Source organism: Pholis gunnellus (assembly GCF_910591455.1).
Source record: "Pholis gunnellus genome assembly, chromosome: 20".
Taxonomy (NCBI): domain Eukaryota; kingdom Metazoa; phylum Chordata; class Actinopteri; order Perciformes; family Pholidae; genus Pholis; species Pholis gunnellus.
Genome location: NC_136547.1, coordinates 13,117,787 through 13,188,732, shown reverse-complemented (window position 1 = coordinate 13,188,732; position 70,946 = coordinate 13,117,787). Strand labels below are relative to the sequence as shown.

General features: G+C 44.8%; 3 protein-coding genes across 6 annotated transcripts; 2 read left to right on the top strand and 1 right to left on the bottom strand.

The window, feature by feature from the left end:
- Positions 1-9,185: 9,185 nt before the first annotated feature.
- Positions 9,186-11,929, bottom strand: xkr9 (XK, Kell blood group complex subunit-related family, member 9). The gene is made up of 4 exons (XM_079181818.1): positions 11,853-11,929; positions 10,721-11,204; positions 10,254-10,465; positions 9,186-10,175 (listed from the first exon to the last, which is right to left on the bottom strand). Exons 2-4 carry the CDS (start codon positions 11,047-11,049, stop codon positions 9,544-9,546), a joined length of 1,173 nt encoding a protein of 390 aa, XP_079037944.1. The 5' UTR covers positions 11,050-11,204; positions 11,853-11,929; the 3' UTR covers positions 9,186-9,543.
- A 1,253-nt stretch (positions 11,930-13,182) lies between these two features.
- On the top strand, positions 13,183-18,904 carry tram1 (translocation associated membrane protein 1). The gene is made up of 11 exons (XM_079181508.1): positions 13,183-13,448; positions 14,846-14,909; positions 16,123-16,241; positions 16,327-16,443; positions 16,555-16,613; positions 16,788-16,872; positions 17,060-17,130; positions 17,251-17,355; positions 17,476-17,619; positions 18,120-18,271; positions 18,415-18,904. The coding sequence occupies exons 1-11, from the start codon at positions 13,326-13,328 to the stop codon at positions 18,483-18,485; spliced, it is 1,110 nt and encodes a 369-aa protein (XP_079037634.1). The 5' UTR covers positions 13,183-13,325; the 3' UTR covers positions 18,486-18,904.
- A 2,521-nt stretch (positions 18,905-21,425) lies between these two features.
- ncoa2 (nuclear receptor coactivator 2) lies at positions 21,426-70,662 on the top strand. 4 transcript variants are annotated; one of them, XM_079181703.1, is made up of 22 exons: positions 21,426-21,547; positions 33,932-34,017; positions 41,876-41,983; positions 42,768-42,940; positions 46,074-46,177; positions 49,043-49,220; positions 50,879-51,067; positions 53,505-53,606; positions 54,857-54,997; positions 56,045-56,192; positions 56,609-57,962; positions 63,157-63,358; positions 63,470-63,676; positions 64,000-64,224; positions 64,632-64,761; positions 64,937-65,111; positions 65,214-65,510; positions 65,902-65,979; positions 66,187-66,415; positions 67,528-67,705; positions 68,153-68,357; positions 69,491-70,662. In XM_079181703.1, exons 3-22 carry the CDS (start codon positions 41,895-41,897, stop codon positions 69,500-69,502), a joined length of 4,416 nt encoding a protein of 1,471 aa, XP_079037829.1. In that variant the 5' UTR covers positions 21,426-21,547; positions 33,932-34,017; positions 41,876-41,894; the 3' UTR covers positions 69,503-70,662. The 4 variants fall into 4 exon arrangements, with proteins under 4 accessions (XP_079037829.1, XP_079037827.1, XP_079037828.1 ...); XM_079181701.1 differs by having other exon boundaries at positions 66,187-66,655; XM_079181702.1 differs by having other exon boundaries at positions 46,071-46,177.
- Positions 70,663-70,946: the final 284 nt, after the last annotated feature.

Here is a 70,946-nt window from a genome sequence, read left to right as displayed (position 1 = left end):
AGAGCTGCGCACGGATCCCTTTTTTGTTCCTGTAGAGTCAATCGATAGATAATATTGTGGTAAATTATTCAGCCTCTTCGACATGTCGACAACGTAATGTTTTAATAATAATGATAATTTTCGAGAAGATAAAGTGACTATACACATCCTGAATATTTTGCATATTATGTTACCTAACTTCCGATGTTGAATTATAATAATACGATAATTAACTTAACGGCTCTAATCAAAAGGTGAGTCGAAATAATACATTAAATACATTGATAAGTGACTCATGTAAAAAATAAAATAGTAGTTAATTTGGACTATTCCAGATTACTGTGGAACTTTTTATACTATCATTATTATATTATTATTTTCCCTTAAATTTTAACTTTTCTTTTACCATATTACCATAACATTTTACCATATAATATGACATAACAGTTTATAGATATTGTATAATAACCACGGACATTAACCACGCCGATATCAATTCATTACATTCAGAAGCTTTTACAAATTAAAAAAATTGCTGCAAGAAAAATTATAATTCAAAGTGTTTATTTAGATTTTCTCAGCCAATATTATTTTTAATTATCCGTTAGATTTCTGTCCGTTTACTGCTGAAACTTCTAGACGATGAATTATCATCTCAGTTATTATATCTATATTTCTGGATATCGCTGCAAAACAAAACACACACAAAAAAAGATGTTTTATATTTTGTATAAAAACGGTGCTTGTCAAAGATTTGTCCGTCAAAGTAACATGAGTTACAGCCTCATTATCTTAAAGCAGTTCATACACGGAAAAGTATTCATTAAAACCGTCATTAAGTAAAGGACAGTGTGCTCGAGCGTCGGCCGCTCGGCTAATTAGTGCGGAGTGGTGATGACGGTAATGAGGCCGGATCAGGTGTCCCTCTGACCGCTGGCCTCTCGCTCAGACACGGGCAGCCAGTGACTGGAAGCCCTGGAAGGCCGGGGCCTTACGTAAACCTCGTAGGTGGAAAGCACTTCCATGTACAAATACCGCCATCTACTGGCCAGATATCAGTCCGTGGCATGCAGTTATAAGAATGACACAGACACTACTTCATTTGGAAATGTTAACACTTAAATTGTTAAGATGCTGAATTCAAAAGTGTGTAATATTGACCTGCTGCATGTATTTATTTTTGCACAAGGGGATATGATAGGAACGCTTGAGACTCCATAACTCTCCTAGTCTTCTTAGTCTGTGATTAAGAGTGTGATTAACCTTGATTTTGCATTTTGTTTCTGAAGTAAGAGTACAATAAAACACTGCAGGTACTGTATAGGCGTAGATAGTCTCTCACCCTTGTCATAATAAATCTGAAAAGTCCATTCGGAGCAGCTAAGGGCCACACAAGCAAAATACTGCAGGCTACACAAGCCAAAAACTCCCAAAGAGAGCTTTATAATAAGGCTGAAACTCTGCGTGTTTGTGTGTGTTTGAGCGGGGATATCCCACATGTGTTCGACCTGAACCCAGAGCCCTCTTCTGGGTACATATGGTGGAGCCCGGCCTGGACAGGACCCTTGGGTGGCATAAAGTGTACTTTTGCTTCACACGGTTCATAAAATGATCAATAATAATCATAAGTCAAAGTTATAGCTCCGATCACAGAGTAATTTGTTCATATTGGGACACGCGCTGGGGGTGGGGGGGTGGGGGTGGGTAGTGTTTGTTTGAGTTCCCCATTGCCCCTTTAAGAAGGGAGGCACTTCGCACTTGAATTTCTGTCCGTGTTCTCCGTAAAACAGCACTTGTGTCATTTCCACTTTACTGGTCAACTTTCACCCAGCGTCAACTCTCTGACCGCAACTCCTCTCCGAATCCTATGCGTAAACTTTCCACAGACTCCTCCAGCAACATGAAGTCTCAAACATCCTTGGCGCAAAATTACAGTGTGTGCGATCCCTCTGGCAGAGGCGGCGTACAAAATAAACTGCCTCTAATTGTGATGCTTTGACCATCCCCGCCCCCCCCCCTTCACTGTTGTTTAGCTTGGCTGCTGCCCGGAGCTTTGCGGTTTCAACCCGAATAGCTCAGTCGGTGTGAGAGGGAGAGCACATTATTATTCATGCTGCCCGCTACACTGCACATGCTAATAAGGGAGGACCACTGGGGTGTTTTAAAAAAAAACGGAGGAGACGGTGATGTCATCAGTGTGCTTTATCTGAGTTTGGGATCTGAGGGGGGTTGTAGTTTCCTCTGGTGCAGACTCCGGGGCCCAGGAGTGAACCCGTGGCTTTGCCAGGGAGCCCGTTTAAGGAGATTACTCAGTCATCACACCTTTGTTGCATTATGGGCCCGAGTGAAAGGCCGTGCACTGTGGACATCCCAGCGAGACGACACACTGACAGCTCTCTGACACCCGAATCAACATGGGCGGACATCAGCGTTCACATACGCCTCGTTCTGTATCGTGTCTTCTAGGACGGAGGAAGATTATTAATTCGTATCCCGGTGAATACGTTAAAAACACGTTGACTCTTTGACCCTCATAAGCCAAGACTTTCCTTGATGGCAAACTTGCCTTCGTCTGAGAGTCCTGCTTCATTACATCCTCAAACGTTTGATCCCAGACGATATGGCGTTATTAGTGCAACGTTATATGAGTTACACAACATTAACAGTTCGTGGCAGGCTCGTGGAATCAGATAAAACTCAAGACTACCTCATACGGTACTTTTGTGGCGGCCACATACAGTATATGTGATCAGATCCAATGTCCTGAACAAATTACAATTACAAAGATGAGAAAGACACCCTTAGAAAAAAAGTGGGATACCCTCTTAGGAATTATTGCGAACCCACAATTGAATTAAGTCATTTCCTCATGGTCTGGTAAAGAGATGGTAGAAGTCCTCAGTTACACTCTGCGTCCTCCATATTTCAGCGGCATGAAGTGAGGACCTTAATCACGACAAGCGGTGGGAGAGCGCAGCACATATTTGGTCAAAATATGTGTTTTACTATTTAAGAAATATGTCATAAAGACGTATGATTTCTGTGAAAACAGCTTTTTAAATTTGCAGTTACAACAAAATAGATCCCCCCCCCCCACAAAAAAAAAAGAAAAAGTCAAACCGCAGTGCACTCTGGTTATGTAGTTAGCCACTGCAGTCATGGCTTTGTATTGCTGCCCGTGGCATGTCTGCAGGATCTACACTCTGGTTTGGTAATCTCTGCGCTCTCCGCCACAGACAGACAGCCAGCTAGACAGCTAAAGCGAGACAGCTTTCTCACGTTTAAGCTATGGTGAAAAAAAAGCCATGGCTAGCTAAAGCTGAATTTACATGGCCTGTTTGTTTTGTTGTCTGTTAGCAGCTGCTGCAGCGATGCAGGTGTTGTTCTCTCCTTGTGGGTCAGCATGTCAAAATGTGGTCCTGGAGACACCTCTGGCCCAAATTGGCTTCGCGGCTGGTGGGATGACATTGCAAAACAATGTCTAATTGTCATCTGTAAATGAGAAATACCTATTTTGATGAACCAATATCTTATCGTTAGTCATTGCATACAACAAAATGACTTCAACTTATGAGCGCAGACGTCCTGCTAAAGCACGACATGTGGAATTTATTGATGTACATTATCCAATCAAAGATCATTTTCCTAAACAAAGAAAAAAGGACAGAAAGAACACATTCCATTCTGTTGGTTGCATTTTGTTGTTTTAATTTTTTTCAATGAACGCATTATAACCTTTCTATCTGTTACGCGGTATGCTAATCAGCCCAAAAGCCTCTCCTACGCCTCACTGCTTCACTGTTCTCTGCATTAGGAGCAAACTTGGGCTAAACGTTACACTTATTTCCCATGGCAGCAGAGGAGTGAGGCGATAGTCTGAGACTCGGGCTGAACCTGGTGGGCGGGGGAGTTCCAACAGAGTGTTCCAGCCACACAGAGCCTGATTTTATTGCCCTGATAAAACGTCCTCCAGGGTGACCGTGACAGGCAGTTGCCCCTTCTTCATGCCCACACTGCAACGGCACCGCAAGAGACCGGAGAGAAAAAAAGAAAAATCACACATCCCATTTCTCACCCCGGCCTGTCCCTCTCACTCTTGCCCAAAACGCTTTTTATGGACCCCCCCCCCCCCCCCTTTGCTGCAGATGGGTTAAATATTACATCAAAGCGTCTTTAATGTTTCACAGTACCTCTCATATTTCCCTTCGGTATCGAGTTCAAAACTGGTGCAGGCTGCATTTTTACAGTAGATTTAATGGATCAATGTCCATAATCACATTAGCACTGGCTTAACATATAACAAATTTCACCGTACCAGCATCAAAGACCTGACCTCTTGTTATAATCAGGCATAGCATCTTTCCCTCCACTCAAGATCTATGGGCCTTCTGATACAGGGAGAAACAGAAACAAATGGTCAAGGGGGTGATAAGCTGTAGTGTACGCAGCTCAGAGAGTAGCTGTGTGAGAGAAAAGCATTTGTCCCCCACAGTCACGCAGTAACAGACGCTTGGTGCACCTCCCCGCCGTTTTCATGGGCCATGCTGATAATCCTCGCCTTCTCAAACTCTCGTTCCTCTATCCATCTCTGGCAAAGTAAAACGAAACTTCAAAATACCAGAAACATTCATTCTCAAAGTCACAGGGCAGAGGACAGTGGTCCAACTGAGATATTTTCGGCGCACGGAAAAAAGAAAGCCTGATGTATGATGTCTGGGTAAGAAACGCCGCGACGGTCTTCACTCAGCACTTCCTGCGCCGGGGCGACAGGCCATCAACGAATGATACAGATTAACAAAAAATTCAAACAGACAAACTGCAGACAAACTAGAATTGATGGCTTCCACCGAGCCGCTCGGGGGAGCGGGCCATGACGTAAAGGGAAAAACATGTCGGGTTCCCCCGGCCAGGTTAATCAAGACAAGCTTCCCCTGTAAAAAAAAAGACCAGTGTGTGTTTGTGTGTGTGTGTGTGACTGCAGCCCACTATGTGTATGTATGTGTGAACCCATTTCTCATTCACAATATGCAATCTTATTTTACGGCTGATTGTATTTGCTATACATAGGCTGTATGCATGAGGTCTTTGCCTATATTCCTCTACCCAGCACAGCATAAATAAACAGGAACACTCTATAATCCATCATCCTGTGTGCTGTGGGAGCGTGCCCAACACAAACATGGCTTCTGTTTTCTATCTGTGTGTGTGTGTGTGTGTCAGAGACACTGTGTGTGAGGGCTAGGATGGGTAGCACCATTATGTGTGTCCATGACCGTGAAACATAAACCGGCTGCCCTAAATGAGGATTACACTAATGAGCTTCCTCTTTGCTCTTTGTTTCTGTGTCCCCACTGCCTGACCGAGACTCGGAGTAGACAGTCCACTTTGTTTGATTACTCCCACAATTCTTTGAAGTCCTTTTGAGATGACTCTCATGTAAGTTTGAGAAGGGCTCATGGGGAATTTTACATTTATTTTATATTAATTAGCCATGGAGAACTATTTGTTAATTAATGTGACACAAATGAATCGTCCTCGCCCCAAACTGGGTCCATGGACTCGCTGGGAACAAAACCTGGAAGCAGGAGAGGATTAACTACTACAATGTACTTCTTCAACAAGTATCGTTTAATTCCTAAACAGCACTGAACACCAACTGTTTTATGTCACAGAACCTGTGCATATTGGGTACATCTTTGCTGCATTGGCTGGTCCAGTTGCCTCTTAAAAAAATGGAGTAAAATGTGTACAGTGTGTATGCGTCACTTTTTAGCCAATGCTAATGGTTTGACTCTAGCATGGACGTATGGGCTCTACTGATGGCAATGTCAGTCTGTCAGTCAGTCCACCACTTTGGTCCGTACTGAAATGCCTGGATGGGTTCTTTGTGTTTAGTCCCAATCAGCAAGTGTTAATGCTAAACTTAAGGTGGAGAACTTGGTAAACAGTATACCTGGTAAACATCAGCCTGTTAGCATTGTGGTGTTAGCATGCCAATGTTAGCATTTAGGTCCAAGTGTCACCGTGTCAAAGCCTCTAGTATGGCTGTAGACACGTTGTTATTGTCTATCTATTGTAACAGATGACTTCAATTTGATGGTGGTGTCGGCCTATTTGTACAAACCCAAGATATGAATATAAACATTTGTGATGTTTCTCAAAATGTATCTATTGAATTGTGTTAAACTCTAATACTGGACAGCTTCACTGTGTGGGTCTTGATTCAGATTTTTGACAAGATGCATTTCTTCATAATTGAAAAAATACATTTCCATGAAAGGGTCCCTTTGGAAGTCCCAGAGCAGAAAGATGCATCCCAACATAAGCTCATTCTCTCTATGACTGTACTGTAATTGGTGCCTTGTGTCAGATTTATGGTAACAACTGACCTCATCCACAATATTTTCTGCTTAAGCCTAGATTGTCTTCCCCGTGGCAGTTGTTGTCATACAACACCGGCAGCCACTCCGGAGCAGAAATACATATAGTAACAATGGCGGGGCTATTGTGCCCAGCGTAATGCACTTTACAATATCCTCATTCATTGCATGAGGACTTTATTTACAGAGCCCCCTTGGGTAACGCAATGCCATGCTCTGATCACACACCAGCCCACTGCATGTAATTATCCTCAGCCTGCTCTCCAATCTGTCACTGCCCAAACTCATTTGTAAGAGTGCATGTACAGTGATTAAAGAAACTTCTGTGCCATTGCAAAAAAAAAAAAAGGAGGGGGGGGGGGGGGGGGGCTTCTATCACGTCCCCGTCTCCCACATTCGGGGAATTCTCCAAGAACGAGGCGAAGCTGCCATGTCCGAGTGAGCCAGGCAGACGTGTACAGATCGCCAACATCACTAATGCATCTGCAGCAGTCAAGTCATAATAATTAAAGACATACAACGTCTCAGGGCTTCATTAATCATGGTTTATATGGACTTTGAAGCCGTAATGAAAAACAGCCTGCCTCTCTGGGTTTATTGTGTCTGTACAAATTGTGGGGATGGCGTACGCCGGGAATGCCCCCCCCCCCCCCCCCCCTTCCTTGTTGCAGGATGTGGTGATGGAAAACAAAAAGATAAGATTTGGTGAAAAGCTAGTGATGGTTACAGAGAGGTCAGTGGTCAAGGTTGTTTACGCAGACGCTGAGCGGCGTTCAATCAGGCAAAAGTGAGCTGCCGACGGTGACTGCGGTGTGAGTTTACACGTCTTTGTGTTTCGTGCACTCGGTGGTCAATGTTTTCTGTCTTTGGCGGAGCGGAATGAAGGCCTGTAGTGCTCTGGAGATTCAGCTTGCACTGTCACATATCATCATCTTTGATGCGCTGTTAGTTTTTTCTCAGATTCTCACCATGCTCTCCAGCCCTTCTGGAGGTGCATTACAGTTGAGATCAGAGTGAGAGATTACTGGGTATTAAGCTCTCAGTGCCAGAAGTAGAAATTACAGAGAGGTTGTCAACGCCAGAGTTCTCTCTGCTTGTTTTCTCCTATAGAGAGAGGGAGGTAATGCTTTACTCACGGCGTTTCATCCCAATGGCTTGTGACTGCTCCCTGGCAGTGCTATCAGTGGTGAGTCACAGCCAAAAGTATGTGCAGCTCAACGAAAGCAAAGGAAGACGGAAAGGGACAGACTGCTTAGGAGTCCAGCCCAGGACACATGCATCTTCTCCCAATAAAAGGCCCTTTGGCAGGTTTACATCGCATTAGTCCACTAAACCCGAGGAAATATACAGTGGAAGGGAGAGAGGGCATCATCCATCATCTGAAATGCAAAGGATGAAGTCACTTTATATCCTCCCTAACGATGTGTCCTGCCTACAGGTGCAGTGGTGCAACATCCGCCTTTTGGTTCCCAAAGGTAGGCTATCGAGATTCTATCCATCTAATCACTCTATATTAGGATTGCGTTTACTTTAAAGCTATTTATGTAGGACAAGTAGCTTTGCTGACTCTAAATAAACATTGAGAAACATGTAATAATTCCAAGAGTTCGAGTCTGCAGCTACCACCAGTAAAACTGAGTTCTGTGTGGTAACTACCTGGCAGTGATCCATTTCTCCCTCAGGTACCTCACTTAATGTTGTCATTTTATGGAGTGTGTCTGATAGAGCACAACTGACAGATGAAAGTTTAAGTGGCCCCTTGGAATAAACAAATCAAAAAGCTCTGAGTTTGGCTGAATTAAAGGAAGAGAAGGGGTGTGGGTGTGTGTGTGTGTGTGTGTGTGTGTGTGTGTGTGTGTAGGGGGGGTTTCTGGACCCTGCAGTTTGCCAGCGTTCCTCCCAGGTGAGCTCACACTGGGCCGGTCGAGCCCCGTCCAGGAAGAAACGGCGTCCTCGACTCTCCGGCTTGACTCACCCAATATTTTGCCGGTCGTCAAAACAAAATTAGCACCGGTTTGTTATTATTTCTAGTTAGCTCATCCATTGACTTCTGTCTTCATCATTTCTGAGGAGAGGGGGATTTTATAGTTGCCACCTTTTTGAGTTTCCAGTGATTAAGATGAGAAAGATCAGAGAAGCAGCTGGTAGTTTAATTTGAGTTCATGATGGCCACGAGCAGGAGGAACTGTATTCAAGCCTGTGTGCTGCCGCTGAGCTTTATCTGTGGGGATCAATTCAATATTTTTGTTGGCTAATTTGGATTATCGGTATGCTCAGGAGACACTCTGGTGGAGTAGGAAAGAGGCAGGAAAAGAACAAAAATATGTCAAACACAATTAACATGCAACTTCAAACAAAGGACTGAATAATTAAGGAATGGCATAAATCATACAATTACGGTCTAGATTCTGAAGATGAACAATCAAAGCACTCAAGTATCGTGAGATTACAGCCAGCTGGGCTCTTGAAATATGAAGGGAGAAGACATTAGTGTGATTGGAAAAGTCGTGAAATATTGTTGCATGTTTCCCGGCTGACAGTATGAAGTGTTTTGGGCGATATGGGTCCTAACCTAGAGAAGTCAACCTAGACAATAGCGCCACCTTGTGTCTAACATGTGTGTTACAGGCTTAAGAAAGAATCTCTCCACATCCACCAAATAGAATCCTGCTGACGCGGCGCCAGATGATGACGCGGCGCCAGGCGATGTGACTGAACGATAAGTACACTCAACTGTCTTGTTATGTTTCTGACAACAAGAAGGCGTGAAAGAAAACAGCCTGCAAGTATCGTAATGACCTTTCTAGATTTTAATACAACGCATTATTGATGGGTCAGTCTTGGTCGCAGTGATATATTATATCCAAGGAGACAACAAATACAATATTTTTGCTAAGAATAAATATGTAGTTTATTGACAAGTTTAGTAAACAATAATAAATAAAATGTAATTTATACAGTAAACTGTATTGCACCTAATTGCTTTGCTGGCTATTTGTATTAGTAATGAAAAAAGTTAACTTTTCTCAGAAGATAACTGTTAGCATTAATGAGGCACAGCATCAAGATGACACCTCTCTGTAAAGGCTCTACTTTTCGTCATCAAATTGTTAGTAGTCGTAGTTAACAGTAGTTTCAGATTCACAGCCATCTTTTTCTCCGCACTCCCGTAACCAGAAAAAGATTATCCAGGCCGTAAAAAGTTTTGTACTCTCATTGCGGCATGTGTTTCCTTCCCCAGGCCGTCCACCTCGTCCGCCTCTCGCCACTTCTCTCTGGGATGCAGGAGGAGGTAGTACAGCACGAGGCACACCAGCCCCAGCACTGACCCTCCAAAGATTATACTGCCGACTGTCAGCAAAAACGTGGCGGTATGCAACTCTGGCTTCAACAGAGCCAGCAGCAAAGGAGCCGCAATGTTTACAAAAGCATAGAATGAGTAGTAGACGATCATGGCCACCTTGGTGTCCTTTCCTTTGACGTTGAAAAAGGTGAACGTGAGGATGACCCCGATGACCGCTCGGTACAGAATCTCGAGCCTTCTGGATGTGCAGAAGTCGGTCTTAAGCATGTGTGTCCAGGTGGTCCCCACGAGCCAGAGGACGGTGGGGGCTATTGCGCCGTAGGGGCTCAGTATGAGGAGGAGGGTGTAGCTGAGGATGTGGCTGGTGATGGTGCAGAGCTTGTAGAGGAGGTAGATGACTGTGGAGAGGCCGGAGGGCATCTCCCCGATGTGGGGGAGGGATCTGCACCGGCAGCGGCGATAGTCAACCAGGGACCAGGCGATGTTGAAGAAGGAGAAGGCCATGGAGAAATCTAAAAGAAATGAACGGATGCTTTACATGGTTGATACAGCGACTTCCAAAATATGTCACTTCCTGCCTTTATACTTACACTGCAAGACTGAGCAACCCTCTTGGCCCAGCACTATGTATAGCTGCAGAAGGAGTTGGGGGGCACTCTCCAGGAAGGTCTCAAACAGCTTGAGCATGCTCAGATCTGTCGCCATGCAAAACAAAATGCAGTGCTCCTCGTCGCTCCTCCCGTGCACTGCGTAGGAATGTGTCCAAACCACTGTGAAGCCCTTTTTCAGCAGGTGATAATACCTAGCAACAGGTGGCCAAACACAATGACAACAAGCATTACATAATACATTAGTCAGTATCTCCTCCTTCGCTGGTGCACAGACAGATGATTCACATCCTACAATACACTGCAGCTTACATGTGGTTATTCCAGTTTTCACATTGCCAATGTGCAGGATTTGCATACCACACATTTTGAGTTGCAACATGCATGCATTCCATAGGAGCGGCTTATGTTATGTAATACAGTGCTGCACTCTTATCAAAGTCCTATACCTGCTGAAGATGCCCACGCCAAATAGGTGCAGGACAACCAGTCTACCTCTGGACAAGCCGGATTCGGTTGGTTTCTCCTCAGCGTTCATCATGACGTCCTTCATGTCGTCCTTCATGTCGTCCCTGTACCAGGCATAGCTGAAGATCTGCGTCACCAGCAGCCCACCCAGAACAAACACCAGAGTCAGTCCGGTCCACACAACATGACCCTCTCGGAAATATTTCACGGCCAGTCCGATGTCTGTCCAAATGTCCCCAACATACAAGAACAGTCCAGCGATGGTCAGTAACCATCGCAGTTTAGTGTATTGGTTGTCCGATGGAGGCATTTTTTGTCGTCAGTTGAGAAATTCAACCGAACGCGTCGCTCTGCGGTGAAGGTAGAAATGTGGTTTGCTCAGTTTCGCTCTGAAGGTTCTGAGGAAAAGCTGCTGCGGACAGTTTGGTGTTGGACCCCAGCAGCTCAGGAGCCATTTTGGTCGATCTGTAAAAGCAGAACGACGTGATTTTAAAAAACAATGAGTATCATGGGAAAGACAGAGTGCTTATCACGCGCAAACATTTTGTTGAAATCTTGTGCTGGTTTACCACAAATCTTATGACGGTGGTGAAATGCAACGTGACTGCAGTCTGCTGCCCTTTGAACTCTATCATAAACACTCTATTCCTGGGTCCTGCTAAATGGCAAACATGATAGGAAAATGATGTTATCGGCAGGACTGATACAATGATTTATGATGTTCATTCAAGTCTTTTATAAGATTTACTGTATTTTTTTTTTTTTACACTTGAATGGCATTTTAAAACCTATTTTCTCGATAACAAAATAACTTCATTAGAGGTTTCTGTAAAGGCTTTACATCCTCTAGACTCACTATAATATGAAACTGTTTAATGAGAGGCCATTTGCGATTAAGTAAAGCAATAAAAATGAACTAATTTAAGATAGCACAATATCAAAATATCATTCATATTATCTTCACCTCGATAACAACACAGTTAGTACATTTATTGTATTTTCTTAAAGATTCTTTACAAATGATTCTGAGCTCATATACAAATCCCAAATTGATCACATTCTGCCTTAATTCACACACAATTATTAGTGCATATCACCATCAATTCAACTTACCAGTACAGTGTGTCCACGGCAGACAGCTGTGTAAAGACACAGAGGCACAAACGTCTGCATGCAGCCGTCCTCTTTCTCTTTCCTTGAAACTCGTGAGTCGAGACAAGCCCCACCCTTGTGACAACCATCTGAACTAACATAGTCTAACCGGAAACGTGTAATTACATAATAGTTCTTGTGCCTGTGTGCATGTAGGTGTGTGTGTGAACCACTGGGTAACAGTTCCTGCTTTAACTTCCCTGTCACAATCTTTTGTCCCTTTAGACACAAAGACATTTTTTGGATGGCTTGAATTGCAGCCAGTCAGTGGTGAAATACCGAGACATCCCCAGACGTATTGCTTCACTTTCAAAGACAGGTGTATCTTTTGATTGCTGTGAACACCTTGCACAGTGGTTTTCCTGTAATCCAAGCACTTACATGAAATCTTAATCCAAGATCAGGAACACTGTAATGCGCTTCATATTTTCAAAACACACACTTGAAATAGTTACACTGCTACGGCCTGATTTTGGTGGCTAATGTTAGCTAACATGACCAAACTTAAGCGACATTCCTCAGTCAGTATACAGACTTTATTCCTCTTTTCTACTTGTTCTGCTGTTAAGCCACATTATCTTGTTTTCATTATCCCACAATAGTCTGGCTTTCAGGCTACATTTCAACGATCTTCCTCATGTGTGCTCAAATAAATCAAAGCAGCCCTTACATACTCAGGCTCAAGTATCAGTTTATTCTTTCATGTTTTGTTTGGAATACATTTGATGAATGTGGGTAGTCTAAGTAGCTCACGGCCGGATCTACCACCAGGGGGCCCCAGGGCAAAACACGTAGCTGTGGATCTGTACTGAACCCTCCCACTTACCCACTATGTGTATGATGTGTGTATCCTAAAATACAGTACCCATCAGCAATCTATAATTAGTGTGTAGTATTTTGATTAAAGGAATACATTTTTGGGGGAAAATAGGCTTATTTGCTCAGATGAGAAGATTGATACCGCTCCACATATGACAGTGGGATCAATTTACTCCTCTAACTCTCCGCAAGAAAGAAAATAAGTGTCTTCCTCAAAATAAGGAACTCATGGTAACTCATGGAAAGAAAATAAGTCTCTTCCTCAAAATAAGGAACTCATGGTAACATGGTAACTTCATGGTAAAAAGAAGGAAATGCATTTACAGGCTTTATGATAATACTCGCTCTTATACTCCAGACCTCTAGGGGGTGATAGAGAGCCCCAGCTGTTTCTCTCCCGTGCGTAAAAGAGTGTCGTTGATCAGCCTCCGCGGCTCGACCCCTCCCACTAGCAGTAGAGTGACACGCCATTCAATTGCTGCCTGGCCCTTCGCTCGTAGGAAGCTTTGAGCGTCCTCGTACCAGACGGATAATAATAATAACATTAATAATAATATCGCGACAGAAACGCGGCGCTGCGTTAGGCGAAAAAAAGTTGTGCCGAATAGTGTCGACATGGGGATCCGAAAAAAGACCAACAAGAATCCGCCAGTGCTGAGCCATGAGTTTGTCATCCAGAACCATGCAGACATTGTTTCCTGTGTTGCTATGGTGTTCCTCCTCGGGCTGATGTTCGAGGTAAGTCCCGACCCACATGTTGAATGGGAGAGTGGACCCGGACTGCTGCTAGACGGGATGATGCCGAATGATCCGTTCTCCTGCAAAGCGACATGGCTGTCTGATCGTATTCTTCTTAACTACTTCCTCCCGTGATCGAAAGTTTTCCCTCCGCGCGGTGGCCTCGCTGTTTGCGTTTTAATCCGCGAGGTGTATTGATTTATTCGGGGGTATGTTTTCATAAAGATGTGATGCGTTTTAGTCTTCGTTAAAGCGACGTGTGCGTTAGAATCCACAGTCCATCTGGCTGCTTCCCATGTTGAGATCGATATTTTCAAATCGCTCGTCTGCAGGCCCGATCATTAACAAAAAAAAACACACAACACACCAAAGTTTTTCACGTGTAATTTATGGATGCGTCTTCCATTTTGTTTATGGAAATGTCTCGGCTTGTTGCAGACTTTCAACATTTGTATCAGTGCGCTACAATAATCGTGCAACGCTCTCCGCTGGGTTGGTTTTTGTGCGTAGACGTGTGTTACGTGGCAATCACACAACGACTGAGAGGGCTGTCATCGCAGAGAAACCCGCTCGTGCCCCTAAAACGGAAAGTTTGGAGCTCGAACGGCGTTCTCGAGGCTGCGGGCGGACGAGCGGGAACCCGGCTCACAGCGAACGACCGAGTCGGAGCTGCACGCGGGTCCACTTTCACTCATTTATGTTGCATTTAAAAAATAAAAAAAAGGATGTTTCATCCTCAGTGAAAAAGCAGCGCCATTAGTGTCACGTTTGCGGCGATTTCGACTACTTCCTGTTTTGGTTCTACAAAGTAAAATCCCCTTTCCGTAGGAACAGCTGTTGCAACGTGTACATTGTGTCGTGACGGAAGCGTGAGCATTTTTCAAAAATGATGGCCGTTTATGACAATTTAATTCAACAGTGACTACTGCTTTCTTGCATTACATTTTAATTTCTTGTCAAATTGTTCTTTTGTTGTGAAGGAAAACTAAGCAACTTCCCATTGTAACCTTTATTATTTGGCTGTATTGATGCAGCTATACTCTCTTCTCTGATAGGCAACAATACTTAGTTGTATCTTTAATTGCCCATCTCATATCAATCTATATAATTAAAGTGATTATTTGAGTGATGTATTCCTATATACATTACATTTTAATTGTATTCCTAACACCTCCACAGAAGTACTTGGCAGAGCTTTATCACCCATTTTTTCAGTTGTCACAGTAGTTTTACACAATTCCCATACGGCCTCATATTTATTGCTAATCTTTGTGTATTATCAACCTAAAATTGCTATAATAGATTGCCCAAATCACCACTGCACTCACTCCATTTTTGTTCTCTCAGGGAATCCTTGATTTATAAATGCTATATAATTTTTTTTTTTCCATCTACAGGTCACCTCAAAGTTTGCAGTGTTATTCATAACAGTCCAGTACAACGTCACCATATCAACAAACGGTACGTTGAGGATTGCACTGAGAGTACGAGATGAATGGTGTGAACAGATGTTTTCTGATGACGTGTTAACATTGATACTGCAAGTTCCGTCTTCGACATACAACGCGGTATTTTTCTCACAGTTGTCCTGCTGGAAGCCTCTCATTTAGATTCTCGAGCGGTTCTTGCACAAACCCATTTGAGAGCTCCTTCTATTTCTTTTTCTCCCCCTCCTTTTTGGAGCTAAATTTAGTCTGCCTGATTTCCAAAAGTTCTCTTGTGGCAAGGTTGCGCCGGGTGAATTGGGCCAAGGTGTAATATAGGCCTCTCGATTCAAGCCCTGCTCATTTCAAGGTTAACAATTTCGTTGCCAACTTCAGATACTGTTGGAGGAGTGCACAACCACAGAGCTTAGTCATACTCTGCCGTACAGGCTGCCAGCTGGGTGATTCAGTTCTTATCTGAGTACGTACCTCGCTCTGTAACCTATTTACAGCCTTTATCTAATTAGACAAATAACGTTCACCTAAATCTTTCTGTAGCGCGGCGAATAAAGTAGCGCCACTGTGGTTTTTCTTAGTCTGCGCTGACTTTAACAAGCAATTGGGCTGATTTCGTTATGTGGTTGCATAAACTGTGAGCACCGCCTGTTCGCAGGAAACTCCGCTCCTGCGTCGTCCGTCTCTGTGCTACGACTCGCCACGTTATTCTCAGTGTTTCACAGATAGCAGGCAGGAGGCTGTGTAGATAATATGTCAGTATGTTAATAAGACGTGTTATTGTGCCGAGGCGGTTAATGTCAAAGAGGGGTGTAATACTGCACAGTCGTGACTCTCTAATCCAAACGCCTCACCCCGGGAATGAAGGTTATTGAACATGTGAATCACTTGATTACATTTAATTAAAATGGATCAACGGTTCACGATAAGGATGAACAGGGTTCATCCGACATCTTGGATATTGGTGAAACTCGTTAGGCCTCATGCAGCAACGTTCTCTTCGAGCTCTCTAATATTTTCTCTTAGTTTTTCTTTTAATGCGAAAAAGATGCACCAAACTTTCTTAACCATTCAAATCTGGTGTTGTGCTTGTGTGCAAATACTCCGGCACATGCCCAAGAGTTTGAGAGATGGCACCAAAAAAAAAAAAAAAATCAAAAAGGCATATAACATATGAAAATATAAATGTGATTATATGATATTCATGTGTCTGACCTCTACGCATGCTACTGAAGGCCCGGAGGAGACGCCCGTGAACCACTTCCACCATGGCATCAAGGACTTGGCCACCACCTTCTTCTACATGCTGGTGGCCATCATCATGCATGCCATTATCCAGGAGTATGTGCTGGACGTAAGTGAGACACAGACTTGATTGCACAAGACTTTTAATTATTTTTAGTTCTGCTTTTTCTTTAATTGTCGTTCATCTTTTGCAGAAAATCAACAGGAAGAAGCACTTCTCCAAAACCAAGCACAGCAAGTTCAATGAGTCGGGCCAGCTCAGCGCCTTCTACTTATTCTCCTTTGGCTGGGGCGCAAGCATCCTGCTTTCTGTACGTACAGGAGCTAAGCCGACGTTGTTCTTGGCAACATATGTTTTACCCCCCCCCCCCCCAAAATAAAACATGTCCATGATTGTAATGTAAATGCTTCTTTGTTTGTAGGAAAAACTCCTGTCCAATCCAGTCAGCCTGTGGGAGGGTTATCCGCACACACTGATGCCGTAAGTTTGTCCGTGTGCATTTTAGAGATACTTTGTGTTTTTTTTCCCTTTGTGGTTTAAATAGACAAGAAATGCTGTCACGTGTTACTTTATTTGTTATTTTACAAGTGCTTCAAATATGGCTCTGAATTATGAAAATGTTTTAATTTTTTTTAAACTCCTGTTTTCCCTCAGATTCCAGTTCAAATTCTACTTCATTTGTCAGCTGGGCTACTGGTTACACGCTCTGCCAGAACTGTATTTCCAAAAGACAAAGAAGGTAGGTGTGTGTGTGTGTGTGTGTGATCGTTTAGTATGACGTGCTGTAGCCTCCGTCTGGACCCTCAGACTACTTCCTGTTTGACTTCCTTTGGTTGTGTTGCATTGTTTCAAAGAATCATACTCGCCTCGCTTGATTGCACGTGCAGAGTAAATATTTACCGTCGTCCTTTGTGTTTACCGTTTAGGAGGATATTCCACGCCAACTTGTGTACATCTTCCTGTACCTGGTCCACATTGCAGGCGCCTACATTCTGAAGTAAGAACTGGAATACATGTGTCGAACATGTGGCATGAATCCCGTGTTTGTACCCTGTCCTTCAGGGGAAAGTTATTGGCGTCTCTCTGTTGTAATAAAGGGGAATCGTGTGTCTTTCAGTCTGAACCGTCTGGGTCTGGTCCTGCTGGTGTTGCACTACTTTGTCGAGCTTCTGTTCCACGTTTCCCGACTGATCTACTTCAGCAACGAGAACAGACAAACGGGGTGAGTTCTCGTGTTCAGAATGGTGTGTGTGTGTGTGTTCCGATCAATGTGTGACGGTCCGTGAAAGTTTCACCAGTTAGGAATTACCGGTGGTGAGAAAGTCCTGCTCTTGTCTTCCAGTTTCACCATATGGGCCGTCTTGTTTGTCCTTGGCCGGCTGCTCACCCTGTCCCTGTCCGTCCTCACCGTGGGCTTTGGCCTCGCCACATCTGAGAATCAAGGCTTTGATTTGGCTGCGGGGAACTTTAACGTTATTTTTGTTCGGTAAGTGTGTCTGAGAGGAGAAAACGGGACTCTTAAATATATATATTTAGCATTACTAGAGTTGCTGGTTTCGATGCTAAATTCTTGTCCATTTCCTTGATGTGTTCTTAATTCCCATGGTGTCAATCCGTCAACATCAAGTTTGGCCACTTAGAGTAAAAGGAACAAAAGCTTATTTCTACTCTGACGTGTAGTACTGAGGTTCAACAGTCATACAGGAAGGGCTCCATTGTAGAAGAGGAAGAGAGTTGTCCACCAACGCCAGCTTCAATAAATTAGAATGAAAGGAGTTATTGGGATTGCAGGAAATTAGGAAGAACGTCACTAATCATTATCCCTACATAACGGACTGCTTTGGATAGGAGTATCTGAGGGTGGACCAATATTTTCGACGGGGACTTGAGAGCGGTCGAAATGATTTTGAGCAGCATCGACGTGTGACACGCGGCTTCTTCATCGACCTGTTTTTGATTTGCCGTCTCTTTTATTTTATTTTCTAGGATAACTGTCCTGGCTGCCATCTGCCTCACTCAGGCCTTCATGATGTGGAAATTTATCAACTTCCAGCTGCGCCGGTGGAGAGAGCATGCCCAAGCCCAGACGTTGAAAAAGAAACAGCTTCCTTCCAAGAGCAAATCAAAGAAAGACAAAGGTATGAAGCGCATTCACTTGAATGTAAACGTGTTCTTCTGCAAAGCACTGGACATTAGATAATATGCATTTCTTCGTATCGTATGCATAATGTTTATGCGTGCATAGGAACTAATTTGGATGTGTCCCTTTTTTTGTTTTCAGCCAACGGAGTAAATGGAGTGAGCTCCCACGCGGCCGATTCACCAAGAGCGAGAAAAGAGAAGTCGTCATAAATACATTCCCCTCGATCACGTCCTTCCCAAAGAAATGATCTCAGCCCGTGCTTTCGTGGCTGCATCCAACCAACAGTCCCTCCAGCGCTGCCCCCCCCCCCCCCCCCCCCACTCCTGCCCATAATACACATTTTCAGCCCCCACACAGGACTGACCTCCCAGCTGGACTTCAAGAGCCAGAATGCATTTAGCTTTGCTTGTCGGCAGTCGTCCGGCACGCCTTGATTTAAGAATCATTGCTCTGCTGTGCCACTTTGAATAAAAACAAAACAAATTCCCAAACAAACTATGAAAAAAAAAAAAAAAAAAAAAAAGACCTTATTTAAGAAGTGCCTATTGATACAGATTGTTTTGTATAGGGTGTGTAAAAAATAATTCAGGAATGATGCCTTCAGTGTTTAATTGTCTCTCCCAAGTCAGGTCATGTCAATGCTTTTTCCAAAATGGTGTGTATTCCAGCTTGTGATTCATTTCCCTTTTTTCTTTTTTTTTTTCTTCTTTTTTTTCTTGTATTTATAAGTGCTAGCAGCTCCTCTTCTTCGCCTCTTTGGAAGGATATTTGTAAACACTTCTTTTTGTAAGAATTTCCTAATAATATCTCCTTATTTTTCCATCAGTGAAGGTTGCATACAGTCCTGTTTATAATCTCTGGGTTCACACCACAGACTGTTCAAACTCACACAGCAGGACATGTGTTTTTTCGTGGCCGTGTCACTGGCCAACATGATGCAAAGCAAAGCAAAGCAGAGGATTTTTCAATATCCACTCCTGGATAGAATAGTGAGGTGTGCATAAAAGCAACCCAGGAGACATCACCCTGTACTACTACTATACGTAGATTCACAGTTAAGTGCAAAACTGCCACTAAAGACGTAGTGACTGGATGTAGCGTTTCATTATCGGAGTTTAGAGCAGCTTTTAGTCACAAAACAACATATCCCCTGCCATGACATGATGCTCACTCTATTGCCGGTCTGCCTATAACACTGTCATTAATTGAACACACTTTGTGTTTTAGTTTTGAGTCATATGAGATGACGTTATAAGAGATGGAAAGGAAAATCAGACAAAAACATCCCTTTAGTAAGTTTGATTGATTGAATCACTGTCTTGTATGGTCCATAATCATTTGCTGTTTAAGTGGAATGGGTTTATTGTATTTGTTTGTCCCTGCACATTGTTGCTTAAAAGGTAAAAATGTTCACGAGAATGATTTGTTGTTAAAGCACGGACTGAGTGTGAGAAAAACATATTTTGTTGGCTCTTCCCCCCCCCCAACCCACTACAAATGTGCCAAATGAGCCTGATTGACTGTTGATCTATGTATTTCACTTACATGCCATAAAATGAATTTACAAAAGTATCGTAAGAAACAATCTCCTACATAACACTGGTTTATTCTAAAGAATTAAACCCCTTAACTGATTTTAGGTACACAGTAAGTCATGGTTGTCTCCAGCAGTATATCAGAAGTGTATTTGGTTTTTCTCAGCTTGTCCTGATTGTTTATCTATCTTACAAAGGAATAAAATGTTTATTGAAAGAAACGACTGGCAGTTGTTTTTCTTCAATTCATGTAACTCAGTATCACAAATGTGCCTCGAGGGGGCTTTCCCGTCCAAACAGCATATAACGCTCAGATCCTCAATGTGAATAACGGAATATTACCCCCAAAAATAGTTTTTGGGGAGAAAAAATTGAATTCATTTCACAAGGAGCAACAGAGGAGGGATCCCTCTTCCGGATGTTATATGCACAGCATAATAGCATTTGCTGTTAACAGGGGAGGTGTAGTAATTATATGGCATTATAGCGCATTGGTTCCCAAACTGCAAATGTGGAGATATTGTTAGGAACCTCCAGCAAAAAACATAGAGAAAAAGAAAAAGCTGTTGTTATAATTTGTCCAGTTATGCCGTCAGTCACTGTGTAGACTGTATAACCCAACATTTAGGTATAAATGGTGTTTCAGGGCCTTCTCCTCATACAATTATGTGCACACAAATATGCATTTTATACTGTGTAGAGCACTGTTCTGAACAAACCTTGCCCTTAGATAAACAAACACAAACGAGAAAAAGCTACACAAATGGTGGTGTGTGGTTAAATGCGTCCACATGGAGTTTCTGTACTCGACAGTCTTTACTCTTGTTCATAGAATCGTGTAGAAACCACCCTGTTGATGTTTCACCTCTCCGCCACTTGGTGGCAGTGTTGCACACGCTTTAAAGCAGAGAAAACGCCTCCTTGCTTGCTTGATCTATGGATAGTTGACCACGCAGTAAATCAAGGCACCTAAACTAGGACACGCTTACTTGTAATATGTCTAAAGCCTGACATGTTAGTGTGCCGTTTGCGTTTTAATATGGTTATATAGTAAAATAGCTAACAAAATTACACAGTGTTTGTTGAAAAAACACTTCTTCTTTTTTTACTGTTTAGTTACAATTTATCTATTTTTAAATTAACTAGATTAAATATAGTGAAGGGAAACTTCAACTGTCTTCTTTTTACCGTCCCTTTTTATTTGTTAGAGGTAAACATCTTTATGAGCTTAAACATGTTGGTAAACAGTATTACCATTAGTGTAGATGTATTAGTTTAAACACCCTTTATCACTATATTGGTATATCTGAGTTGGGATAGGGGGGGAGCATAGTTTCCCCACCTCTTAAATAACAACATACATTTAAAGATTAGATACTGACAGTCGTGACACTGTGGGGGCTTTAAGTAACTGTCAGTGCTTTTTTTATTCCAGATTAAATGTCAGCAAATGAACGCAGTTCGATCAAATAAGAAGAATCGTGTCATCCTTTAACAGGTAAATCAGCGTTGAGGGTTTGCTGAGTTGATACTGCTGGAAGCCCCGTGATGTGGTTTGGTGTGGGGGAGGATAGCAGCTACCAGCTCCAGATAAACACTCAGCATTGGTTTGCACAGCAGGAGTAACATGGCGGCACAGTTAGCCAGCAGAAATGTTGTTTCACTACCGCGAAGGTCAGAGCGGCGTCTGATAAACGGAATTTAACAACGAGGACACGGACAGAAAGTATTACATCGTAAGTAGCCACACGTGTTGGTGCTCGCTGCCGAGACGGGACGTGAGTGTTTTCGTTGTGGGGGAGAAAAAAACCCGATCCAGTGCGAGGTCTTCAATCTCGGTTGTGTGTCTGTGTCTGGCACAGGCTCTCGCTTTCGGCGTTAGCTCGTTAGCATTGTTAGCTCCTCGGCTAACCCCGCTGCCTGTGTCAATAGTGTTTTCTGCAGCGAACTCAATTTAGCGAAGCTTGTGCAAGCGAGTTACTCCCAATGTTTGTCAGCCGGTTTTTTTATTTAGTGGTGACCTGCGTATACATTTGGTGTGCCATACAAATATAGCGTGCACAATACTTTAATATGTCATTGTGTTGGGTTTTTTTTATGCTGAGTGAGCGGGTGACCGTGTATACAACACCGGACGAAGTTCGCCAGTACAGCAGCAACGTAGTTAGCATGCTAGCTGATTAGCCGCAGGCTAAGTCTGGCTGCTCGGTACGTCGTTGTCAGAATAAACGAGTGAGTCAGGACAGTTCTTACCAGCATGTGTTTGAGCGGGCTGCTAACCTCATTTTTGGGTGGTGTTAAACATGCTACTAGGTAAGTTTATTAAATTCCTCCATGTGTTCAGGGTGCAGGGACCATATTCTCGTTGTTTTTGCTGAACTCCTGTTTCTCTTGTGTTACTATGCATCGTCGAGGTGCTCCACTACTAGGCTATATGTAGCAGTCGAGCTATATAACGCGAGCACTTTAACCAGTTGAACGGTCTCCTTTTTTTTTAAACATTTGGACAAAAGTGTTCAGAAAGTTGGTCCATGCACGCGGGGACGAGAAACCCAAAACTGTCGCTCCTCCACGCTCCGAGCTCGGGGGAGGAAAAACGGTGCTTTCAGTTTGTTGTGGCATTGCGTTCCCAACACGTCATACAACTTATATATATAGATATATGTGTTAAAAACACAATTTGCGTGGCGCTCACGCGGGGGCTTCATTGTGTGCGGTGTAAACGGAGGCAGGACTTTTAATTAAATACAGAAGGTGCTCTCTGTAGATGTAAGGTGCCTATGTAGTATGAGAGGGGGGGTGCTACCCAGAGTTTTGACTTGTGTGTGTCTTTGTTGTGCCTGCGTTGCACTCCTAATATGGGGCCCCTTTGCTTGACTGATTCGGGACTATACAGGCAGACAGCTTGTGCCATGTCGGTGATTGTCAACGCTCCTCGCGTGTACTGCTGCAGGAACGCATCTCGTGGAACCAGTTGAGCAGTTTCTGTTGCATCACTCTGCCCACCTGATGGTGCACAGCAAGCAGCACCGGTGTCACATCACCGACGTTGAGCTTCTAATATGATATGTTGTCCAGCTGCAGGTTTGGCTGCAACTTCAAGGGCTGGATCGCAGTCAGCAATAGAGGCAGCCACATAGAATCTAAACTCAAGGAATTTAAAAGAAACAATGATGGCATGTGCTTCATACTTCACGGTGCATGCATATGGCTCCCTTAGTTGCAAAGAATGCAGTCCTGCACAGAGGAAAGCATGCATTCCAACAGTATGCGTGTACAGTGTGCGTAGTAGTATTGCTTTGCTTGTCTCCTAGGTCTAAGCATACTCGTCTCCTGCTCAGATTCCTGTTACAGGGCTTTCACCCGTGGCTGGTGCGCGGAAAAATGTGTTTTGTGTCATTTCGTCTGAACAGTACAATAGAACGACTGTGTTTTGGATGATGACAATTCCGGAATTCATGCAAGTATGTGGACGTTTATACGAGGATAAGTGACTGGAGGTTGTTTTGTTTTTTTCCACACTGACTTGGCACAGTTTAGTTTAGTGTAGTGTGTGTGTGTGTGTGTGTGTGTGTGTGTTACCGTTTAACCCATTGTATAATACAGCTTTAGCAACAGGTGTGTGACAGCGGGTCACATGGTTTGGAAGCAATCTCTACATTAATGTCTTGTTGCTTCCTTCACACAAACCGTCTGTGTTGTTTGGCTCTTTTTCGGGTTGCCCATCCTGTGTTCAATGTGTCTTCACGACTCCATAAAACAAAGCAAAGTGTTTTTCTATTGCAGTTGGAGACAAGCCTCTCGTCTTGTAATCGCCGACTTTTGCCCTGTGATAGGCTCGCTTTGTTGCGTCACCTGAGTGATACTGTAATCATTTGACCCTTGTTCTGTAGCATTTGCTGCCAGTTCTCGGGTTGTTGACTGTTACTGTTGGCCTAATATGATAGTCCTTATACAGCTAATTATTTTTGTTTTGTACTGCACACCCACTAATGTAGAATTAAATCCTGTTTTTTGTAATTATGCCAGACATGCTTTGCCATTTATGCAGACTTTTCATGTGTTATGAGACTATCTTTACACTAAACACATATTTTTAAGCTTAAGTGAACTAAAGTAGAGGTTGTTGCAAATATGCTATTTCTGAGGTCTGTCAGCGTACATCTATGTATATTTTTAATTTCATGTTATTTCATATTCGAGCGGGGACGTAATGAGAATCATTCTTGCCGTTAATACTGATTGACGCTTTGAATTTTGTGTGCAAAATCAGTAGTCTCATCTAGCTACGCATGCTGTTATGCCTTAGTTATATCTGGTGGATAATCTATAGGATTTGGTCAGTAAATTCAATTAAAATGCAGATTTTGTGTCTTAAACTCCATCACACAGATGTTGGGATGAATACCTAAATCACACAAGGACCCCGGGTCATTGTGGCCAGTTGTTATTGGGGCTTTAAGCTTTTCCAAACTGAACTTATTCCAGGCTTGTAACCACGGCCCCACTGGAATCATAAGCAGTTTTAGAAGAATGAAAAACTCTCCTCCTAGACGCTTAAACTCATTTACTGCTGGAATGATTCGTCCGTTAATCGATTAGTCCTTCAGGAGACAATTAATCAGCAACATTTTAGAGAATCAATTAATCACTTATATCAAATTTAGAAACTAAAAAGCCAGATTTTCTGGTTCTAGATTCCAATCTTTAATATCTTGTCTTCTAGAATACTATCTTTGGGCCTTGGACTGGTTATAATCATGAATTGCAGCCCTGAATACCTTACTGGGCCTCATTATTTGAACATTCTTATCAGAATACTTATTGTCGGATCTCACTCTAAGAAGTACTATGTTGGAGAATTGTTAATGCTGAAGTTTCTAAATGTGTGACACCTAACCAATCTACAGGACGCTTCTGTTTCAATTGGACATGAATCCCTTTTTTTAAAATAGCACGTTTTACGAGTTAGCTCCTCCGGCTCCTCTTCTTTCCACACTCTTCTCGTGGGGAACAACATTACGTTGACTCATTTGAACCAGGCTGGAAAATGACATCCCTGTCTCTGCCGCTTAGTGCGTCCAGCTCCTGAACAACACCATACCCCTCCGTCTCATACAGCCTCTTTAATGTGTGTGTACTCCTTTTTTTTTTTTTTTTTTTTAAACGCCGTATCAAATGACAACATCCAACGCTGGCAGGAATCTGAGCTTTCATGAGGATGTTGCAAAGTATTTCTGCCCTCGATCAAATCTGAAAATTCCATTCTGAAACCGAATGTTTAGGAGACACTGGTACGGGTTGCTTTGCTTTTAGGGGAAACCACTAAGACCAGACCAGTTAAAGAAGACTTGAACTATTAGCATTTTCCTGTCTTTTTCAAATTTAAAAGAAACCAAACTGGAAGATAGACGGGTTATGCAATCCCAGAATGTCTTCTCGTCAAGTTTACGCTGTAACCGCTCAGACTCCGTCGTGTTATCTGTCCATCACACGCCGCGAGGGCCACGGTGTATTCTTGACATGATGCACCGCTCCCTGTTTGTCTCACTGGGCATCTCACCCTGCTGTATCTGCGTTGGTGTTGTCATGGAAACAGCCGTGTGACAGGTCCTGGGTGGGCGTGAGGGATGAGCTGTGGGGGAAATGGCCAGGTTTTTACAGCATAGGGAGAGAGGATGAGGACGAGGGGAGAGAGAGAGAGAGAGGAGAGGAGAGACGTCAGAAGCGAGGGCAGAGATGGTTGATGGAGAGCTGAGAGGGCTTCGACATGGAAGAGGAGGAGCCGGATTATTTACTCGCGCTCTGCTTCAAGGCGTGTTGTCATTGTGTTGTTCGGCTGACCTCAAAGCAGCCTCCCCCCCTCCTCCTATCTGTGCTAAGAGTTTAGGTCCCGTCTTGATGACAGCAGCCGGGCACAGGAGCTTTTTTTTCTTTGGTTGAACCGTAGAACTGGAATTATCCGAGTACAGCGCTTTTAATTAAGGCGCTTTAACAATGAAGAGAAGTGTTAGGATGTAAGCTAAATTACAGTTGTTTGCTGATAAAATGGAGCCCAAATTTGCTCTTTGATAACTTGCACCTTTTTTAGTTTTCTCTTGGCAATCGAGCGGTCCAGTCTGCAGTGAGTGGCCGTGGACGAGTTCGCTTCTCAGAGCAATTATTCAGGAACATTTAAGCTCAATATTGGCAGACAAACCCTGTTGAAGTGTCCTTGGCTCGTCCAGGTGGGGTAATTCTCTGTGGCAGTCGGTTTGTGTTAGAGCGATATGGTTAGTTGAAACTGTAATGTTTTTGTAAAACTGAGATTTGTAACCTCACACCATGGGCGGCCTCGTGCTCCGCTCCCATGGAGACTCCGAGGATCTTTAGGCTCACAGGATTTCGACGGTCCGCGCTCCTCCACTTATGTAGGTCAGCTACAGCGAAGTGCATATCGATCTCCCGAGCCAGATGATATTGTGGCGTCTGCTGCTCATTGCGAAAGAAGGTGCCCTCAGCCAGTTAGGCCTGAGCAGAGGAGACAGCAGAGGTCACATGACTGTGTGACAATGCTTCTGCAGCTGTTTTCCCTTTTTTGTTTTGCGAGGCTGGTATCGCTTAGCTGTACAAAACGGTAGATCTAATAACTGTTGCTGTTTCTGAAATCGGCACCTCCATTTGTATTCACGCTTTACTACAGTAAACTACAATTTACTGATCCGATTGTGGTAATAAAATTAATTAAAAAGTACTTATTCAAACATAAAGCGCTTAATGGAAAGGCATAAAAACACACCCATCCCCTCAAAGAATGATAACGGTAGATCGTAAAGGTGCAGGATGTTATCCACTTGATTGATACCTTGATAGGAGTTGTGTGTAAAGGTTAGGCAGCGTGGGTTTGAAGGCTTCATTTGTGCTTTCCCCTCTGCCACAATGCGTTTGTGGCACTGGCTGCTAGCATGTGGTTGGCATCTTTCCCACTGCCCAGGGTGGAATCCTTGGCACCGAGGGAGGGAGGGAGGGAGGGAGGGGAGGGAGAACTGGGATTGAGCAAGCTGCCCCGGTGGAGTTGGGTGGGTGGTCCAAAAAAAATATGCAGCGTGATTCTGCCCACTGAGAAAAAAAATCTGGTGCACCATCTTATTGTGGGTTGGAGGTAAACGGCGGTATATATCGCGGGCCGGGCTACGCTGGTACGGGATGACGTGTGCAGAGCAGCAGCATTTCTCACTCCCTCGTAATAAACCAGAGCAATGTGGGGATTCGTTTTTAGGCGGAGGGTCAAACTCTGACCAGCTTGATTTCCCTTCTTTCCCTCCCCTCCCTCTCTCTTTCGCTCTCTGCTGACTCAGCAGTGTTCCCTTACTGACCTATAATATGCTTTTGCTTGCTTTATCTTCACTGTTTTCAGCGCGGTAGGGAATCTCCTCAGCTGACCCGTGTTTCCCGTCCATACTGTACAGTTCAGGAACACGGTAGATTAACATTATGGCTAGATTAAGCACAGCCCCCATCAGCTGAAGTACTTGTTTTCCTTTTATTAATCACAAGAGCATAAAATGTTGCGCAGGTTCACGAGCCTCATATCGCGCCCCGTTAACTCCCACAATTAACCACAATCGGCGGGTGAAACGACCAGTGATAATAGGTGAACATGGTGCGCATGTAATTCAGCTCTACAGAAAGTTACGCGATGGACATGCGGCCGTTGTTTTTAAAAAAAGTAATCTAGCAAAAGTTTTCTGAATTACATATGGACTGAAGACTGAAGAGACACTACCTGCTAGTGTGATAACTATATCTTTGGGATGATAATGAATAGATGCAATACAGCAGGTCTCTTTACTTACTGTGGGATAGAGGGGGTAATGAACACGCACTACACCTCACTAAAAGCTAACGATGGTGATTGTTTGTAAGTTAAAAGCCATTCGTGTCCTTATTAACACAGGGAGATTAATTCCTGGTGTGGAGTTTTCAGAAAGAGTATCTTTAACCTTTTGCTTTTTCCTTTTTTTTTATATTTGTGAATACCAACATAAAGGATGATAGAACTGAAATTCTACATAATTTATTCCCCTCTCTAACAGGACAGCCAAATTACCTATAATTGTCCCAGTGTGTGTTTGTTTGCATGTCAAAATGCTTCCATTCATGCCTATTTACTCCAGAGATTTGTGGTTTTTGGCACCTGATGTGGGCCGTCAAAACAAAACCGCCTCCCATCTCATCTGGCAGTGGAGCGCAAAACAAAGGCCCTCATTGGATAAGAGACTACACAGGAGAGACAGAGCCGTGACGCTACGCTGATGCTACAGAAGCTGACGGGACAGTATCTAAAGGTTCTTGACCCAAAGTAGAAATGAAGGAATGAACCACTTTATGAACCACTTATCCAAACCTCTTGGTCCGGAGGAACACACCTGCCACGGCAGAGTTGCAATGCTACAATGTGTGTTTCATTTGGGTGCAAAAGCTAGAGAACGAGCTGTGCCCAGCACGTCAGTCGGAGTTCCTTCTATTTTAGTTGGATACAGAGCTGCTACTGTAGTTGGATATCTTTGCCGTGTACTGTGTGTGTTTTTGCGTTTATACCACCGGGCTTTCCACAAGGATACGGATTAGTCAGCCAGTAGGTTCTAATGTCCCCACCGTTCCATCTTATGGAATATAGAGTATATTATTAAAAAGGAAAATTAGATTTCTTGTGCGTTTTAGCCCACAGTCTATACATAGACATGTTTAAAACCATGTCTATTCCTGACGGATCTAACTTTTGTAATCGGGATTCGTTAGACCTGATTTATTGAAACCTTCGCTGTAAGCGTTAATGTGTTTTAGTTAGAAACATTAATGCACTCTTATTTAAAGGTAAATAAAGATTTTAAGCCTGTTTTGTTTTTAAATGATTTATACAATAATCTATGCTAAAAATAACAAGTGAGTCACTTTACTCTAGTCATGTGAATCTGATAAATCAACTCAACTTCTAATAATCTTCGCTAGCCATCTTATCTTCACAATCACCACCGATCATATAACTGCAGGACATTGCATTACATCACATTTTTCTTTCATATTATTTGGGGCATCTGACATCAGTTTGCATAATTGTTCAATGGCAAGAAATACAAAAGTGTTGTAGGACATTGTTTTTTATTGTAAAGCAACCGTGTGAGGCTGTGCCGCGGCCTCTATGCTCCTCCTCTGGCATGGGCCTGCTACTTTGACATAGTTTCCTGTTTGGCTGGACTGTTTGGGAAGCTCTGCTACACCATCATGTAAGGGATGCACATGACGAGCAGCCAGACATGCCACTGTGTCTGACACGAAGACCCGAGTCCCGTCTGACCTGGCAGGGTTTCATCAGTGGTCAGTGTGCTAGATAAGATGGAAGCACGGGAGTGTGCTTGTCATTTGTTTAATACCTTATTCTGGAGATTTATTGTTATCAGTTATTTCACCAAATGCTCAAACTGAAAAAAACATCATTTGAGCTATTATTCGTAACTCTGTCTCTCTTTCTCAGGAAAGGTTTAAATAATTGTTGTTGTAGGGGCTGCCTGACCTGGCTGTGAAAGGGAGAGAAGGCTGCTTCCCTTTTGCTCTTTGCTCTGTCTGGTCCAATTACATGTTCTACTGTCAGAGCGGCAGCGCTCTTAATCAGGTAATGCCGGGGTTTAAAGTCATCCCCTGAAACGTCCTCTGCAGATTATTACCCGTCTCACGCGTTGGTTCGGTAAACGAAAGAACCCTATGCACTTCTTTCTTGCTTCCTAATTTAAATGTGATTCGATCTACTTGTATTTCGTTGCGTTTTGCAGATTCGTCAGACGCTGTGTGTGCGTTTGCTGTGAGTCTGAGCGTCGGCCCGTCGCATTGTCTCAAGTCTTCGGCTGATGAAGTGACACAGTTGTGTCGGCTGATCTCCTTATCCCGAGTCTGCCTTCCACTGTACGGCCTCAGGCCTCCACGGGAACTAATTCCATACAAACTGTGACCCGATATGAAAGATGGTGGACACGCAGGCACAATAGATGTGCATTTGACATTCAGACGAGTCACAAGATGAGCTTCAAATCTTAAAAGCATGCTGTGTGCAAAGATAGATCCCTTCTCTCTCTCATAACTCTGCATTTCCATGGCTCTTTGAGGTAGTAGCTGTCTCTCGTCATTACGACTCACCTTCTTTTTTTTTTTGTCTCATGTCTAAGTACACGTGTGTTTACTGTCCCTGAGTTCACAGCTGAAGGAACTGGATGTTATTTGAGCAACAGGTGTGACGACACCTGACAACAGGGTCGCACCTGCACATCCGAGCAGCCCATTGAAGTCTGCTGCGAAATCTGTGCCAAAGTGTAATGAATACGTTCTTTATGGGAGGGTATCTGTGTATGTCGATGTCTCTAAGGCTCCAGGATTTGTAGTCCAAATAGTACAGATCGTTAGCAGCCCTCTTCTTCCTAACCCTCTTTGCAGCGATGGTGAAAGAAGATATACAAATTTATATTTGATAGCGACTGTCTGGTTGAGAGAGAGTGTGTGACGATGAGTATGAAGTTAGCAGTAACGTATCAATGAACCGAACAATGCAGTGTGTTTACAGTTCATTTGTGGGTGAATGAATGCTGCAACTTGCATCAAGACAAGTTCACTTAAAGTGAGCTGACCTTTGAGATGAACCTGCGGTTGACATTTTAGCGACGAGTCGTTAAAAATGATAAAGTTAAGAGAACAGTTAGTGTGTTTTGTCACATCTTAAAGAAGTTTTGTGAAAAAGCTCTTTCATATATATCAAGGTGTTCCTGATCTCCTCAGAAAGAAACCTGTACAACCACATTCCTGTCATTCTGCTGTTGAGCGTCACCACTGACGCTTATGGGTGTCGAGTGCCTTGTTCTCGGGCTTCCCAACACACAACTGAGGCTGTACGTTTCAGAGTGTTACGGCCAGCCTATCGGTTTAAACCTGCTGCTTATAAAACAATACTTCTTAACCTATAAGCTGTCACAAGCCCCGTGTGTGGCGAAACATGTATACTTTGAGGAAATCCTAATCTGATTATGGGATTTACCACACCTCCCAGTTGCTCTTATGTGAACCAAAATCAATTGATTATTGGTTGGGATGAGGGTCTTGACCAGATTTTGGTGTAACTAGAGCTACACGGCCAGGTGTTTTCATTAGGACGGACATCAGCCCTGATTCTTATTGGATTGAAGGCCATTATTGGGCCCCTCAAAAGGCACCAAGTAGCGGCTCCATTGGTGTTTAGCCTTTCGGCGACCTGGCCTATTACGGTCAATTTCTAGCACATGAACCATCTACCCCTTTTGTGTGCCATCTCAACCTCATTAGCCGGGTCATTAGCATTGTTAGCTCAGCCCTTTTACTCGGATGGAGCCCATTGCCAACTCTGGGAGAAAGAAGGGATTACAACGACACCCAAGGTTTGGCTTCAGGCAGCGTTTCTGCTCTCATCCCATGATCAATCCGCTGCTGTCAAAAGACATTTACATTTTACATTTTTTCTTGATGGCAGTTTAGCACATTCACAGCTGAATGAACTAGGAATTACGTTGTGGTTATTCAGTGACTCGGGTTTGTTTTTGTTCAGTTTCACAGTTCACGTAATTTTGTTTTGTCCCAACATTAACAATAATGTGAGTTTTTGGGCTGAATTATGAAACTGCCTGTTACAGTTTAAAGGTCTGCACTCTGTTTAATGGGAGCTTGAACTTTTAACCCGATGATCTTTGACCTCCTTTAAATACCATCAGATGTGAAATACTCCCGAGAAGGTGTATACGTTTAGTGTTTTGTTTTTTTGTGACTTTTGATATTTGTACTTTTTTTGAAAGAGGCTTCACTATGATTTATAAGTAGCTGTATTGATTGTGTCACGCCAGCATTCAAGGTAACATGAAACTCGATTAATGTTGCCGCTGAGGCTCGGCGACAGTCTTGGCAGGGTGCTGTGTTTTTGTTTAGGTTCCACCGTGTGTCATTCAGCGATTCCGTGCCAAGCATAATAGCCCGTCAAGGAAGGAACTTCTTCTGTACCAGTGTGTGTTTGGCGATGTGCACACTGGCGTGCAGGCATATGTGCACGTGTACTTCTAATGGGACTGGCCACTAGTCTTGGATCACACCGCTAATATCACAGGATCACAAGTTTGCGCTCATACTGTGAACCTTGCTCATACTGACTCGAGCATTAAACCTGCATATACAAGTATGTTCATCGATAACACACCAACAGTCGGTAAAATGACAGATGCCTCAGTTTTGCTTGCTAAACATTTTTCTTTTATAACTGCCTTTTGATTAAATACTTGCTGTTGTATCGCTGAATACATTTTTGAGAGGAATCACTATCATTAAGTGGATCTTCTTACCAATTACATTTCTAAACAAAAGATCTGTCAGCTGGAAGTGTTTTGATCCAGTTTGGCGATTTAAAAATAAATAAATATGATTACTGTTCAACTAGCTCAACGGAGTGTTTTCACACTTCTGCCTTGTTCTGTCACTCAGTCCACAGATCAAGGGCCGGACCGAGCATGTGATGGCATTAAAGCTCAGAGGAAATTCCTCCAAAGGATGAGAACTGAGAGTTATGCAGGAAAAGTAAAAGAGGAAGGTGGAGTTGAGAAACGCAGAGTTATGAAATTGCATCAAAATGAGGTCAAGACATATCTGCTATTTTACACTTTTACCATGCTTGAGGTTTAATCTAATATAGATTTTAAAAAACGAGTTTGTCAAGATTTCATATTCAAACTGTACATGCGGTTACCTTTCCCGCCGCATCACAGATTTCGGCTACTTGAGTGAATGTGTAGCAGCAGTCTCAGAACGCTGAATATCACCTTTCCGCATGGCTTCGGGTCAATAGGGGAGTTGCTTTACTCTCCGGTTATGTCAGAACGTGACGTCATGTGAGTGCATTCCTCAGCTGGCTCACTTTGGCAGGTATTTGGGAGAAGTCACCCAGGCCAAAAAAAAAGCTGACACGAAAAGCTGGCTGGCCGGCTCTCCCTTCATCCGGCTGCTTGTAGAACGAGACGAGCACTTCCTCCGGGGCCGTTCATTGGGAGCTTCTTCCATCATAGCCGAGCAGAGTCCTTTCTTTGAGTTACCAGTTGCATTTTCTAATTATCCAAATGGGAATATCATTAAAAATTTAAACTTTTCTCCCATCTAATTAATTGTGTTCCATGATTAAAAAAGACCCGATGTAATAGGCTTTGAGGTCCCTGAAGAGATGGAACGACTTGCAGCTCCATGCTAACTTAATGCAGACAGTTAGCACCAGAAGAGATGACTTGTTGAGAGTTTGAAGCACATTAACAGTTAACTTAAGTTTTGCATAGTTTAGCTTTGTGTTGAAGTAACTGTTTTCTTTCTAATTAACTTTTGTGTGTGTGTGTGTGTGTGTGTGTGTGTGTGTGTGTGGGCGTCTGGGTGTGTGTGTATTGAAACTCATGAGTCAGTAAACCTTACTCAGTGGGGCTCGGCTGTGAGAACTCCCAGTATGATTTGTAATACGCTGTTATGCATCATTACTTTGTTGTGATCATTTTTCTACGCAGATGTTGAGCAGATTACACAGTAGGAGTTTACAGTAGTTTTGCTTCTTGTACAAATTAATGATTAAACGTGGACTGCATGCGGTTCAATATTATTATTTTTTACTTTTGTGATGAGCCCTCAATGGGAGCCGTCCTTGTCTTCAGTGTGTGGGGAGTGGTGTTACTGTGGGCTGGTATTGTTTACAAAATATGGACCATTTTGAAGCATTATTACATTACAGTGAATAAAATAAATGCAAAAAGCATGGAAATTGTCTTTAATATAGTAAGAGCTCTGCAACAACTTTTTTTTAAATACGTAATCTTTCGCGGAAAAAATCACTTTAAACCAAACGATTAAAGACAATAATCAGTAGATGAATTGATAATAACAAATGTTAGTCGTAGCCCTAAATATATTCTTATGTCTTCACTTGTCATTATGTAACTAGAGTACAAAAATGGCACCGTACAAGCGTAAAGCCTTCCTGTACTATACACTGTTCTACCATGGTAGTGAGAGTTGCACTGATGTACACCGTGTACTGTTATTTCTCTCAGCAGGGAGACGTGGACGATGCTTAAAGGTTTCGCAGCATTACCGTCTTGCAGCAATGGCCTGAGGGACTCTCTGGACTGAAACCAAGGTGAGAAGCAACGCCAGCTCTCTTTTACACAAACTGTGCTGTGCAATGTGTCAAACAGACACACACACAATGCCCAAATGTACAGATGATGCAAACTCTTTTATCATAGATCATAAAGAAGAGATTAGATTTATGTGTGGATGAAAACAATCCAATGGGTCCCTCCTGCGGTGGCTGTTTTTTATTGGCTCGCGTCTCCAGCTGGGATAACCGTTTCCTGTACATGATCTGAATTCTCGGCAGCTTGTGGCTGATTTCTCTTTTCTTTTTTTTCTTTTTTAAGGGAAGTGCTTTGATGGTGGTTTGAAAATGAAAATCTCAAAGCGTTTTCCACTGTCATCAGATAAGCAACGTCGTCAGAACTTTGTTTACTGGTCAGAATTCGGTTTTAAACAATGATTTGTTTTTTTTTCTGCTTAATTCACCCCCCAAGTTCTTGCCTGACTTTTTGTCAAAGTTAGAGCTGCATCTGATCCAAAAGTTCCGTTGGTCTGCAGTATTCATCCTTCATGTGTGGAGAAAAACAAAAAAAAGAGCTCCACTCTTTCATCAACCACCATTCTCTCTCTGAGGTTATTTACTCTACATGTTAGGGTTCAGATGGTGTTGGCTACAATGTGTCTTTTAGGATTACTGCATTGCCAGCAGTTCTCCAAAATAATAGTTTGCATTAGCCGAGTTTGGTTGCAGTTAGTTGAAATGGACTTTAGTTTACTGAGCATTTGTACTGCTGTATCAGGATGTGTGCACCTTTTTTCTGGTGCAAAATACACCCTCTATATGAGTAATCTAATGTAGTGTGTGTGTCCATTATTTATATTTTCCTACATAATATAGCTGAAGCAGTGCACTCGTAGGTCAAAGTTGACCTGCGTTTAAAAAACGGATAAAGTTAATTCAATTTCCTGCAGCGTCCTGCAGTGCTTTTTATAATAACTGTTGAGGATTGAGTGTCATGAAGGATATACAGACGTTTGAATGTGTTCTTATGTCAGCAGCATCACTTTAGAGGCGCAGGGCAACCTTAAAATTGCTATTTAGACTCTCAGTATGGAGGGATCATTAATTGAAACGGTTTCGGTTCAGAGAAGAGTTTCCAGTGTTTTAACAGAACTCAACGAGGTGTTTTGACGTCTAGGAAACCCAGAGCCACGGTCCAAAATGAACCTTTTGCCTTCCCGGCCAAGGTGGCTGATCGACGAAAAAATCTGTCCTTCTGCTCCTGAAGAGTCCTTTCACGGGGTCTCTGACGGGCACGCATGGACGTCCAGAGACAGACGGGGCTGGACGTCCGGTATAAACTTTAGGGATTTTTTTTGATGCGGCTCTTCCACTAGATTGAAGTGACGGTAATCTCTATAAGCAGATTCTGCAATCATTACTGTTTACATTGAAGACATAGGCCGGCTCACTGTTGGCCAACTGTATTAATCTCTCACGCATCCGCAAGCTTATACCCACACAGAGGAAAGCTCCTTCTCTCTTCGGCTCCATTCGTACCACAGTTGAGGGTCTGGTTACAAAATGTGTAACAATCGCATCAACCAAATTTATAGCAATCTGCTCAATAAATATACCGTGGACTACGTCAACATACAGGCCTAACATCTGCTACCTGGGTTAGTTGAGACGATCAATCCAGTGCTCTCATCCACGGATCAGTTGTTGACTAGATTTCTTTTGTAGAGAGGTGCTTATTTATACCAGTTAGTCATTTTTGCCGTCCCTTCCCTATTTCTCTCCCTCCCCCCCTCATGACTCCAGCTCTCCTCCCCTCTCGGAGTCTCTCTCTTTCTCTGACAGCTAGAGCCTAGCATTCTGTGCTATCCCTCCCTTTCCCCATCCTGCGACATCCTAAAGTGACTGCCAGTGTTAAAGATTCATGAGCGTGATCAGCTTTCAGTAAATGGGGGAGGGGGAGGGGAGGGGAGGGGGTGGGGGTGGCGAGAGCTGGCTCCTGGTTGCACTCCGGCACTTTAGAGCCATTACCTTGCAGTGATTCTGGAGCTCATTAGTGAGACTTGGTAGCAGACAAGGTGCATACCTCTCCTTTCTACCATGTTTACAGCGTCTTGTTTGTGTGATTTCAAAGGAGTAGATTGGCCTCGGGTATACTGAGTAACCAGATAACTGGGGGGGGGGGGGGTTAAATGTAATTTAGCTGACAGTGAAAACTGGACAGCCTGAGTAGTGACAGCCGCACTGAACACAAGGCCTCTGTGAAAAAGGCCCGTTACCTGTTTTTTTGTTCCCTTTTGTTCCCCCGTCTTCCTCTACTGTCTCTACACTCTCTCTCCCTGTCAATGATCTGATCCCTCTATAGGTTCTGAGTCACTGACGTCTGGTTAAATCCAAGGTTCAATGTTTCAAATTCACATCGCTCCTAATCTCTTTCAATCCGTCATCACGTTACTCCCTCCATCTCCCAATGCCTCCCCACTGACCCAAAACCTAATATCGGAACATCTGGTTCAAGGTAACGGCAGCTGTCAGCAAGGCCAGAGTTCACTGCAGACCCCCCCACCCCCCCCCCCACCCACCCACCCAAGTTGCGTTCTGTTGAAATTGATATTGTTTTTAAATGCATGTTTGTCTTTAATACCATCTGACACGGGTCCAACATGTTTCTGTGTGTTTTGGCTCTCTCAGCACTTCTTCTCACCCTCGCATATATTAGCGATGTAAACTTGAGAGGATGCGAATCCTCTGGGCCCCTCCCCTGTCATGATTTCCTCTTCAGTTTTAGGGGGAAAACAAACAGCCCGTGTTGCAGCACACCAGAAGCAGTCTTTATTGGCGCTTTCCCGTTTTTTCCTTGTTTCTCTCTCTCTCTCGGGGCCCGTTGTGCCAAGAAGCCGTGTGAGGACAGATTACGCACCAGAGAGACATTGTTCAGGGCCCCACTGTGGGTTTGCACTTTCTCAAAGAGCCCCCCCCCCCCATCCCCCTGTTATTATAGTGCAGGAGACTTCAAACACTTCCCCAATAGTGTAATTTAATGCACAGTCATGCCCAAGTTCCAGAAGCTCTGGGTGTGTCTTTCTAATCAAAGCCCTGCTAACCCACATCATTACAGGAATGGCACACTGGCACATGCCCTCTCCCCTTGGCAATCAGACACAGACCCCCCCTCCCCCCTTATACTATGACTGGAATTGGTGATTCAGTATTTTTGAAGGCCCCCCCCCCTCTCTGGTGATTTGCATGTAGCTTGGCTCACTGTGTGGTTATGTTAGCTGAATGTCATTAAAGAATAACTGTTTAGTAATAGAAGCTAAACCTGAACGTTAGACGGGGTGCCGCAGCTTTACAGTGTGTGTATTTTAATAAACATTAAAAGTTAAAACACAACTGTCCATTATTAGCTTTGTAAGGTGTATGTGTGTGCGTGCTGTACCTAATAAAGTGGCCAGGGAGTGTCTATCACAAGATTGGAAAATGTATGCAAAATCATATATGTGAAAGAAATATGAACCTGTCTACACATCACTAGTTTGGATCGGGGTTACGCTGCAGAGAATGTATAGTGATGATCTTGTCTATATGAATTTGCTAAAATTCAACAAAAGGCCCTCATAGGCACACCCAAGAAGTATTGCTTGATAGCCCAAAAATATGAATATACTCCCTTTTTCTGTACTTAATTTGAGAAATAACTGGCTAAGTCATTAGCATAAATCTATTCCACGTTTTCAAAATCAGCAACCGATTTCCCTCTGATCACGAAAATTCTGCAAAGATCAATTTTTTTTTTTTACGGATACAGAGTGTCATGTACAGGTTGTACCAGCTGAGTTTGACAGAAGAAACGGTGTCGTCCTCGGCTCTCCGGGCAGCGGCAGCAGCAGCGGCGGCCCCTTGTTGTTTCTGCATTCCTACCTCGCCAGACTGGTTGGCTCCAGCTCGGTCCTGGAGAGTCTGCTCTTGTGACACCGAAGACATGAGCAATGACACACCTATGATCACCTCCTTCAAGTGCACCCAGTGCTTTCAAAGTCAATAGATTTTTTTTCAAACTTTAACTTGTCTGTCTTTATAAATGCAGATCTCTACACTAGGGCCGGGCAATGTATCAATATTCTGATATGAGGCTAGATATTGTTGGGTATCATAATATGGCGTAATAAGTGTCTTTTCCTGGTTTTTAGGGCTTCATTACAGTAAAGTGATGTCATTTTCTGAACTTACCAGGCTGTTCTATTCTTTACCTTTGCCCACTTAGTCATTATAACCACATCGCTGATTATTATTTATCAAACAGAACCTGTATTGCGTAAACATTTTGTAAAAGCACCAATGATCAACATTACAATATCGTCGCTATACCGTCATCCAGGTATTTGGTCAAAGAATATCCTGATGTTTGATTTTCTCTGCGTCACCCAGCCCTTCTCTCTTTGCACACTATTGAGTCCTGATAATAAAATCTAATTTCTTGTGAATCGGTCTAATAAACAGGTTCAGATATTGGAAAAATCCTCAATGTTGTGTTGCGGAGGCAGCACTGTGCTTATTACAGTAGTTCAATAACCGAACCCTTCATTTAGCCCTATGAGTCAGACACACAGGCGAGGAGGAAAACCTGTAATGAAGTGAGAAGTGTTGGAGTTCACACTGGCAGGGCTGACCTGTCGGCACACAGATATACAATTATGGCCGCCGTCTTCTAAGTGTGTGTTTGTGCGAGAGAGGGAGAGATGCGAAGAGGTGTTTACTACACTTATGTAAGTGGGGGAACTTGAGCTCATCCCAACTGCGAAGAGTCAAAACAACTGCGTGGAAGGCCGTCTGTTCCAGTGAACTTCATGTCCCCAGCGGCATTTCCAGTCATATCTTCGGTGTGGACTTTCCCAATGATCGTCCGGCTGCCAGGGCTTTACCAGCAACAGCAAGCAGTTGGCCAAACAAACTGTAGATAGCACTTCATACTTCCAAGTGTAAAATGAACCCTTCATTTTTTATGATCTTCCACATCTTTATTTGTTTACCCTTCTCTCTATCATTTTTTACTATAATAAAAATGTGCTATGGCCCTACCATTCTTCTTTTTTTTTTTTTTTTGCAGAATATTTCTTTAAATGCTGCTTGCTTTCATTCTTAATACGTGTGTGAACAATGATTCCACACCGTCTGTCTAACATAAGGTAGCCTGAAATGATGATGGGCCGTATGTCTCGACTTACAACACTAATGAGCTAAATGAGCTGACAGCTCGATGAACTGCAAAACGTGAGCGATGCCCTCCAGAATTTGACAATCAGTTCAACGTATAATTCATTCTCTTCCCCAACCCCCACTTACCCTACATCGCTCCGAGTCAATGATATCTGCACACGGCACAGGTGCACCACTGGAGCCCTGTCAGCCACGTTAGCACAGCTTTTCAATGTCGCCGTCCACGTGCTAGCTCAGTCTAGAGTTGATGGAGCAATAAAATGTTTTTCGGTTGTGGTAGTGTTAACCTCCATAACTCAATAACTCCTTCCTTTATGAAATGGGACATCAGACTGTACTGTTCTTTTGCTATCGTTAAGTGACCGAAGTGTGAGTGAATAATTTATATGCACGTGTCCTACTGAAGGTAGATCGCTAGGCCGGGCCTCATCGTGGACTAAGCTCAGATTTAACAATGGATGTTATGGAATGAGACGACGTTATCCGGCCTAAACACGGAACATGTAGAATGTGGGTTTCTGACAGTTAAACAATAATAACGACATCAAAGTTGGTCTAAATATACTTTCTAGTGTCGCTGGAGCATGGAAGCAGCATGCTACCTACCGTTCACTTCTGCCTCATTTCCACTGCATGGTGCAGCTCGACTCAGCTCACTTTTTGGTAACGGGTCCTTTTCTAACGCCAGCGCCCAGCTGTTTATATCTGCCTAGAGATCCCTCGCTAGTCTTCCCACGTGAGGACCGGACACCCCAGCAACAACACTGGCCTGCCAGCCCTCTTGCCAGGCAGTCTGACTGTCTGTGTTGGTGTCATTGAGACGTGCCTGGTACCTCCAGTCTCTCTTCTTTTCCTTTTTTTTTTGTGTCTCAACGTACACTGACCCATCATTACTGCCATGTCAAGGAGACGAAGGCAACCAATCATATCCGTCCCCGGCGGGACGAGCCCAACCAATCGGGTCTAGAATCCCCATGGTAACTTGTGCTGGAAAGCCCCGGCGCGACCAATAGGAGCGGAGAGTACCACTTAGCTGTGCGAGTTTTTAATGGCCTGTTTCTGTTGTCATTAATAAAAGCACACAACCTCTGATATAAGAGACCGTTGTAATTTTCGCCGGAGAGCTCAGCGCCACCGCGTAACGATGCCATTCGAGAGTAACGCAAAGGACACGTGCACGGCGATGTTTGCGCTCATCACTTTTCCCACGCAACTGTACAGGACTCGAGTCACTTATCAACCGAACAGTGGGGACGTGTTTTACCCTTCAGAGTCTCCTCTGCCTCTCTAGCCACCACTGCTGTGACTTCATCCGTTAGAGCACAGACCCTACCATTAGCTTAAAGTAGGTCACCCAAGGCCAGGAGGGAGCCAGGCTCAAGTTTGCATGGTCACTAGCTCCCCTTTTCTTTTTTCTTTTTTTTTTTAGTTTAGCCTGCTCCTGCTAAGCTATGCTGTTCCTCCCTGCTCCACACCGTGCTGTGTGCTCTGTTGTGCATTATGTAATGGCTGAGCAGCAAGCGGTGTTTGTCACCCGTTTCCATGGTTTGAGTGGCTGAGAGTGTATCACAGCACGGCCTGCACTGCATCGTGCTGGGGGGGGGCTTTCTTTTTCTCTCTCTAGGTCTTGTTTCGTAATCTTTCCCTCCCTCTGTAACCCCCCCATCAAAGCAAATGGCTGCAGATCATACATCGCAATGATTCCCATGCATATGTTTTCAGACCTCACCGTTTGTTTTGAAATAGTGTTCACATCTTCCACGCAGCAGATCTCGTCCTCGATTTGAAATCCACGTCCATTAGCCGCCATCACATTTTTGGGTGCAGATGATGTTGGTAATTAATAAGACATTGCTTTGATCAATAATTGATTGTCTTTCATTAAAAGTAGCATGAAGTTCAGCCGGTGCCGGCTCGCAAAGTGAGAGGAGGAGCGGAATAAAATATAGGTTGGTGTGTGGATGCTCGGCATGTACAGTGGGACACGTCTCCAAAGGCCCTCAAGTTGTTGCGAATGTCTCTACATTGATTTGGATTAGGAACACAACATCAATTCGTACCATAACCGTTGAAATTGCAGAGTTAAGCCCTCGGCCAGCTTGTCACTTCAGATCGCGCAAGTAACACAGCATCAATTCGTACGTACGATCTCGTGCTCTGTGGCCTGATTTCAGAAAGAACAGACGAGATGTTATTGTTCCATTTCATTTTTTTTGAGTGACTTACAAATCGCTGCAGGTGAAGCGATCTCAGAGGCACTCGGTAAACAGGGACACACGTTGTGATCATAAACCCCACTCTGCTCTCACTGTGGGCTTTTGCCTGGTATCGTGTAACGGATGGGCTTTTCTTGGTGCGTGGTTGAGCGCGCAGTCTGGTGCTGTGGGCAAAGCGCCGTGTTCTCATTTCAGCGTCTCTGGGGAGAGCCGCACCATCAGAGGGAAATGATTGAATCTCTTCCTCCGCTCCATTTTCACTCATTTCTCCTGGAGTGGATCAACCTGTGCCCCCAGCGCAGGATTGTGTGTGCATGTGTGTGTGTTGTATGCAGATGCACATGTTGGCATGCTCACACACCGACAGTATATCAGTGGTTTTCCACATAATTCTGCCTTTTGGAGTTTGCAGTCAATCCATCAAATTTCGTATGTGTGTTTTCATAGATGTGTGTGTTTTGTTTCAGACGCTGATATGCATTGAGGATGAGTGGAGTCGGTGAAAACCCATCTGACCCTGCCCGGGCAGAGTCACGGAAACGCAAAGAATGTTCTGCCGAACTTCTAGGACCCAGGTATGTCTGGTACCTCAAGCCAAATGGCAGATTTCTCCCACAGGAAGACGTTTCTACGTGATTTAATTGAGCACACTTGAACGCGACGAGAAAGGTTTGAGGGAAATACTTTTTCATTTCCACACAGCCATCGTCGGGTTCACACGTTTTGATCAAAAGTGTGTGGTCAGCAACTTGCTTCAACGTCCTCTGCTTTGCAAAATTGCCCGTTGCCAAAGTTGCTTAAGCTCCAGCCACTTATAAAGTATTTTATACTCACATTCTAGTAGTTACCAAGAATGGCTGTATGATACTGTGGCAGCTAACCCCAGAGCACTGTTACAGTCCGTACAATAAATCTGCATAATTTATCTGTAGACGAGCATTAAAGAACGAGGGTTTTCTTTATTGATGTTGTGCTCCGTGTTGGCACAATGAAGAGGCCTCGAGATATATTTCAAGCCATATGGAGAATCATTGACCCCTGCCTTATCCCTCTTCTGACTCCTCTCCATGCCAAGGCCCGCAGTAGATGTTGTGCTCTGTCTTTTGGCAGCTATGAAAACGAGAGGGCTCTTCAGTCATATCAAGAGACGTGTGCGGACACTGATCCGTGGTGTAGTTTTATAAATCTTCTTTCCTGCCCTGCTCTAGGTTCTTTCATTCTGTTTTTGTATTGCTCCTTCAATACATGCAATTTACCCACATTTTAAACCTATCTTCTTTTCGTGCTTTCCATCCCTCCTGCTGTTACCACCTTCGCCATCGCTTTCCCTCACCCCAGTCTCTCTCTTTGTCTCTGCAGTCCGAAGCGGAGCAACGAGAAGCGCAACCGCGAGCACGAGAACAAATACATCGAAGAGCTCGCCGAGCTGATCTTTGCCAACTTCAACGACATCGACAACTTCAACGTCAAGCCCGACAAATGTGCAATCCTGAAGGAAACTGTGAAACAGATCAGACAAATAAAGGAGCAAGGTACAACCTCTCATGATTTTTTTTCCACACTTTATCTATGTCTGTTGAAGAAAAGGTCAAAGTGACGGGCCCCCAAACAGAACAACAGTGAAAGGAATAACATTACTGTTCAGCTGAGTGCTTTTTCTGACACATTTATTTCACAATATCTGTTCCATCTACAGTTTTTATGACATGCGACCTACATATACAGCTTAGTCGAAGTGAATACCTGCAAACACCGGTTTGAATTGAAGCTCCTTGAGCTACAATATCGTGGATATGCTGAGGATGTGGTTGCGGTTCTAATGCGCCAGCGTAACCACAAGTGGCACAGGTGGCACCGTGTTGGCAGAAGCATCAGGTCTAATGTCATAAATATTATGCTTTGGGATCTGGTCCACATACAATAATTGATGTTGTTATTAAAGAGCAGCACATGTGATTTAATGTTCCCCTCCATCACTTCATCATGCGGATGAACCAGAGCAGTTTTTTTTTTTTGTTGGCTGCCGGTCTTTCCCACTTCTACCCTGAGCCAGAACATCAGGCGAATGGATCAGCCTGTTCAGTTCTACTCGCCAGCTTCTCCTTTTTGCTTCTCTTTAGCAATTAGTTGAGGTCTGTGTTTTTACCAGACCAACATCAATGGTATCATGGGGTTTTTTTTAGGTCCAAGCATAGCCAAAAAAAACAGTTGTAGCTTTCTATACGTAATAACATTAAGGCAGATATTAAACTGTTGTAATAAGCTTGTGTCGTGCATATAGGGAATAAAAGCAGCTGAGTGACGGGTAGACAAAAGAGTGGACCGACTGATGATGTCAACTTGTTTTATGTGACTCACAGAGCCAAGCGTTATGTAATGGTGAGCAATGGGATGCAAGAAATCACACGTAAAACTCTGGCTACCGTCTGACCGTCCCTCCCCCCACGCTACTGTCTTACTTCATACTCCCTCCCTCCCTCCTTTCCTTTCCTTTCCTCACTCTTGTTTTTTTTGTTTTTTACACTAGGCTAGAGTAACATCCCCCGGCTGTGTCTAAAGGCATGATTGTGTTTGTACAGCAACCTCTGAGGGGAAGGGCTAAACACTCCAGCGATAGACACCTTTTCATCGCTAACACGGAGAGCTTCACCTCATCTTGCATTGTTCATGTCGAGTCAGGGATGCGCTGAACGCTCGCGTCGATGTCTTGATGCTCAAAGTCACTTCCCCACCACCATGTGTTCTTTTCATTGCACATCATCTGCCATCTGTTTAGTATGGTTCACAATCTCTCTTTCTATAGGCTTGTTATTGTGTGTGTCCCCCCCCCCCGTCCTGAGAGCATCGTTACTGTTTGAAATATATACTCAGTTTATGGCAACGGTACTGACTGCATTAAATTACACAAATGTGATTTAATAATTCTTACTGATGGGTGTCACAGCCCTGCAGAGGCTATGATGGCCTTTGAAAGAGTGGCCTCCTACTGAAAGCTGTTAACTCGTCCCTGTTTGTTCCTCTCGTGCAGTCTGCACACAGTTTCCCTGATTAAAATCAGGGTGGAGTTGTGCGCTCAGCATAGGCTTATGCTTTTTTTTTTTCTTCTGTTTTCATCTTGTTGTTTCTTAATAGTTGATGAGTTATGATATCTTTATAGAGCTTATAAAATAAGGGCATCGTCAAGCGTTTTACAACTCCCTTTACACTCTTTAACTGCTCGTTCGTGCCGACACAGCTTTCACCGGCTCTGCAGGGTGACACACACAGTAGCTGCTGAGCCGCAGCGAGTAGTTAAGTACATTATCTGTATTCATTATAACATATGTGAAAAATGTCGAAAAACACACCACTATGTAAAATACGGGAGCGAAGAAAAGAGTATATGGCAAATGTCTTGGCAGTTATAGATCATGTAGCAGACATGACCCTGATAAATAATCACTTCCTCCCGCTATCGGTGGCACAGTTCTGTAGACGGACGCAGAGCCAGTGAGGGCTGCACTGACTTTGAGTGATGGGTCTGTACCCAGGGCAGCTGTGCTGGTATACTGGGCCCCGCTGGGCCTGGAGGGGTCCTGCTGATGCGCACATCATTATTGCTGAAAGAGATGAATGTGGGTCTGTGCGGTGTATGCGACGAGCCCACAGAGGGGAAACCTGCATTTGTGTCAGTGTTCACACATCTACACCCCCTCCCCAAACAAAAAGAAAAAAGAAAGGAGGACATGATTTTGTTTGCTTTTCACCACAACATTCTCTCACCATATGGTCAGTCCTCGTCTTGGCATGGTGCGACAGTTAAATGTGTCCCCCCCCCTCTCCAACAGCCCACTCATATTCCGCCTCTCATCATCATCTCCAAAAGTAGGACAGCCTACGCTCTGAACATAAGGCTCCTCTGCATGGTTATTAACCCAATCACTCACATGGACAACTGCACAACAACACCACAGTGCAGGTACAGGAGCTTACAGGAGACTTTAATTACATTAAAAGGTTTGTGGCCGCACCTTTGAGTCCACAGCACAATAAATTATGTTCGCGGTGTTGGAACATCATTGAGATGCAGTGAGTCACGGTCCAGTTAAGAAAAGGGTTTATGGTCAACTCTTTGGGTTCGCCTTTGTTAATACTGACCACATAGCAACAACTTGCTACTCTATTGGGAGCGAGAGTTGTTCACACACTGTCACTGTCTCCATAATAGCCCTTTTTTTTTTTTGGACGGGACAATGCAATCCATCCAGTGGCTGCCACCAGCGTGGCAGCTGCGTGCTCTGACACGGTCCTCTTACAACGACCTTTCACTCGGCTCGCTGCTCGGGTTCAAGCCACGGCGCTTTGACAATGGGACAAAATGTGTTTGCTTTACAGCCGGAAAGACACTGGGTTCAAAGTCTTGTCAACAAGTGACCTCTTTTGCAGTATGTGGGTCAATGTCAGAGCGAAGCAGAAATGGTTTCTCTCATTTTTGACCTGCATGTTTTTGGGGTCATGTTTTTGTGATGTCGTTTTGTTCCCCATAACAACGGAATGCCGTCACCTCGTATAACTACAGGGGAGGTTTCATGTCAAGTTCTTAAGATTGAGATCCATGTTCTCTGGAATCAATCGTTTGTTTTTGTTTGCCTCTAACCTTTCTGTCATCGACTTTTCTGTCAGCAGAAAAAGCTGCAGCAGCAAACGAGGAGGAGGTGCAGAAGGCGGATGTCTCGTCAACGGGCCAAAGTGTGATTGACAAAGATGCCTTGGGACCAATGATGCTGGAGGTGGGTCATCTTTGCTTATTCATAGTGTCATATCGAGATACCGAACAATCACGCAGGGTGTACCAAGATCGGTATATAATGAAGAGTTCTGTCGGATAGAGAACAATCCCAAATGGGTCACACTCGGTGTGTGAGTGTGGCTGTGTGGCGTAAATGCTGCCAGCATCTTGTATCTGCCCCGGATTGGCTGTAAATCACCAGGCAGAGCAATGGCCTCGTTGTCCTGTGGAGGGCCAGTGAAGTGCTTACGTATAAGCCAGTGAAGTGCTTACGTATAATGGGAAAGAAAGCAACAGCCCAGCGAATGAATCAGTTCATTGAGCCTCCCCTCTCACTCACTTCCTCCCTCCCTCCCTCTCTCTCGTACTTGTTCAGTTCTCTTTTCTCTCGCCCTCCCATCTTCCCTTCATTTGCCTCTAGATCTGTCCTGTCATGGAATATTTATAGCTCTCCTGGTCCAGCGTCACTGAATCGACATACTAACTCGCGGCTAAATATAGCCCAGTGCAGCCTGCATGCTTTCCCATCTGTCAGCCACCCCCAAAACACAGCGATCGGCCATTCACACCCGCTCTGCTCTGGCCGTGTGTCTGTCGTCGCCCCCCCCCCCCCCCCCCCAGTCACAGTCACAGTCCCGGGCTCATTACGGGATGCACTGAGGAGGTTGGCTGTCGCGGCAGGAAATGCGCCCCGCGACCCTCTTCCAAGGCTCTCTGCAGCCCACTCTCATGCGAGCGCAAGGAAGACGGAGAAAGCCGCGAAAAAAACAAAAACGTTAATGCGCTGTTGTTTTAACCCTCGGGGGGGCAAGTCTTCTTCTATCACATGACTGCTGTGGCATGTGCTTTGCATTCCTGGTAGATTGCTCCATATGGTTGCTGTTGTGTGGTGTGACGACATTGTCAGACAATAGAAGAGACAAGGGCTGAGATACCAGTGCCAATATAATACAAATACAATAACACTTACTTTGAGAAAAATACAACTTTCTTCTGAAAGCTCTTTTGGTCTTTTAACTAAAGAAGCCTAAGTTAAAGATGCCCCTCTGTTAAACATAGTTTAATCACATGTAATTGGATGAGAACTTTGCCTTGAAAATACATAATAAATACTCAAATTGGCTAAATTATTATTTATATCACTAAATATCTAATCCAAAAATAAGTCGATTTGATGCGAGATTTAGATACTTGACCGTTTTTGATATTCAGTGCTACGTACACATTTCTGTCTATAAAAAAACAAGTACTAAGTTCAATAGCGAGCTCCACAAGAGACCTGTTTGAATTGTTTTTAACGAGACAGTTGTGCTTTGTCATGCGGAAAATACAGCGTGGTTAGCAAGAATTTATGTGAAGAGAGTTCCTGTTTGCAAAGCACCCGTATCGTATCATAAATAACAGTAACACCAGGAGAGGAGAGGGGAGGAGACCTGACCCTATTCCCTACAGCATAACAATTCACTACCGACTGTACATTTGCTGTGGGAGGTTAAGCAGCATAGAATTATACAGCAGGAGGCTGGGAGCAAAATGGAGCACGGTAAGTGTGGTGCCTCATAGTGTATTTATTTAGAGTGTCTTCATTTGTATCGGCTTTTGTCACCTTCATAGTGTATATTTAATCAGGGCCTTATAAATGAAGGTATTGGCTAACCGCATTATTCAGGAGCCTCTGGAAGAAGGCAGGAGTTGGCACGAAAGAGTGTTTGCTCTGTTTATGTTTGCCCTACTTGTCCAGTACGTGGCCTTCCTTCACACAGGGTGGACTTGCACAACAACTGTGTTGGAACCGCTGCGCTTCCCGCAGTGATAGATGAGATCCCCTTAAGTCTATTTTCAGCGGGTGCTGTGTTAATGCAGGCAAGGGGAAAGTTATGTTCCAACGCGTTAATGTGTAACACGGGATATATGACTTTGCTACACCCCAGAAATTGGTTGATTGCAGCGTAGTTGCAATCAACCAGGGCGGGAAAACCAAATATGCAACTGGCATTATGCATTATATCATGAAAATATATACAAATATTTGATTCATTTTCATTCATGTCATGTGTGGTGTGAAGGTAATGATTATTTAAGCAGAGGCGAGGCGCAGACACCTTGGCAGTAGTCCCTTATCTCTTATCTTGCCACTAGATTTTACAGCTTTACAACCACCAGAATTCCCTTTTAAGAGCTCTGGGTGATTTGATGGCCTAATTGACACCATCTTGTGTGTAATGGCCAACCTGGGGCTATATTCATTCAATTAAGTGCTCCTCCTCCTCCTCCACGTCCTCCAATCTCTGCAGGCACATGCCTCTATCCTGCTTTCTGTCAGACACACCGAGCATCTGCAGGAGTGATTGATGTACCCAGCGCACACAGTGCACCAATTGCTTCGTTTTTAACACAACGTAGATGTGCTGCATATTGACACAACTTGATGGGAATTACCTGTGAATTATCAAAACACTTCCTGGAAAAGTTTTCCCTCCATTTTTTTTAGAACGTGTTTCTTTTGACCACAGTGGGCCAAAGGTACACGTACAACGGAAGAACATCTCTGCGTTCACATCTGGAATTCGGGCTATGTACGAAATCCTTTGTAAATCCAAATTTAGCTTGTGGTGCCGGATGTGAGAGTTTCAAACGAGAACAGTAAAACTATCCCAATAAACGATGAGTGGAGAAGTGCATGAGGAAGGATAAGGCTTTTAATAACCTACTCGGGTTCAGTGGTGTAGCAGCTAGTCATCATCAGCCAGTATTACTGGGAAATACAAGTTGTCAAACACAGTCTTCCTCAAAAACCCAAATTCAAATAAACAAACTTGCCTGCTCTGAACATGTCTCTTACTTTTCCTCTCTTTCTCTCTTCCAGGCCCTGGACGGCTTCTTCTTTGTGGTGAACATGGAGGGTAACATTGTGTTCGTGTCTGAAAATGTGACCCAGTACCTGCGCTACAACCAGGAGGAGCTAATGAACACCAGTGTCTACAGCGTGCTGCACGTCGGGGATCATGCCGAGTTCATCAAGAACCTGCTGCCCAAATCCCTCGGTTAGCCTCAAGCTTATTTTCCCTGCCAGCCTTTGCTTTGCTCTCTGTCTCTCTGGGTTTTTTTTACCTGTCAGTTTGTGTCTCGCCGTGTCACTTGTGTTCCACGTCTCTCTCTCTCTCTCTCTCTCTCTCTCTCTCTCTCTCTCTCTCTCTCTCTCCCTCTCTCTCTCTCTCTTCCCGACGCCGTATGTCCTCGATGTTGCATTACTCCCACCTGTGCTCGTACCCTCTTGTTCACACCCTGGCCTCATCTCTTGCTTCTTACATTGTGTGCTTCCTCTGTCTTGTACCATCATCGCCTCTCTCTTTTTTTCCTCCGTTCAGACAGTTGGCAGTGGCTGTTTTATCGCGATGTCAGTTTATTTAAAAACGCTAAAATGTTTACTGCTAAACTGCTACGAAGAGGATGTGGGACACCTGAATAACACAAAGTGTTATGTAAGCTTTATATACAGGGTTGGCACTGCGCATACAACCTATAGGTTCTTCATTTTCTCCGTTGCCGATGCTCAGCCCAGACATTTGCTCTCGCTCCTCTCTTTCCCTCCCTCCCTTTTCAGCTAATTAACTTCTTTTTTCGGCGTCTCTCCCCTGTCAGCAGCATCCCTCCTTTCCTATATCTCATCTCATGCCCTTCCATCCCTGTCTCTTCACTCTGTGTGTTATTCTCACCCATACCAAGTTCCCATCTATATGGTCTCGCTTTCCTCTCTCCTAGCCTCCTTGAAAAGCATTGTCTTTGCGCTAGCATTGCTCATCTCATGAAAGCAGGCCATTTATTTCCGTACGCCTTTTTCTTCTCTCTCTCTCTCTCTCTCTCTCTCTCCAGTTTTGCCCTCTTCCTTTCCCCGTCTCCTCTCTCTCTCTCCTTTCAAACCCACCTCCGTTCCTTCTCCACAATCTACGTAAGAGGTGATTGCAATGTATGTCAGCGCACCCCATCAGGAGCTCTTTCTAAGTCCCTTCTCGCCTTCCTCTCCCGGTGCTCGGGATTGAGGTCTGAGTGCCCAGCCATCTGGGTGGGAGAGCAGCACAGACCGGAGTACCCTGGAAACGATCAGCGGGCCGTGTCCCAGATACTGGGAGATTATCAATGCACCGAATGAGATCACAAACCAGATGGAGTGTGATGGGAGTTTGCTCGAGTTAAATGAGTTGCGTGCGTGACTGTACATGTCTCTTTATCTTTTTACGCGTGTGTGTGTGTGTCTGTGTGTGTACGTAAGTGCGCGTCTGCTTACACACGTGTGTACATATGCGTGTATGCTCGCGCCTGTGTAAGTGTTGGAAAGAAGAAGAAAGATTGGCAATGATGTTTTAGAGGACATGCATATGGAGGCCTGGCTGTGATGCTGTGGATGGATGGCACAGGGCTCAGGGTTCCAACTGCTCATTACGACTGATCTCTACCCAGCAACTGCTCTCGCTCTCCTTTTTTTTTTTTTTTTTACACTTTCTCCGCCTTCATTCTCTCTGCCTTGCTCTCATTACGTCTTGTCACTCGCAGTGTGGTAGCCCCTCTTGGCAGTGCTCGTCGCCGCTCCCCGTTTTGTTGTTCACTTTTGACCGCAGTATAAAAAAAAATGTATCAAATAATATGTCCAGGAGGTCGGCCACATTGTAAATCTCCCCCCCGCCCCTTCTTGCTCCCCCTGCAGTGAATGGCGTCCCGTGGTCCAGCGAGAGTCCGAGGAGGAACAGTCACACTTTCAACTGCCGGATGCTGGTCAATCCCCACGGCGACAGCCAGGACGAGCTGCACGAGCACGAGCCTCAGCAGCAGAAATATGAGACCATGCAGTGTTTCGCCGTTTCGGAGCCCAAGTCCATCAAGGAGGAAGGAGACGGTATGGAACGAGAGTGGGAGACTGTGTGTGTGGGGAAGGGAGAGAGAGTGGATGGATAGTTAGAGGATCATTCGACACAAAGCTAGTGACCCTACAAGACAACCTCTGACAGGCATAGGTTTGGGGATCTGTTGAAATGGCCTCAATTCCTGTGATATATGTATAGTACCAGTCACATTTTTGAACATTTAGTATTGAGGGTAATAGACTTTTAAGACACTTTTTGCAATTTTAGAATAGGATAGTCAATTGGAAAATAGCTTAAAAGGAACTTTGGAGTCGGATTAGGATCTCAGACTTTTGTATTTCAGGACAGATTAAATTGCAAGCTCTTAAATCATCGGTGGAACGATTTCTGAAACACTCAGCGCTCATTATAGAAAGCAAAAGTCAGCAGAGACAAAAGACAAACAATTATGACTGAGGACTGGAAGATGGCTTTTGAGAGAATTAAGCCTAAAATGATCTTGAAAAATGAGACTATTCAGTAACAAAAAGACATCGAGAAAATGGAAATAAAACTGGCAGAGCAAGATCGACAACAAAATCAGAAAACAAAGTCATAAACATCTCAACCTTACATAACATAATAGTTCTAATGGATTGCTCATGTTGTAGCTCAGAAACCGTGATTAGGACTAAACTGAGGCTTTTGTAGGTGTAAGAAACCGCAAAACGTGACTGCTGTTGATTGGACAGGTTATAAATATGAATCCAAGTTGCAGCCATTTACAACATGCTTAGGTCATTGAGAATTTGCCGCATTTTGTCTTAAAACTGGCATTGTATGTGAAAAGCTGTATAAGCAACCGACGAGGAGCAGTTCTGGTGCCACTCGACTTACATCCATGAAAAGTTAAGTGACACAAGGGAGGCGAGAGGCCGGGCAGCTGTCATTAAAGCTTATCTATAATTCATGTACATCCCTCACAAACCTAGGCAAATGACTTCAAGGAAAGGGTGTAGCTTTTATTGCATCAGGAGTAAACCGGTCTTTTGATAACCTTCAAATAATTCTCAACATCCAGTATCTAGACTTCATGTTGAGAACATGTTTTGGAGCATCTGTGAGCAGAGAAGCTGCGTTTCCAGTGGCCACTTGCGTAAACATCTGCTCGCCTTTCACTGGGAAGTGATTTACATTGTATGTTGGCTCTGCGCACCTTACAGTGTTCAGTCAGCGAGAGGTCACTGGGCTTTCCGATGGTTTTCATGCCTTTAGACTGGAACTTGAGACCCTGTAGTTTGAGTGCATTTCCTTCACAAGTGAATGCCCTTCATCCAAAAAACGTTCAGCACCGTTTAAAGCATCGATACGTAAAGCCCTCCTAACAATTCCAATATTTTACATCTGACCTACCTAAATCCTCAGTGGCTTTGATGAGCAACCATAACTTCCCACTGCCAAACTATCACTCAGTGGTGAATTAAAACAATAAGTGAAAATGCAAATGTTTCACTCCAAGTCTAAACCTGTCTTTCCCCCTCTCTGGCTCCCTTTGTGCACCAGCTGCCTGCCAGCCATACTTTGGCAAATAGACTGACGAGGACCCAGGCCAGAGTCGTGCTAGTGTTCGTGTGTGTGTGTGTGTGTGTGTGTGTGTGTGGGTGTTCGTGTGTGTGTTTGTGAGCAGCAAGGCGGGATCAGTGGCTGCAGTTGCAGGAATCTGTCCAGCCATAGACAGAGACAGAGGAAGGAAGGAAGGAAGGAAGGAGAGAGAGAGCAAGAGAATTGAGAGAGATTCACAGATCTAAGGGCCAGACCACCCAAGAGGTTCTGTTTACAAGTCAAAACGAGGAATGTGTGTGTGTCAGCCCTGGCATGCATTTCTTTGCCAGAAACATGTGTGGGATGGGGTGGTGGGTGGGTGGGTGGGTATAATTGGCACAGAAAAGTTAGATGGCAGACCTTTTGGGGTCACCCCAGTCCTGGACTTGGTGGCGTGTGTGTTAGAGGCAACTGCCATGATTGAGCGATGGCCATCTTTAATTTTGGGCCAGGGGAGGTGTCATCAGTGTGAGATGGCACTGTAGGTGAGACCAGCCGAAGACACGTGCGCACGAACGTACACACACACACACACACGCAAGCACTCAGACACACTTAACACACACACACACCTTCAAAGGTCACACTTCATCATTTCCCTTGCCAGCGATAGCTGCTCCTCCTCATGAAAGGAGCGGAGCCCTGATCCCCATGCTCATTAATAACTGTATTAATTATGCTGCCTGGGAATAACATGATTTTCATTTTCTTTCCCTGTCTCTGTTTCGATCATTTACGCCCCATCCTCCCCTCTCCTCCCCTTTCCCATCCCCCCTCATCCCCTCTGTCTCTGGCCTGTCATCTTTGTTACATCCTCGACATCATCTTTCCTCCACACTTTCCCTCCATTCTCTTTTTCTCTCTTCCTCTCTCTCTCTCTCTTTTTAGACTTTCAGTCGTGCCTGATCTGTGTGGCTCGCAGGGTGCCAATGAAGGAAAGACCCATGCATCCCACGCACGAGAGCTTCACCACGCGCCAAGACCTGCAAGGTACTCAAACCAGTCACACCGTACACTACACATCGTGAAGAGCATTCACAGCAAACTAGATTTATTTTTCTCAGTCCACAGAAATACACTGTTTAGTAAAAGCTAATCGGTTTTAGATCCCATATTCCCCCATTACCAATTTGGTAGAGCAATTGCAGCTGTTTGAATAAAGCTATATCGTGAAAGAAAAGGTTTATAGTGCCTTTACACTGGCACATCCTCAGCACAACCTCATCCCATTTCACCAGCTCATAAATCACCTCACACTACAGTTCAGGCATTTAAAGATTATTATATCCTTAGTTAAGGCCCTTAGGAGAAGGCTTTAGTTGAACAGGCCTCCCACCTCCGTCTGCACTCTGGGAGGTAAAGTACCTGTCTGAACACTAGTGCATGGATGCAGACAGTTGTCTGTGTGTCACCTGGTCTTTGATGTGCTTTTTGTACCATTTGTGTGTGGCATACACACACACACACTCATAGTTACTTGCTGACATAAAGTCATTTAATGTAGTTCCCACCCAGACTATTGTAGGCTTGTCTGCATGCACACATTTGTTAGCCTGTTTGTTGAGGATGCTCAATTCTGGATCAAATAAGATGTTTCTCTCCCAGTGCTTTTGAAAATGAGAACTCGTTTGATATGGTGTTGTGCTGTAGAAGGCTACCGTTATGAATGTTTGTATGACAAGTGTTTAGTCAGTCCCTATGGCTGTCACTTAAGCAGCAGTCGGCTTGTCGGCCCATTTTAAATGCATCGCTACCTCCATTTAAATTGAAAACCGGTGAGGGACAACTGTTATGAGTATTTGTGTTTACACACGCAGCATGGTTGTGTTTGTTGCGTTCTAAAGATAGTTGAGCAGAACTGTGACTACTAGAATGACTCCTTCTACCTGTGGTGTCTAAATGGCGAGCATACAGTTTGTACTGACAGGCAAACATGTGTACGAATACTATCTAATCTGTTGTAGCCAGGACTTTGTCTTCAGTTGATTCCACTAGCACAGACAAGTTGTAATTAAAATGTAAATAGAGTAAATCCTTAGTATTTCTTCAATCAATATCAAACCACACAGCTGTTGTGCAGCAAAGTGTCCGAGTGAAGAGCATACTGTGGTGAACCAGCTGCTCTACATGTTTATGTTTGAGAGAGACATTGAATCCCCATCAGCTCAGCTTATAAGTGTATAAAAATCATTATTTCCATGTCTGACTAAGGCCTCTCTAATCCGGTCCTCTGTGTTTAGGTAAGATAACGTCCCTGGATACCAGTCTGCTGCGGGCGTCCATGAAGCCGGGCTGGGAGGATCTGGTGAGGCGCTGCATCCAGAGGTTCCACCTACAGAACGACGGAGAGATGTCTTTTGCCAAGAGGCATCAGCAGGAAGGTAATGCCACTCACTGCAAAGAATATCTCGTTTAGTTAATGGCTTTTGATAGGTACTTCTTTTGGTCTTTATGATGCTGCTGTCAGACCACTGCATTAGTATTAAATGGTGATTTGATCACGGGGCTAACCATGAGTCCCTTCTAACCAAAGCTAATGGTTAATCATGTTATTGCTGTTACAGAAGCAAACTGAAAACCGCACCTAAACAATACAGAATAGGCAACCCAGAGAAATAGTGGTGCAACGCATCATAAAACCTACGGTTCGGATCGTATCACGGATCAGATCAGCACAAAAGAGAAAATATAACTTTTTCAGATCCCTGATCATGTTCTTTTTTTACGCCGATCATTGATGATCCATATTGGCAGAAACAGATCCCTTTGCAACCGTCCAAAAAAATCCTTTCAACTGCTCTGAAGTCAGTAAACCATCAAAAATTCTAAACGTTATACTTTTACTTTTAGTTATAGTCATCTGTTGTGTTTCTTTCTTCATAAAAACACAATTCAAATGATTAGGAAATAAACATTTGTATTTTTATGGATTAAAACAAATAATAATTCCCTCTCATCTCCTTTAAACAACTGGATTTATTTAAGTTTCTCACCGATGCTACATTTTACGAGATTACACGTGAGCACATTATGATAACATTATAATTTACTTTCGCCCAACATTCATTTTCACTGAACAGAGCCTGAACGCATCATCATGTAACCGAATGTAACCTCTGTTCGTAAGCCGTTAGCGGCGATCTTATCGTTAACTAGCTCTCCCTCTGGCAATATAAACACTGATTTGTTGTTTACAACGTGACATCATCTGAGATCGGCGACTAGAAAAGCATAAATTCCGATAAAGATCGTCATTAAAACTTTATTTGACACTGTGATGGTTAACATTAAACTGTGTAATAATCCGCGGTTCACACGTACGGATCACGGAGCGACAGTGGTCCGTTAGTTCATGATGTGTATACAGATTATTTACGAGTAAGAAATGTTTTGTGCATCTACTGATAAGTGTGCATATGTGTCCTCAGTGCTCCGCCATGGCCAGGCATTCAGCCCCATCTACCGTTTCTCCCTCTCTGATGGAACCATCGTGTCGGCCCACACCAAGAGTAAACTGGTGCGCTCGCCCGCCACCAACGAACCCCAGCTCTACATGTCCCTGCACATTCTTCAGAGGTATGTCTCGCTACCTACACTTGTGTCAGGAAGAGAGAGAGAGAGAGAGAGACAAACCTGCGGCATGAACTTCTTTACGTGTTTTAGCCTGTTGATGCCCTGGAGCACGACTTGATGCTTTCATGTATTCTGTGTGGATGTGGTGCAAGCTCGAATGTGTACATTCGTGCTTGCTAGGGGTGTGGGTCTCAGGAAAAAGGGTTCACACTTAAATCAGACTCAAAGGTAAGTTCATTCAAAAAGACAGATGTAGATAGTTAGTTAGATTAGGGTTCAGCAGCAATGGCCCTTTTTGAAAAACTTACCCCCAAGACCTTTCAGGGGCCAATTTTCTCTTATTTTGGAATGTCGACAAAACATTCTTGGTAATGAAAACTGTTGAACTAATCACCTGTGTGTCTGTTTTTAACCTCTAGAGAGCAGACAGTATGTGGAATGGGCCAGGACATGGGTCCTGGCAGTCAGGCCACAGGGATGGCTCCCAAACCGATGAATTCCTCCACTCCCTCCATGACTCCTCCAACCCCCGGCAGTTTGCCAGGTTCAGGGCCCCAGGGCCAAGACACTACCATCAGCAGCAACAGCACGCCTTTTTCCTCGCCAGGCCCTGCTGGTCCCAGAGAACCGGCAGCCATGGGGGGTCATATGCAGGGCTACCGTTTTGGCTGCCCCCCGCCGCATAACCACACCGGGGGCATGCAGCCGCCACAGCAGGGCCCCAACTGGAGGATGAACAGCCCTTCCCGCGCTAGCCCCAGCCCAGCAGGTGGACCCCATCCACCTCAACAGAACTCTATGCTGTCTCCCAGGCACCGAGGTAGTCCTGGGGGGGCAGGCAGCCCCCGTGTAGCAGGAGGCCTGCACTCACCCTCCCCGGTGGGGATGTGCGGTGGAGGGCCTGGCAGTGCAGGTAGTAGTAGCACGGCTAGCACCCATGCTAACAGCTACACTAGTAGTTCTCTGTCGGCTCTGCAGGCCCTGAGTGAGTGCCACGGTGTAGGACACGGGCATGGGGCCCCTCATGCACACACGCTAGGGTCTCCTGACCGAAAGATAGGCTCCCCAGCTGGGGTCACACCGGGGTCGGGGGTGAACACTCATCTGATGTCAAAACTGGGAGGAGGCAGCGGTACTGGTGGTGTTACAGGAGACTCATTTGGACCTCACACAGAGGTTGGTCAGGGCCACACTCAGGGCCAGACAGAGAGCAACCTAGCCGATCCCAAGGAGGAGAGGGAAGGGCCCCCCGAGGGCCACGACGCTCACAATCGTCTTCATGACAACAAGGGCCACACCAAGCTACTGCAACTGCTCACCACCAAGCCGGAGCCTCTGGAGACGCCCCTGTCCCCTGGAGGTGAGGGTAAGGACCAGGCAGGGGCCGGGGTCCGGGGTGGCCTCACTGGAGGGAACACTCATGCAACATCCCTGAAGGAAAAACATAAGATCCTCCACCAACTGCTGCAGAACAGTACATCTCCAGTAGACCTGGCCAAGCTCACTGCAGAGGCCACAGGCAAAGAGCCGGGCCAAGACCAAACCCAGGGCGCTGGTGGCCCAGCTTCTGGGGCAGACATTTCTCTTAAGCAGGAGCCCCTGAGCCCGAAGAAGAAGGACAACGCCCTGCTACGCTACCTACTGGATAAGGACGACACTGGACTGAAGGACAAGGTACCGAAGCTAGAGCCCGGGGAGGTGAAGGTTGAAGGGGGCAAACACCCTCTTGTCAAGACGGAGAAACAAGACACGGGATACGACCGGGCTGAACAGGTTAGTCTTTACTTAAAAAAAGCTCCTCCTTGTGTGTCTTACTTGTTTGAAAAATGGCTTGTTTACTGCTAATGTTGAAAGAACTAGAGCTGCTTCTTAAGCTGAATGATCGTAACCTCCTTCTCTTTAGCCCATTGCGAAAACGAAAAGTTTTTTTCTGCCCCGTGCTGCTCCACTTGCCTCGCCTCTCTGTCTGAGCATTAATCTGGGTTAGGTAGCAGATGTTGACTCCTCCGAGTCCCGTGTCCACACAGGATGCTACAGCTAAACACACAAACGGGCTGGCAGTGTAGCGGCCAGACAGACAGACAGCATTTGTGACATACATACAGTCCCATTCAGAGGTACAGTCTTGTCATGTACGCTTCAGACGCCAGGCATGTTTTTTTATTCACGTATATATAAACACATCTGGTCCTTTTTTACTGCCTATGCGTTGGCAGCACAAGCCGAGGGAAGCTGTCCGCCAGCTTCAAACAACTGTGACATTTGGAAGGAGTCCCTGTGGTTCTCCAGCCATTTGATCCCGGTTGCGTTTGGCCAGAATCCGCAGGTTTGGCAGCGAGCTCAGGTCAGGCCTGGAGCTGAAAGAGAGAAGAGGAGGAAAGGAGGAAAATGGGAGTGAGCAAGGGCAAGAGTGTTGCTGGTTAAACTCAAAAAAAGTTCTGTGTTGCAGAACGCCGATTCTCTCATGCGGGAAAGCAAACAAGTGTTTTGGTGAGACTCGGGCCTTTCATACAGGAAACCTGTGTGTGACGCGCTCTACTAAACACAGGTTCAAGACACAAGTCTAGCAATATGTAGTTGTATCACACACTGCTAAACCACAGAATTACATAGAATTACACAAGAGAACATGAACGCTCTTTCACCTTCTTTGCTGTCACTATTTCTCTTGTTACATTCCTCTTCTTAGACCAGACTATAGTCAAGGTGATATTCATGCCATTTGAATGTCAAAAACATTAAACAATAGTCTAATTTCTTGTAGAAATGCACCTGTTCTGGAGAAGTGTGCAAAGACCAGCGTGTTGGTGTTATAGGGGGTTTGCTTTCTTATTGTTCCCGACCTTGTTTGTGCCTCATTTCTATTGAAACAGTGTTCCCCCCCCCCCCATGCAGACAGAGGGGCAGTGGTACAGACTGTCAGCTTAGCTATGCGTGGTAGTTGTTGTATGTACAGTATGTGCTTGTCCTCTTTAGTACGTATGAAGAGGAGGAAAGGGTGATTGGATGGATGGGTAAGCGCTGCCGAACTGAACAAAGAAGGAGAGATGAGAGAGGTGTAGATACCCCCAGGAGAGCCCAGCCTCGGCAGGCAGAGTGAAAATGATGAGCCATATGCTCCTGCATGTCCTCTCTGCTACCATGGAGATAGAGGGGAGAGGGAGTGGTGTGTTTGTAGAACGAGCAATGTACCAGAAACAAAAGAGGGACATAGAAATAGAGGTTTTAATATGTACGTCTTGATGCTTGAGGCTTTGTTTTCTAGAAGGGGCCAGTGTGCTACTGGTTCATTTCTGCCTTGTGACGATGGTACAAATGAAATTGATGAAATCTGGGGTTTCGCAGTAAGACGGTGATTAAAGTGCTCAAATGGCGATGGTGATGGCTCAGTCCATGTTAACCCAGAACGAGAGCATTTTGCTAAACGTGTGTGCGAGTGGGTTTCTGCTCCTTCCTGGTGAACCGCTGCTCGGCCATGTGTGAAAGCTGACTGTACTAGTTAGAAAGTCCACTCATCCTTCTCTCCACTAACCTCACCCACTGCTTTCTCGCTGCCCCCCTCCCTCTCCCTCCCTCGTCTCTCCTCATGATTGTTTGAGGGCTGAATTATTGATGGCTGGAGCAGAGCTAAATGAGAAATCAGAGCAGAGCTCCGTAGTCGCGGCTCAGCTAATGGCTGGAGGAACTATAGGTATGGTCGTTTAGCCCCATGGCCTGATGGGATTATCTGTGTGTTTTACATGTGTGTGTCCCCGTGGTTATTGCAGACAGTGTCTACTGACGCTAAACCTGTCTCCACAACAGTAGTATCCTTATTGTAATGCATATTAATAATGAAGTTCATTTTTCTCTTTAATCTAACCCAGAATTTGCACAATTTAGCAACCAATCATCAGTAATGTTATAGAATCTGTTCACTGTGGTAACGCGAGTTGCGCATTGGCTTCGCCGTGTGAAATGATTGCTCAACTCATATAAAGTATGATGATGTAGGTCACAGTAGCTACAGCTCCTCAGTGACCCTGAATATAAGTAAGTGGGTAAAGACAATAGATGACTGATTTAATCTCGTGCAGTACAGTCTGATCGTCTGTTTTAATAGGTCCTTCAGTCGTTTCTTCTGGCTGTGAATACTTTTTATTCTATGATGATATAATGTCAAACTCCATGCCAAACATTATTTCCATTGGTGCTCAGCGCTCGCTCACAGGCAAATGTACTGAATCAGACATCACACAGGCCCTTTAGTACATTCAATGTCAAGCGTTTTCAAAAGCTGGTGAGCCAGAAGTCTTCCAAAGGATAAGGGAGTATTTCAATATTACCATTACCTGAAGAACCGCCGCTGTCATCGGGGGAAAAAATGAGAGCATGCTATACTGGGTGTATTATATGTATTCTATATAATATGTGACCATTAAAAATCGGATTCTTATTCCCGGTTCCACGATAAAACCTAATCATGCAGTGTGTTGCAACATAAGCATATTTGCTCAGTTTAACTACTGTTTTCGATTTCAAAACCCCGAAATACCACACAAAAATCAGTAGTTGCAAATTATGTAATGGAATTCATCTCTTTATGAATACCAGGAACAAAGAAGGAACAAGTATTCAGTAGTAACAGTCCTAACAGGGCAGTCAACCTTCATATGTTCCTTCATAAAATCTATTTAAAAATCGCCATTTCAGCTCTTTCAAACAGCCTGATTCTGGAATGAAATGACTTTTACTTTTGCCTTACTTGGCAGTGGCAGTTCTGCTTTACCCACCCTGATTTTTCGGTTCCCGTTGCTATGAAATGGCACGGGCCAGGTCAGAGAGGCACGATGTCCCGACTGCCCTTCAGTCCACTTTGACATCGGGGGGGCCCATGCTGTGCGTGAAGTCGGGATCAGGAAGTCGTATCGCATCATTACAATTGAAGTGTAACTGTAAGAAGACACGTTTTGTCAGAGCCACATCGCCACGCTGACGTGAGAGAGTCAGCCTCTGCTGTTGTTAAGCTCGCAGCTGTACAGAGCGAGTCCCCTTTGTATAAAGAAACATACTTGAAGTCTAAGAGGCCTTGTTAAAGTACATGGAAGTGGGCCTGTTACATGAGAGTTAGTGATAATTGTTGACAACAATCATAGAGGACCAAATAAAGTGTTTGTTTTTCGAGTAGTTAACAATGCTCGTTTGTGTGCTCGGTGTGGGGGTAAATAAGGAGATAATCTCTGAAGTGAAAAACACAGGGTTTTAAACAAACAGCGTCTTGTAATTCACAGTGTGTGTCCTTAGCTGCTCTCCCGCCGCGAGTACCTTTCTGATGTCAGGAACTTTAAATAATGATCTGCAGAGGGGTCACTCGGCCTCACGAATCCCTGCAGTTTTTAACCAAATATAGTATAGCGGCCCGAGAGATGCAGAAAGAGGACACGCATGGCCATGCATGCATTGAAAAGAAGACGCGAGGAACAGGGATTGATAGAAATGGGACCCATTAAGGGTAAAAGCAACTGGAGGAGACGAGAGAGCAGAAAGTGGGAGGAGAGAGAATTGAAGAGGAGGAGGAGGAAAAGAGCAAGCTGAGAGCGTACAGGAGCATTACATCATTCCTGACCTCATTAGGGCTTTTCTCTCTCCCACCACTGCCCCACCACCCCCACCCTTCACTGTGCTACTCTCTCTCTAGCTCTCCTACGTCTTACAATACAGCATATGCAGTCTTAAGTCCTTGGCCCCGTAAGATATCCTTTCTATCAGGCGTTTGTGGCCAGCCGTGTAATCTGTATCATCATGTACATGCCTAACAGATACGAGTCATTGTCTGGAACAGTAGAGTACAGCATTGGAACAGTGGCTGGTGTGCTTGTTTTCCTGCTGTACAGTATGTCAGGATCAGGAGTCGGTCGGTGAATCCTCGCGTACTGCACTCTCGTGGCCGGTTCCAGCCAGTGCGACTTATTTACCTAAAGTCCCTCAGGCCTCTCTTAAGAAGCAATATGATCACCTCTGCTGATGTGTCTGTTCGGCTGTGACCGCCATCTTTTTTCTCTGTATGTAAAATCTAATCTAATACACTAATGCTGCAGTTACTGTTGCCATTTGTGAAGTTACTAATGTTCCACTTAGGGTGAAATTGTGCCAGATTGGTGATCGTATCGGACTGCGTTATTTAGGCGTTCCTGTTATTTTGTCCATCCTCTGTGTGTCACAGATGGAAAGAGATATACAGAGGAGACGGTGCCAGCGTTGTAAAACAAAAGATTTATCTTGGTTGTCGCAATTTCGTCAGTTCCGCAAGTGAAAAAGCAGATCCCGGCGTGGCCTTGCCTTTGTTTAAGAGAGTTGTGTGAAAAACTAAACAAAAAAAACTGGGGCCAGATTGTCCAAAGCCCAGCTGTGTAAAAATGCAGCCTTGGGCTGTGTTGGGCTGGCTCAGTCCAGCTGTTTACAGTAAGGAGGGGGGGGGGGTTCAAACTTTGGCACCAACCGAACTCCCAAGTTACTCAGTAGAAAGCGGCTTCAGAAGCCTCATCGTGGGCCGAAACAATGTTCAGATTAATATGGCATTCTTAAATATGTGCTTAAAAAGTGTGAACTTTAAAAAAAAAGGGGGAGGGGGGGGCTGACACAGTTGTGCTTTTTGAGGACACCAGCCGTTAAGCTGAGGAGTGGTATGTGTCTGATAAGATAAGTCAAAGTGAAGTGTGGCCTAGATTTGATGGAAAGTGGTCCGTTTTATCCCGGGGTTACTGCTCTGTTATAAACAAGGCCAAGTCTTCCGTTCCGATAAAAGACTCCTCAAGCCAAGTGTTCTAGTGTTTACACAGTGAGTGTGCACTCGAGTGTATGTTTTTTGTTGTTGTTTGGGTCTGCAGGTGAAGCAGCAATTGGTCTCTAAATGTGGGCCCTAAGTGGTTCATCTTGTTTCTTGTTTTCACACGCTCCGCCCCCTTCCTTCTCTCCGCGCTCCCTCCAGTCGTCAGAGCTGGACGACATCCTGAACGACCTGCAGAATGCTCAGCCGCAGCTCTTCTGCGAGCCGCGGCCCGTTTCGCTGCCCAGTCCCATGGACAAGCAGAACATCATCAATGACATCCTGCAGATGTCCGAGACCAATCCTGGCGTGGCGGCGCAGCAGCAGCAACACCGGGGCATCGGGACTGGCATGGGCCCAACGAGTGAGTCTCACACACACACACACACACTTCACAGTGGTCACAGAATCCTTCTAAATAGATGAAGCAGTTTGTACTATTTTATGATTGACTTTTTCCATTCCTTGCCTTCAGACTTTGCGGGAATCCGACCAGGCCAGCCGGGCAGGGGTCTGCCTGTGAGGAGCGTGTCCCTGGACATGAACGTGTCCCCCCAGCAGCCCTCATTACAGTACCCCATAAGGGCCACCAGCCCCTACACTCTGATGCAGCAGCAACAGCAGCAAGGCATGGTGGGAAGTCACGGCATGATGGCCAACCAGGCCGGTATGGTCAGCACAGGTGGGTGTGACACGCCTTTTGAATGATTTTGTCAACGCCGCTGCTTATAGAATCCTGAGGAAAGACCTTTTTTACCCTCTACCTGTGTGTCGCTCTCCGCCTGTGACATATCTTGTCATGGCACAGTGACTCACTTCCTGTGACAGGAAATATTTATTCACCCACGCTGGCAGAGTTTCTGTCACTCCCACATATTAGCAGTCCTCAAACATCCCCCAGTAGATGTCTTTTCACCTTGTGTTACAAAAGTGCATCTTGGGGACATGATGTCCTGAGGCCTTTCTCACCGTTTCTCGTCTCCGTTGTGGTGTTTGGTCCTCTAGGACTGATGGCTGCAGGGGGTCCACGGCCAGGCATGCAGCAGCAGCAGCAGCAGCAGCAGCAGCAGGAGGGCTGGGCGGGTTCAACCTCTGCGCCTCCTCTGGGAGCGCCCGGCCCTGGGCAGCAAGGTCCCATGCAAGGCAGGATGGGGCCGAACGGTGCCCCCATGAGGCCCAACAGCCAGCCGGGGCCCCGACCGATGCTCCAGTCCCCGATGATGGCCGGTGGTGAGAGCCCAGTGTGCCCCAAAATCGTTACATAAAGTTTAAAAAGCAGAAACTAGATGACAGAACGAGATTATAAAGTAGATTCCTCATTGACCCATGACGATAAAGCCCCCATTTCTTCATCTACTCGGTCTCCCTAAAGCTGCACAGATGAGAAGACCTCAACTCACCCACATTCTATTATTGCTGTTGATTGTTAAAGGTTGCCACCCAGTGGCCAACCATAGTACAGCACTCCAGATATGAACCTAATGCCTAACCTGACGCCGTGTGCTGGTTATTCCGCGTTTAAGAATATTGACCATCATCTATGTTGCCAGATGTTTTCCTAATGATAACCAAAGTTGTCGAATTGACCGTCTACTGCCTACTATCCTGCCCTAATCTGTTTTCTTCCTCCTATTTAGCCCAATCTGATATGGAGATTGGTATGGTCAGCCACCATTTCACCCAACAGCAGGCTCCACCCAACCAGACAGCCCCCTGGCCAGACAGCATGATGCCCATCGACCAGACGGCTTTCGTTAACCAGACCAGGTGAGATGCTCCTTTGCAAATTACCATTGCATGTTTTTAATAATGTCAAAACATCTCACTGGCTTCACTTCTCAAGAGTAGCATTTCTCTTGGTCCAGCTGGTCCATCAGTTTTCTTTGGTTTGTACTGGACAAAATCCTCTAGCTATATTAAGTACCGTCTCCTCTCTGCCCAGGCCGGTGCACTCTGCGCAACAGGATGAATTGCTGTGCAGTACGGGACACGGCTCTGGTGAAGGCAGTGGAGTAGACGAGGGGGCCCTGATGTCTCAGCTGTACACTGCACTAAAAGATTTTGACGGCCTGGAGGAGATTGATCGCGCTCTGGGGATCCCTGGTCTGGTAGAACAGGTGAGATCACGTTTATTGTTATTGTTTTTAGTAACTTTTTATTATTGTTATCTTTTATCAGTCTACATTTTTGTCATTTATTTCTGTGTCGGCCTATTTCAGAATCAAACGATGGAGCCGGACCAGTTCCCTCAGGACCCCTCCATGATAATAGACCAAAAGCCCCCCATGTACACCCAGCAATTTGCTCCCCCACCATCCCACATGGCCCAAAGGGGCTACCCTGGTGCCCCCATGCAAGAGTCAGGCTTCCACCCCATGTCTGGCCAGATAGGTCCCCGCCCAGGTTACCCCATGATGAGGATGCAGACCCGGCCCGGTCTCAGGCCCGCTGGGGTCGTCCCCAACCAGCCCAACGCACTACGACTACAGCTCCAGCACCGGCTACAGTCACAGCAGGTACACGTCCCTCTAGACTGGAAGTGAGCCTGTCCATTGATTTTTGTTTTGTTGTTTTGTCTTTCTGTTGTAACCACTCTGTTTGGTCAGTAGCTGTGTGACACGCAGACGGGAGTTGTGTAATTGTCCTTGAGGTTGACATTTTGGCAGCTCTTCTGTGCACACAAGGAATAGTTGGGACATTTAGGTCTACCTGCCATGTGCTGGTCTTTCACTGGAATATTCTTTAAATCCACATGGTCTCATGTAGGATACTTGTGGGGTTTATATATCATTTACTAGCTGGAAATGAGCAGTACGGATTAGAAATTTGCAGGAATTAAGTATTTTAAAGATATTTCAATTCACTGGTGTTTGTCTTAACCTCTTCTTCTGTATCTTGTCCCACCAGAACCGTCAGCCAATGATGACTCAGATGAGTGGTGTGTCAAATGTGAACCTACCTCTTAGAGCCAGTGCTCCAAACCAGGTAGGTCACCGCTGCCGTCACATGCTCTGTCTGCACTGACATGTAGTTATGACTCTAGGTAGAGTTTAGTAGTTTAACGGCTCGAAGTCAATTTAAGGCTTTAACTTCAGTGTTTAGTGGGTTGTAGACTTGCTTAATGAAGATCTATGACATTTTTTCTTCCTGTTTCTCTATTATCACACATCCTCCTCCTCCTCCCGCCTCCAGGGGACCATCAACGCTCAGATGTTGGCACAGCGTCAGCGGGAGCTGCTGAGTAATCACCTGCGACAGAGGCAGCAGCAGCAGCAGCAGGCCCAGCAGGTTCAGCAGCAGAGGAGCATGGCCATGAGGGCCCAGGGTCTCAACATGCCTCCCAACATGGCCGCCGGAGGCATGAGTAACCCCCGGATCCCCCAGGCCAACCCTCAGCAGTTCCCCTACCCGCCCAGCTACGGTACCAGTACAGGCCTGGCCTCGCCACCTCCCCCTACCAGCCCCTTCTCCTCCCCTCTCTCCCCCAGCCTGCCCTCTCTCCCCCCCAACCCTCAGCTCCACATGCATGGCACCTCCTCCTCTTCCTCCACCTCCTCCTCCTCACAGATGATGATGGGAAACACAAACATGATGGGCGGACAGTACGGGGCCGTACTCAGCCCCCAAATGCAGCACAGTGCCTTTCAGTTTCCCAACTCAGGTACTGCTTTCCCCCCCTCCCCCCCATCACCCACCCCCACCCCAGCCTTCCACAAACTTCACCCTACAACCTGTGTGTGTGTGTGCCATTGTGTCTGTGATGTGACTCTGATTGCACAGCATCACTTGCTTTTTAGTAGCTGCAATCATCTGATTTGTAATACGATGCACTGATGAGTGCATCGATCAGCTGCCATCGAATGATCCGAGTCATTCTGCATTCTTTACTCCTCAGTTATTCATTTTTATTACATAGGATTAGCCGTCAGGAAGTGTGATCATGTACTCTCGTCGTTCTTTGCACTGTCCAAAATGGAGTCCTGGCCGTACAGTCTTGCGCCACCAGAGGGCACCAAGAGCACAATAATCAAAGTTTAGCAGAGGATACACACTAAACCGGACTCTTTAACATTGTGAGCAGGCAGAGCGACAATCAAGCCTGCACCTAGTAATCCGGACATAAACTGATAATCTAGTATAGTACGGGTTTGTATGATGACATATTTGATTTGTCCCTCACACCTTAATCCGATTGTGGCCCGTGGGTTCGTACAGAGCGATAACTTCTACTAGACATTACTTCTCTCTTTCCCATTCCTCCCAAGTCATCTCCTTATTCCCTTTCTTCCTACTTCCTTGCCTGTTCACCGCTTACGTGCATGTAGGAGATATTAGCTGCCTGTCAATAATCCTGAATGCAGACTGGAATGGACAGTCGTTATTCACTCTAGTCGTCATGTTTGCTTAGATGCCCACGGCATGATTGTGTAAATTACATGGACTGCTAACATTTACTCCACTCAGTACGTTGGTTAGTAGTTGAGTCCCTGCAGGTGCAGTATGGTTGACCGATCTTGATGCGTCCACACACAGGTATGAGCCAACAGGCAGACGGAGGCTTCGGAGGTCCGGGCACACCGCAGAGCCCCCTGCTTTCTCCCCGCATGGCCCACACACAGCCCCCGATGATGCAGCAGAGCCAAGGAAACGCTGCTTTCCAGGGCTCCCCTGACATGAACGGCTGGCCACAAGGCAACATAGGAGGCAACAGGTAAGGGCAGAGAGAACTTCCTCCGAAATAACTCCTTGTTAGACCGTTAGGTTCCAAGGATACCAATATCTCAGATAAGAATCATCATGTTTCTCCTTTTTTCTTCAGTATCACAATAACGTTTGTGATAGTTGTCTGTTGATGAGTAAAGTGGAAACATGAACTGCTAATAGCTGATCTGGCATTCTTTTAACAGTACAAATTTGTCAAAACTGTAAACAGCCACAGCTTTTATTACATGTCAACCTTATACTTCCAACAACATATTTTCTGCTAATTTCAGTAGTCTATGAATTGTATACATGCTGCTTGGAAACTTTGAGTAATGTTAAAGGATCAAATAGAAATCCATCCAAACTTGTGCTTTCCTTGGCGCTCCTGAAGGAACTTTTCCGCTCCCATGGTTAAATGTTTGAGCTTCTTTGCGTTCCCCTCCCCTCTCCCCAGTATGTTCTCACAGCAGCAGGCATCGCCGCAGTTCACCCAGCAGAGCAACAGCAACATGTACAACGGAAATGGCTTGAGCCTCAACAATGTCTCCATGGCCAGCAACATGGCAACCAGCAGCATGGGCCAGATGGCCGGACAGATGAGTGTCACATCCATGGCCTCGGGGCCCTCACCCGGCCTACCCTCCATGGGGCAAGAACAGGTAAACAACATGAAAGACGCTTTTAGAACTAGGAGGAGCAAAAACTACAATTACACAGTTAGGCATCCTTTAGCATGGCCAGACCAAATTAGAGGAATTGTATTGAATATAAGACACACTTGTGGAGTTAAAGCCTTAGTGGTCAAACAACATGGATACAGTTGTACACAGTAATCGGGGGACCAAGTAAAACTAAAAGGTTCCGTCTTTCTTTCTCCACACTCCCAGCTTCCTATGTGTTTGTCTCATCGTAAGGCCCTAAGTGTTTGGGTACACTTATTGAACAGCCGTGCTAGTGAATAATTTACTCAGTAGTTTACGTAACTCCTCTAGCCGGAGTTCTGATACTTCGCTTGAACTTAGAGGACAATGATGTAATTAGCAGCGGGCACTTTAGAGCCAGACCATTTAGCCTATATAGACTATATAGAATATGGAGTTACTGCGTGATGTTAGAAGGCTGGCCTGTCTGGACTTCGGACTAATTAGCTGTTTTGCTTAACATGGAAAAAGTGACTCCTTACGGCACGGATCCGTCAAACACTCTACACACACATAATCGAGTCAGACTTTGATATGAAAGACAACTGACCTCAGTCACTCGATGAAAATCGGGTAAAAGCGCAAATATGTTTACTTTGTCAGCACTCCATTTCTGGTGAGTATTTAATGTCAACCAAGTTAATCCTTCTTCCTTTGTCTCCCTGGTATTGTTAGCTTTGTATGTGAGATGCACTGTTGTTGTCCGTAATGCTTTTAAGCCCAATAAAGGGCCATGAATATTTAACCACGGTGCTGCTGTTTGATTGTCTGCACTTCGGACTGTTGTAAGATACCAGTATATCTGTCACTTGGTTTATCCTCCTTCCAGGATTATAGAAATATATTGGCACTTAGATTATTTCAATTATTTACCGTTTGGCCATTAGTCCGGGCTTTTGTGATTTACTGACTTGTTTTAGGGCTTGATGGTGTGTTCCAAGAAGGATTTCTATTTGTTTATAGTCTTTTGCACATGTGGCTGATTTACTGCAGACAAGTTCAAGTTCTGCGAGTCCAAGTGTTTTGTCGAGTTGTGTATTCGTGGAGTGCTTTACAAGTTGTGATCTAATATGTTGTTGTTTTCTCTGCAGAAATACTGTTGACCCTCATGGAGTTCTGAACCTCACCGATCAGCTGGAGCAAGGAGCGCGTCGGCCCTTTAAAAATTGTACAAACATGTAACCAACCGACTGCCCCTTGACCCAGCCGGGGCGGTGCCCCGACCTCGTCTCCCCAGCCCACGTTTGCCGTCTGTCCCCCCGCCGGGCCTCTCCGGGCCGCCCCGGAGGAGCCCGGCCCCCGAGCAGACACAGGAGGAGGGAAGAAGAGGGGCTGGGGGCGGGGAAGGATGGCGGATCTCTGTCCAACACGCCTAACCCTCCTGGAGGAGAGCCTTGTGATGAGCCAGTCTGTCTGCCTGTCCAGCTGCATTCACCGTAGTGTGACTTACTGTAGGCCTCCCGATTGGGGGACACCGACCTAAGGGGGCAGCAGTGGTTGGGAGATCCCTTGTTCTGATGAATGTATTCCTCTCAGTGGACAGCGGCCATTTACAATCTCATCTCAAAAAAAAATGACGTACACTGATTTTTCTTTTATTTGTCCTCTCTTTCTCACACATTTGTGACATTTCCACATAGTTCCGAAGTGGCAGCAAAGACTCCAAGTTATGTTCAAATTCACGGATGGAGCTCAAAAACTTAGCCGGTTTTGCCTTTTTGCTGTTCTTTATTTTATTATTATTTTAGTTTTTGTTGTTGTTTTTTTTTTTCTTGTCGTGAGAATTAAGATGTAGAATGAAGATATGGTTGGAAAAAAAAAAAAAAGATCTTGAAAACACTGCAGAAGAGAATGGTTTGAGTGGAATGGCGATTTGTATGATTAGACTAATTTTAGTCAAGAGGTTTATATAGTGTATTAAATTAAGTTTTATTTTTCTGTATAGATTCATTTTAATTATTGTAGATGATTCTTTATCCTAGTAGCAACAAGAAAAAAGATTTTAAAAGTGTGAAAGAGGCACTTTTGTATCATTTTAACAGTAAAGGTTGTATTCTTTCTGAGAAGATTCTTCTATTAACATGAATAATGGATTATACTTTGGTCCTTTAGTTTCAGAAGAAGATCTCAAAAATCATATATGGTTTAAAAATGAACATCAGAGATTGTACATACCAATAAGTAAAACATTGTCTTTCCTATTTATTTTATTCCTTAGGGTTTGGTTCCCCCGTCTGGTCACAACTGCCTCTTGAAGCAGAGAAGGGTTTTTTTTTTTTGGGGGGGGGGGGGGGGGGGGTGGATTGGGAGCCTTTACAATCTGATGTTCTGGTACGATGCAGACGGGTGAGGAGGGGGGGGGGGGGGTGTAAGGGGGGGGTGCTGTGTATACAGTGTACAGATTATCGCTTGCTTCTCTGCCTTTAGCATAGAACCCCACAAAAGAAAAGAAGAAAAAAAAAAACATATACAAATTCAACACAGCCATAAAAAAAAGAAAATTAACAGAAGTGTGCTTTCTATGTTGTCTGGAGTGAAAAGTGCTTC

What these genes read in the sequence shown, in the direction of transcription:
- xkr9 (XM_079181818.1), bottom strand. Translation starts at nt 11,049, where the DNA reads ATGCCTCCATCGGACAACCAATACACTAAACTGCGATGGTTACTGACC. An exon ending in GGCGTGGGCATCTTCAGCAG is followed by an intron (nt 10,466 to 10,720) that starts GTATAGGACTTT and finishes ACCTGTTGCTAG; the next exon opens with GTATTATCACCTGCTGAAAA. An exon ending in GGGTTGCTCAGTCTTGCAGT is followed by an intron (nt 10,176 to 10,253) that starts GTAAGTATAAAG and finishes CATTTCTTTTAG; the next exon opens with ATTTCTCCATGGCCTTCTCC.
- tram1 (XM_079181508.1), top strand. Translation starts at nt 13,326, where the DNA reads ATGGGGATCCGAAAAAAGACCAACAAGAATCCGCCAGTGCTGAGCCAT. An exon ending in ATTTCCAAAAGACAAAGAAG is followed by an intron (nt 16,873 to 17,059) that starts GTAGGTGTGTGT and finishes TTTACCGTTTAG; the next exon opens with GAGGATATTCCACGCCAACT. An exon ending in AACGAGAACAGACAAACGGG is followed by an intron (nt 17,356 to 17,475) that starts GTGAGTTCTCGT and finishes CTTGTCTTCCAG; the next exon opens with TTTCACCATATGGGCCGTCT.
- ncoa2 (XM_079181700.1), top strand. Translation starts at nt 41,895, where the DNA reads ATGAGTGGAGTCGGTGAAAACCCATCTGACCCTGCCCGGGCAGAGTCA. An exon ending in GTCCCCGATGATGGCCGGTG is followed by an intron (nt 64,225 to 64,631) that starts GTGAGAGCCCAG and finishes CCTCCTATTTAG; the next exon opens with CCCAATCTGATATGGAGATT. An exon ending in TCCCTGGTCTGGTAGAACAG is followed by an intron (nt 65,112 to 65,213) that starts GTGAGATCACGT and finishes GGCCTATTTCAG; the next exon opens with AATCAAACGATGGAGCCGGA.